This window comes from Cyanistes caeruleus, chromosome 9 (genome assembly GCF_971803275.1).
Source record: "Cyanistes caeruleus chromosome 9, bCyaCae1.hap1.1, whole genome shotgun sequence".
Taxonomy (NCBI): Eukaryota; Metazoa; Chordata; class Aves; order Passeriformes; family Paridae; genus Cyanistes; species Cyanistes caeruleus.
In genome coordinates this window covers 14,281,088-14,353,176 of record NC_141709.1, presented here as the reverse complement: position 1 = coordinate 14,353,176, position 72,089 = coordinate 14,281,088, and the positions used below count along the sequence as shown (strand labels likewise).

The window sequence follows — 72,089 nt, the reverse complement described above, 5'->3', positions numbered from 1 at the left end:
CACACTAAATAGTTTATCTCAGAAAAGTTCTCATTTAATGTGGAACATATCCAGGAAACAGGAGATAGTTTCACATGTTTACTGTGAAGATTTTTGGTTAAAAACATGATGAAAGATGGGCAGCAGTAGTATCTTTGTGGTGTGTCTTGTTCACTCTTCCGTTTACTTGAACAAATGGGGGTAGGGAAGACGAGATCTGTAGTTCTGTTATGGCCTGGAAGATTTTATGGACAGCATAAAGTGATAAGAGACACACACTCGCATGCAAATCGATGCTCATGTAGTCCCTGGAAAAGCCTGCTTTAAACTAGTTTTTTAGTCCTCCATTTCTGGAAACTTTACAATTGTATCCCTCTCTCTACTGTAACTGCTTTATATCTTCTTTTGGTTTTTTGTTGGTTTGGTTTTTGGTTTTTTTTACCATTTTATTTTCTTTCTATTTTGAAGGAGCACAGTACTTCACTTCCATTTCTGCAGAGCTGCAAAGTGTCTGTGCCTGCTGGTCCGGTGGGTTCCGGGAGAATGAATCCCCACTGCTCAGCAGCAGAGAAAGGTCCAAACAGTGTGTGGAAGAATGATTACCAGAAACCAAAGGAAAATGTAAAGAACAAAAGCAGGCAAAGATAAGGACTGTAGAGTTATATTTTTTAAAATCCACTCAACCATCTGAGGTTTGGATTAAGTGTAAACCTTCAGCCTAATGGGATAGGCTGAAGGCAGCACATTAAATATCTTGGCTGTGTGACTCGGCTATTCAGTCAGAAGAGAAATCTAGTGCAACTAAATAAGGAAGTCTTGCTCTATCAGCCAGGAGTCAACAACAGATACAACACAGACATGCAGGACTATCTGCAGCAAAACCCAGATCTAATACGTGCACCGTATGTGTTTGCGTTCTGTGCTTTGCAGCATTTGGTTTATTGTAACAACTGTTTTTAAATAATAGGAAACACCCCAATACACTTTTACAAAGGTACTTAATGGTTTTCAGTCACTTAAATACTTTAAATAGGCACTTCCAGAATGTCTCACTTTTCAAAGATTCTCAGATTAATCAGACAAAATTCCAGGTGGTAATATGGAAATAGAATCAGTCTGCTCACTTCAGCTCCTTGATTCTTGAATGAATTTCAGTTCAAGGATCCTAAATGTATTATTACGTCAGACTCCTCTTTCCCAACACATCTCCAGGACACATTGGGGGTTCAATCATTACCTTTTTACTCTGCTAAAGATTATGGAGTTCTACTTTACACTTTTGAAATATGAGCTTCTAGTTTGCAATTTGCAGAGTTTCAGTTTCAAAGACTGTCAATTAACCACAAATCTTTAGAAATTAAAGACTTGAGAAATCTCCTAGCAGGACCAAAGGATCCTCAAGTTTTTTCCAATGTTATGCTCTGACATTTACCAAAAACAAGAAGCAGAGTATAGCTCTCATACACAATATTGTCCAAAAATTAGAAGATGAAAGTGCATTCAACAATGAGCTATTAAGAATCCCTGATAATAAACTGAACAGTGGGATATCAGCACTGTGATTTTTTCCCCCCCCCAGTTATGGACACAAACAGTCTGACCCTTTATGCATTATTTCCTTATACCATTTGACTGAAAACTTATAACCAACAGAAAAACTTCATAAAATGACCTTTTGAAGTATCAGAGTATTTGATAAAGGAATTGGATCAGAAATAAAGGAAATTTAGAATTCTTATCATAGGTAGTACTAAAGATTTGCTCAAAAAAAATCTCTTAGATAAAATGAAAACCATTAACAACTGCAAAATACTGGGGTACAAACAAACTGAGAAGAAAACTGGTGAGGCAGTTTGAAAATTCCTCTTCTGTCTACCTGGCCTCAGGGTTACTGCAATCATATGATTGTGGCCATCAACGCTGTGCTTCCATTTCAAACCTGATCCTGAAATTTGTGGGCAAAGAAAATACTCCTCTGGAGTAATAAATAGTATATTTATTGTTAGAGGAATTTTTAACTGTCAATGTGAAAATTATTTAAAGGTAGAGGAAATTAGGAATCACTAAGTTTAGGCTTTGAATGGAGGTTTTTTTTGAGTAACTGCCTAAGCAGTGTGAAATACTCAGATATATGTTTCAAGTAAATCAAGAGCAAGAAAGCATCGGAGAGTGAGGGAAAAGGAGGGAGGAAAGGATACTTGAAAGCATCTTGGACTCTGAAATCAACCTGGCTTTAGATTTTTGCCCAAAACCTATCAACCTAAGAGCAAATAGCAATTCAGCCAGCTGGAGTGAATGAATTTACTGATTGCACCTCTTCTGTGCATTTGTTGCAGAAAACTGTGGGACTTAATTACAGGAGTACAATAGGCAGCTAAATTCAGGTGGATGTCTGGGCTAACAGCTATTAGATTCCTGCAGAAAACCAGAGACAAGATTGGAGCAGAGATTCTCCTCAGAGACATTTTCAGTCCACTGACCAGCACAGGCATTTCTCCATCACCTACTCTGAGGAGATGGCTGACTATTGCCAGTGCTGCACTGCTTTTCCTGAGTACAGCTGGACTGGCACAGAATGGGCTCAACAAAAGCAGCTGAGCTTTCACCCTGTGACAGGGGATTCCTCTCCTCTTTATAACCAGCACGGTGTGATGGCAGCCTTTCTTTAAGCATAACTTTATTAAACTTAATAGAGTGAAAAAGAGTCAGCATTTCAGAGAAATCAGAAACTGGTTAATACAATGAGAAGGAAATAAGACAAACCCAAAGATCTTTATGGCAAAATAGAGTAAGGCTGCTCAAAAGGAAAGAGCAACATCAGATAGTACTGCTTGAGGTCTTGCTCTAATTGTGGGGTTGTTTTTTTTCCTTCTTTCTTGCAAAGAGCTATTAAGAAACAAAATTACTGAGAATATAGTTCAAGGAAAAATAGCGCTGTTTCCCTCTTCTCTCAACTCTACACTGTTATAGTTTCCAGAGCTGAAAGTGTAATACCAGCAAATTTTCATTACAAAGCAAATCACAAAGCAAATCACAAAGTTCTTTTGTGATTCAACTTCAGATAAAAGTTAATATTTTGTCATGAACTAAATGCTGCCTAGAAGTCAAAAAAACATAGAATTGTTTTGGTTGAAGTTTGCAGATGCCAGAAAATCCACCTGTAAAGCATACATTTCATCTGGGAAGCAATAATGTAATTTACTTTTACACCTTGCTATGTTCCAAACAAAGTGTGCTGTAACCCCTTAGACAAGAAAGCTGAAGGGTTTTATGGAAAACTTATTGAAAAACTCCACTCAATGTGCAATAAAAATTCAAAAAGTAGGGTACCAGGCAAAAAGTGAACATATTTTTCTAGGTTGCACCCAGGCACATAAGAACAGCAAGAGGCAATGGAGTAGAAAGATATCAACAGTGGAAACAAAGACAGGGGATTCCTTCTAGCTGATGACATTTAGTCAATCAAATCCATATCTTCAAGGTTTCTTTAGAAGGGCAAGTGGTGTATACATTCTTTTGCTCCCAAACTCTTATTTATTTTTGTCAGTCTTCAATATCTCAGGTAAGATTTTGATACATCATGAAGCACCACCAGTGAGTCAGTGGAGTTTTTCTTACTGCAGTTTAGGTGCCAGGTAAATAGGTAAACAGGAATAATTTCATTTGGATTGTGCATCTCAAAGAAGGGACACAACTTCACCAACAACTTAAGAGTGAATTTACAACATAAGTCACATTCAAGCAACTCTTCAAACATCAATAAAATAGAATGAGCCTCCAAAAGTAAAACAGGACAAAGAAACTAAACGTCAAAGAACTTCTACAGCACTTGATTCTCTGTTGAGTAAATCCCTGTCTCAACTATGCCAATAATCCTTTCCTAAAACTCTGCACTTTTGCTGTTACTACTGCAAACCAAGATATCACAGACATGAAGAAACAATGGAGACAAACCTAGGAAGGCTTAAATTTTCCTCAACAGAGATGTTATAATTTGAGAGATTTAATAGTGTTGCAGTTAGCTCTTCATTACATGTGGACTTTTTATCTTCCTCTACATCCCTTTTTCAGAATTTTTTCTCCCTTATTTTGTTACCTAGTTAGATCCAGGCTTACAGATTCTTCAGCCTCATCATTTGCACTTCAAAATAATAAATAATGTAAACCCAATTATATTTTATTTCATATTCAGGGTTATTTTAATTTTAGGTGCATTTACCATATCCAAAGGTACATCTCAGTAGTTAGTACATGATCCTTGTAATTTAGACTTCTGCATTAGACCAGATTTTGTTCTGCTAAAATCATCCACAAACATACCAGCTAAAAATTATTTAATATGTAAAATTTCTTCTTTTTATGAATCACTAGGCTAAAATCTAATTCTCCTACTTGGATTAGAATGGAATTCCTGGGTATGCTACAAGCATTCATCACTAGCAAGTTAACTGGGCAATGATTCCTGACATCAGAAAACCTTTCAAATGGGATTTTTCCCCTGAAATAATCCCTCCAAATACAAGGCACTGGAACCACTGAAACATAATAGGCTGTACAGAGTTTTATATGTACTAAGAGAAGACTAAAAACCCTTCTTTCTGTGACAGTTGTATGATCATTCATTTCACTTGCTTTTATGGAAAATTTGTATAGGAATATCAAATTTGTTTACCCTTCAAGCAAAAATATTATGATGTTTCATTTTGTTCTGCTCAGTTGCATAAAAAATTTACATACAGCAAACAATTCTTAAAACAGCAAAGAAAACTTTTCTAGATAAAAAAAAATGTATTTTTTATATGTTCAAGTGAAACATTTCTTTACAAATATATATTTTGGAAGACTAATAAGTTGGAATGAATCTAAAGTAAGGTCTGTAGAACAGTGCTAAACCTGGGCTCCTTTGAGCTGAAATTGTCCTTTAAGCACAGTATTCACTGACAAAAATTTCCTTTATATATGTGAAATACCACGAGGAGAGAGTTCTATGTTCCTTCCTAAAATTGGCTGAAGGAGCATATCACATCCTGTAATCTCAGTTTTAGTCCAGGGAGTCAAAATAATTCTTATACCACATTTTTGAAGTCATAGATATGATTTCACAGTACTTCTCAAGTGAAAAGCAACAACAATTAAGCTTATACTTTATTTCTGACACTTAAAACTTAATGAAGATAATTGGTTTAAATTACAGAATTTACCTGAGGAATCAACACCAATTTAACATCAGCTGGATCAAGTTAATGATGTAGGACTTTTTTTTCCACTTAAAAAGTGGAACTTTTCAATTTAAACAAACAGGAGTTTAGAAAGTCACTTTAACAGTGAGGAGGAACATGGAGATTTTCATAGTTAATTTCTGAGGTTCAGAGGTCTCTCAAAAAGTCAGAACTCTAAAATCCTTTACAAATAACATTATTTCAGAAGTCCAGATACAGTGAACTGTCTAAAGTTCATGGTGTGTTTACAAGGCCTCTACCTTGACTTAAGCATGGGAAGGGCAAAAATTAGATTCCTGCTTAGTCTTTTGCTTCTTACATCTATAACCTAGAAATGAGGGTGAGCTAACCTTTCCCTGCTTGTTTATGACTCTGTTAATTGAATTCACACACTAAATTTATACATTAAGTTAACAAAGACATCTTGGTGTTTGTTTTCATGTCCAGATCAATACAGGAAATTTTATTTAACTATTACTGAAGTAGTATCTTGCAAAATAATAACATATTTTCCTCTTTCAATCCATCAGCCTTGTGCTCTTCAAAGAAAGACACTGGTGTGCTTGGAGGTCAGGATGTTATTATTTAGTTGTTAAGGAAAAATTTTAGATTTGCTATAGAAAACATAGATGTTCCTTGCTGGATGTTTGCAAGATATTACAGTCTTGAAACAGCAATAGCCCCTAGAAATACACACAAAATTCTTGGGTTTGACCTAAAAGAAAATGTGAACCATGGATTAACGTCTGAAAATGAAATCAAAAGTCTCACACAATTCTGGCATCTGATTTTCAGTTTTTCAATTGTTCTTGATGCTAAACAACTATGAATTTTATATAGCTTCAATTGTTCAAACTAATTTTGCCTTGGTGTTAGTTTGAAGAAATGCAGGAAAAAAGCACACAGCTTCTGACTGTATGACCAAAAAAAGTCCATTCTGACTCAGATCAAGCAAATCACCCTAGGTGAAAACAAATTACAACAAAGTTCAATTGCAGAACAAGAGGAGGGGTGGCAGCTCACCTATAATTATGAACATCTCTGAAGTGAGCCAGAAGTTGATATGGCACTGCCATTATGTCAAGGAGGCAAAGAGCTGAAGAAAGACTCTTTGTTCACTTTGTTTTTCCTGTGCAGACCAGCTTTGCAGTCTCATAAGGTTTGTGAAGAAAAGCTGTCTAAATTTGAAAACATAGTCCTGAAAAACAATGTTTCCTTTTTTTGGTGAAAAATTGAACAAAGACACCCCCAACGACCTGCTACAACTTAGAAACCCAGGTCCCAGCAGCAAAAATAAGATGTTAAATTATTAAGTAAGAAGCAATGATGAGATCACCCACATATGGTATTAAATTTAGAATACCAGTGAGCCATCATGTAAGAATAGCTTTTGATAACTAATAACCCCTATGTGAAAGGCTCCTTATCCAATTTCAATTCTGTTTTCCCTTCTCTCCTTTCAAAAATCCTTTCCCAGTTTGGAAAGCAACTTTCATAGGCAACAGGAAATATTCCACTGAGTTTCATGTATCTAATGAATGCTGATAAGTTATTTTTCTGCCCTACTGGATACTGGAACTAAGCATCAATCAGAGAGCAAAATAACAGACAAAAGTTCATTATATTCAGAGATTAGCATCGAAATTCATGTCTGCAGTTACAGAGAATTGTGTTGTAATAGTTATTTAAAATTTATATTAAATCTGCTGCAGATATAGACTTTTCCTTTGAGAATTTCTAAAAAGCCAAAAAAGGCAGAAAAAGTTTCCAAAGCCATAGGTCAATAAACCAAATTCTACTGAAGTTAATTCAAAAAATTTGCATTGTTTTACTTGAGCAAGGGAATTTTTTTTAGCAATCAGCACAGTAATTCCTTCAGTACTCATGGTGAGGAATAGATAGCCGCTAGCCTTCCTACCTTTGGCTAAAATAATTTATTTCTCCCTGCTAGCTGCAAACAGCTGTGGAAGTGAATTCTGCTGCCTCTAGCTGAGCAGTCCACTGCTCTGAGAGCCGACCCCCTGCAGGCTGTTAGCATCACCAGAAGGGTAATCAAAACCCACCTGTTTAAGATACCACTGCAATGTTTTTATTCAGGTAAAAAATACCAAAAATTCCCAGATCATACAGGTCAAAGCAGCACAGTTAAAATTGGTAGAGTTATAATGGTCAGATAAGATGATCTAGCCCAAAACCCTTAAAACCTAAGAACTGTTGATAAAAGTCTAGTAAAACCTGTATTCTTTTACTCTCAGGAAATCACAGGTCAACGGTTATTACCATAAAGTGGAAAGGCTCCACTGACAAAGTACTAGATATCAGCAAGGTCCCATCAATTTCAATATAATATTAATAAAAATATTGATGGAAAACTATTGATAAAGTACTCCAAACACAATTAGAATAATAGCGTAAAACTAAGTCATTAAAGTCAGAAACAACACATTCAGGTACTAACATGCAAATTACAGTTCAGTCTAAGCATTTGTCTGTGAAAGCTCGTAAAATACATATTTTTGCTTGATTACTGAGAGATTAAAGCAGAAATTCATCCCCTGGGATTCTTCGTAAGAGGTTTGTATTGAAAATGAGGTAATAGAATCAGTCAGCACACGCATGTGATTTATACTACTAATGTTTTTAAAAAGCATACTTATTATTTAAATGTTTTTCTTCCATGTAAAAACTGAAATGGGGAGGGGGATGAAGGGGAGAATTCTCATTGTTTGGGTGAGTTGTTTTGCAGGTTTTCCTAGGCCACAGAGGCACTGCTTCAGCCTGGGTTTACCTGGAGTGAATTGGCACCAAGGCACCACGTGCAATAAAGCTAGGAGGGTATATCAAATATAAAATGACCATGGCCCTGGCCCCAGTGCCAGGGAGGGAAGCTGCTCAGATGGGAAGCCCAGGGAGCAGGGAGGGTACAGACACACACCCTGCAGCACCCGCTGTGTCAGGGTGCTCAGAGCGCCTTCCCAGCTGTGTGCTGCCCACCCTGCCCTGAGCCAGCTGCGGGGCCGGGCTGGCACACCGGGATTTTGGTGCACACCTTTTGATAAAGATCTGCTGTGTGATTTCTTTTTATCTCCCTTTCCTTCGTGTCATTTGTCCGAGCCCACAAGCGCAGTGTGGTGTGCTGCCCGGCGCTGCCAGGCCCTGGGTGAGCAGGTGAAGTGCCACAGCTCCTCGCTCAGTGCCAGAGCTGACACCTGGAACATGTTTCATCTGCCAGGAAGCCATGCACAAGGAACAAAGCTGATGTGAAGGACATGTTGGAAACACGTTGTACAAAACTCTTACATCAATTTGATATAATTTTAACATCTCTTAGGGGTTTATCCAGTTATCACCATATCCTAGCACTTTGACAAGAACAGCCAAGCCCCAGAACTACAAGAAAATTCACAGAGCTGCTGCTATTTTCTCTTCTCTGAGGGAGTAGGCTCTTGCTAGCATGTTTTTATTATGAGGGGATTGGACATAAGATGAGAAGAGAATGTATCATAACTTGAGGCACTACAATTTTTAAAAAGAATGATTTATGTTACATACAACAGAAAATGCCGCATTCCTGATGTTTTGGAACATCATACAAACACAGAGTTGCACTTTCTTAAACTAGATATGAAAGAAAAAGGAACTCAAATATATACTGGAGATCAAGAAGAGTGAACAGTGGAGAAACCACGGTGCTGCTTCCTGCTCAAGTAAGATAACAATAGTTTTGCTTTTTTTGTGGAAAGCTAAACTGAAGGTGGAGGACAGAGGTGTGCCCATGCTGCAGCTCTGCAGGCAGAGTTGCATGGTGACCCCAGGTGAGAGGAAGACATTATCCTGTCTGACATCCTTGACCACTGGTGCTCTAAGTGCCTTCTCTATCCACTGCAGGGAATGCCAAGCTCAGCACCAAAATTCTCTCCTCAGAATATAAACTGAATATCACATCAGTGCAACTTTAGTTCCTATCCCAAACAGGATCCCAAATGCTTTTCAATAGCATAAAATCTAGAATTAGTTTTAAGCCCTTTTGGAATTTATAGTTATTTACAAAGTAAAAATAACCCATAAAGGCAAACTGAAAAGAACAACCATTTCCCTGATGTGAATTTCTTTTCAATCTCCCCTAACTTCCTCATTTCTACATGAAGAAACTCCATTCCAAATTGGAAAAGGTTTCAAGTTATGCAGTAAACCTACAGACTGTGGATAGGAGCTCAGAGCAGGGGTCAGAAGAAAAACATCACTCTGAATCTTACGTATATTTAAGTGTACTTAACAAACTGTGCAATATTCCATTTCCTCTGTGGTCTGGAGCCATACATAAAAACCATCTCTTATGAACTGAATTTCAGCTTTTTTTCTAGTTGTGTTGGAATAGTTTTCATCCACAGATACATACATATTCACTTAACTTACAACATAGTCACAATTAATTTGGAAAAAATCTGACTCCCAGGTTGCACATCCGTAAATGCCTTTGGCCAGCAGTGTATTTCTTCAATAGTTTGTCTACCACAACCCAGTGCAGTTCTTCAGACACCCTATATTAGTAGCCTCCAGTCTATCATCATACTGTGATGCCACCATTTTGTCATTCTTTTCAGTAGAATAATCATAAGCACAGCAGAGAAAAAGGAACTGAAATTACTGATAAAAAGGAAAATAAGTCCTATTTCTGCTATTATACACTCAAACCTCAGTGTTAACCACACTTCATTGCAACATCAAAATACCCAACAAATAAACCATGACTTTATTTTAGAAAAAATACTTCACAGCACCATGGAATGCTATGCTTGTTAAGGTGATAGCATACAGTACATTATTTCTAAACATTAAATTACTGTATGATTCACAACCAAATCACTGACAATCAAAATACACAGAAGTTAACTGCTTACATATTGAGAATTTTCTCTCTGCCTTGGTCTAACACCATCAAAATACTTGTTAACCTTTCCCTGGATTTGCTAGAAATTGGGATCAACTTAATCTGTCGTATTTGCTTGGTAAGCATGAAATTGCTGATTGTTGCTATGCATTATTGCCTTTGTGTCTGTAGAGCCAGAGCTGCTGGGAGTTAGCTTCTGTGTGTGTGTGTGTCTGCATATGTGATCTGTATAATTATTCTTCCTCAGTCACTGTTAATTACATCTGTGTTTCTTCATTAAAGAGAATAAACTGATAAAAGGTGATGGGGACCATAAGACAATGTAGCTCCACAGATAAACAGGCACATGATGATTGCAGATAGTAATTAATAAACACAAAATAATACAACTGAATTTATTGTTTTAGTGGCTCTAAAGAACCTGGAAATTGGAAAGTAAAAATATGCCTCAGCTGTAAACTAAGTCTTGCATATGAAAGTTACTGAGTAGGAATTGAACATTCAGTTTTGAAAGTTCAATAACACTTCTAAAAATGTGCATTCAGTCTTAATGAGATTAAAACAAATTAAAGTTATAGTATCTTTCAGGTTCTTTTCAGCATGCTACTCTTGTCTTAGCCTAAAATACAGCTCTCCCCTTTTTTTAAATATAAATAGCTATGGATATATGCACACACACTTTTGCATTACCCACATTTAAATCCAACCATCCAGAGATTGGAAAAGAAGGCTCTGAAGATCAGCCTCTGAAATGTTCAGTGTTGAGCCCAGTTTGCAACCAGAGGAATAAAAAAGCAAAACAAAAAACAGACTAAAGGTCCTTTGAGCTCCATCCTCAGTAGTGGCAAACAGAGTCTGCTGAATGGCTCCATCCACTGTGTTGTGTGCATTTTAAACATGTTGCTGTTACCAAACCAATACACTCGACTTCAATGGGATGTAATGGACAGTAAACAAAAAAACAACAAAAAAATTATTTATATATGCTGGTGCTAATCTCACTTTTAAAAGCACTTCATCCATCCTTAGCAAGACGTCCTGAGAGACACAAGAGATCTCTCAAATGACAAAAAAAAAACACAGGCAAAATCTTGCCAGGCACTAACTAGCTATGTCTTTGATTGCACTGTTTGCAAATCTGTAATAGCACTTCTTCCATCTGTTCTGCAGTTTCCTTCCATACATTCCATTTTCAAAATGAAATAAATTGCTGACAAATTTGTTCCAAAGACCTCTTCCAAAGAGGTCTTCCACCTTATTGGCTACTGTGGACAACACTATAAAGTTTGGACAAAAATAATAGAGCATGGCATAGGAAAAAAAAAATTAAGAAGAGCTGATAGGGTCTTCAAATGAAAGTGTTAAAGAAATAATAAAACTAACAACTCAGCCATTGACTGCTTCTTCAATATAATGTACAATTAGTTAACAAAGCTGCTTTGTTTAAAACCCCAATGTAAAAATACTAGCTGGTTTTCAAAAGCAGAGTTAAATGAAATTCCACACATTATCTATAATAATTTTATGGTAAAATTATCCATAGTTTCTGAAATCAGAGAGAAAAGTTCCCTGTTGCTCTGGGTATGACTCAGCAAAACAGTTTGGAAATTGATTTTAAAAGGCTCAGATCCCCCTCAAAAGAAGTTCAGAATTAGCCATTACTTCATGTAGGTGATGAGTCTTGTCTTGCTCAGCATCCCCCAGATAGGAGAAAACATTGAAATAATAGTAACAATTTTATTTTTTTTTTATATAAAGCCTAAAACACACGTTAACAGTTTACATTACATAAAAAATTACTATTACAGAATTACAAGTCCTTTTCTGATGCAAAAAAAGGAAATGACATAACAACTAATTTCTTCAGAAAAAGATGTTCCTCAGGAAAAATAACATCTAATGCTTTTTTCACTGGGTGACTAGTTTGGGGTTTTTTGTGTTTAATTAGCCAAACATTCGGAATGAGATCAAATTAGAATCATTTTTATGGAAAATTCTCTATTAAACTCATTTTGATGTTTGTGTATGTGCATCTCTGTTTGTTTGGAACTCATGTAAGAGCCAAAAATGAGATATTTTTTTCTGTATAATAAGACACTACCTTTACCATTATCATTCTTATTGCTTGAACATGGCACTTAAGCCCACAGTTTTATCTAAAATGCCAGTAACTCTGTTAGGCATTACTACTGTTACTACTAAGCAAGGGCCTAACACTTCAAAGGTCTCAGTAGCTGAGCAAATCCTCCAAACACTGTTAGAATTAAATAACATGGCACTGATGAATATAATATGAATATAGCTCATGTTTCTTCATTTACAAGACGCAGTGAGTCAGAAAAGTAGCACTTTCTGACAGCCTGCTCTGCAGTGAATAGTGAGCACTGAGTCACCAACACCACCCCAGCACAGCATCCTTTCTACTTGATATTTGCCATTCTATAATTAGAACAAACGACATTCCTGGGACACACCAAAATGCTTTTAGTTAACTTTCTGCTTAAACCCATTTACAGAGTCTTTACTGTTCCTGCCTCAAAAGATAAGGTACACAATCATGACCTGTGCTATCTCCACTTTAGAGACAGACCTATTATTATAAAAGTAAATGCCACCCACTTGCTAACACTGGAGACTAATTAACTCTGCAATCGCTCCTTACCAAAGAGGGTAAAAATCACACTTGCCTGTACCAGCAGCTATCCTAGAAAATCAAGAGGATCAGATAATACTTTGTCTTTACTGTTACCCCCCATTCCTTTTTCTTTAATTTTTAATTATTTTTATTATTAATTTCAACTTGTTTTGCTTATAACTATAATTTAAATACCGTTTTTTGTAAAAGTATAAAAGTTCTCTCTATTCTGATTCTCTCTGGTCATGAACCCATTTCCCAGAAAAATGTTTCAAAATTCTTTTTATTGGTTCATCCTCTGCTTCATTTTTTGAAATTTTCTCTCTTAAAAGCATGTCAGCTTGATTTCAGAAGCTATACTGAAAACTTACAGCTATATAGATTCATTAACCATGTGGTATTGAAAGGAAATCTTTAAATCCCAAGTATTTAGGACAACTTTATTAAAATAAATAAATGTCAGTCACTGTAACTTTAACTTACACTTCACCATCTACATATCTGTTTAAACCAAACTTGATCAGTTTGAGAAAAAATTCCAAAAGGATGCCAAATAAATATGTGGCTCATCCAAAGAAATCAGACCCAAAAAAAAAACAGCCAAGGCTCACAACACCAACCGACACACACCTGGAGGGGAAAACACTAGTTATACCAGCATCAATATGAATTATGCAGTTCAATTAATTGACATTGGGAATAATAGCATAAACAATTTGCAAAAAGTCTCTGAACTGGTTGTAAGTCAGCGATGCTCTTTGGAACTTCCTATTTTACTTATATTACTTTCTGTCCCCAGCAAACAGTGAGCAAATTAGCTTGTCCTGATTCTCAAGAACAACCAGCAGCAGAGAGGGCATGAATACAAATACTTTAGAACTTCAGTTCTATGAACACTTTTAATGAGAACTCTTTTCTTTTTCTATCTTACCTTTTTTTTCATGTCTAATATTGAAACGTTTTGAAAAAGAGAAATGGGTTTTATGCAGGACAGAGCTGTTCAGAAATGGACCCCAACCACTGCTGGATTCAATGATCAAGTGAAACACCTCTCTGCTACCAACTGAGCTGGTGGCTGGCTGTAAAGGAGTCTTCTTTTTGTTGTTCTGGTGTTCTGTCCCAGCTCTATACTACATAAAGAAGCAAGAGAGTTTAAAATGTATCATATTGCTGGTTAAGTAGGACTTGCATGGTACAGCAGAATTGCTAAAATGTCTCTCTGTTGCTACTTTGACAACCTCTTGCTGCAGGGATCAAGTGGAAACAGGAAAGGAAATAGAAGATAAGTGGAGGGGTCCAATAGCTGGCATGTGCCACCAGCACCACCCTAGTGCAACCATCTTGTCAAACAGTTCTAGGAGATACAAAAGAGCTCAAAAGAAATGGCATCCCAACAGATTCCAACAAAAAGCACAATGCAGCTGCAGTGTAGGAAGGGAAATTTTAACTATGAGGCTCTGCTTGGCTCATCAAATGTGATAGCTGAAGTCATGCAAGAGTCACTGAGACATGTCAAGCTCTCTAGAAGGCCTTGAGATACAAACAGGAATAACTTAGCAATTGTTGACCTGGTATTTTTTAAAAACAGAACATATGGGCTGTGAAGGCTTCCTCTGCCTTTGGATCTAGTCCAGCAATCAGGCAGATGAGTTCAACCTGGCAGTAGGGCATAATTGCTAGAGAAAAAGTGCTAAAGCTCCCCCTTTGCTGCTGCTGCCAGTCTCACTCCATGCAGCCCTTGGTCTGTCACATCCAGCCTGGCTGGGGAGCACAGGCTGAGCCTGGCCCATCCCTGCAAGTTCTCCCCAGGGCTCCTGCAGAGTGTCCAGAGAGTCAAAGCTCCCCACTCTGAAATCTACACTGATTTGCATTCCCCACACTTGGTATAATAATAACCACCCAGCCCACAATTCTTTAAAATCAAAGTGGAACCATATATTTATTTCCATTGTGATAAATTTTGTGGCTAACTGGTACATTATTTCATATAGATTATGAGCCCAGGTTTGCTGTCCTTCCATGGGTTATACAAATCAGCAAAGACATACACACAAATGACAACTGTAACCATAGCAGCAAAAAAAAAACTGCATCTGAAAGATTAAGGAATTGCTTTTGTATAAGATATTAAAAATTAAAGGGATCCCTTACTATAAATAACTAATCACAGTAATAAACTGTCATTTTGTTCATCACCTATTGAAAATTATTTTTTACTGTTCAGCAATATTCCATAATTATAAGATTTTGATTGCAATCATGGAAGAATCTTTTCAAATTAGAGAAATTCCTGATTCAGGCCAGAATTTTATTTTCTTACATCTTGGAAAATGTACTATAAATTTTCTTTACTCTTGAAATCAGTTGTGAATTAGACCTTCTCAGTTAGTTTTCATTTAGATGAGGAAAAAATGCCTATTTTCTGGCAGGATAGAATTTTAAAACTGCAAGAATAGAAGTGTCTATTTACCTAACAATTATAATAACTAGATTTGTTCTGTCAACTTTGACTTGAGCTAAGTTACAGATGCTGTTTCCTCTATACATGATTATCCAAGGGCACATAGAGATACTAATTAATAAACAGGGAAAAATGTTAGTGGCCAACTCGTATAACCAGATCCAGCAAGAAAAGTGAGTTTATTTAATGTTTTACTGAAGCTTATGAGAAATCAATAGCAAATACTTTTGTTATGTAGGAACTCAGTGTTGTAGACAACAGGGTTGGCTTGGGCTGTAAATGAAATTAATTCTTTAATATCTTTCATTACATATTTATACAGCACTAAATATAACAAAGAGTCCATCTAGATAAGATCTGAGGGTACTACAAAATATATGAAAAACAAGAAATTAGAGACAAGCTACTATCTAAGTACTTAATTTAAAATAATTTGTTTACTTAGTATAAGCTGTGGATTTCAGATTTTTTTGTATAGCATATTTGTAATATTTATTAACATTAATCTTATTTATAATTAAGAAACTTACTTTCTTTCAAGTTTTTCCCCTACAAACTGTGGTCCCATTTTCTCTTCATGGAACACACATAAGTTCTATTTATACTAATGAGAGTTTAGCCTGTACATGAAGGGAAGGCAAAACCCTTTTATGCTGAACATTTAATTAAAGTTCTTTAAAGAGCTTCATGTGTGTTATAATGTGTAAATTATTTTCATACCTAACAATATAAAAACTTTGGGGAAAATAATAGTTGTTGTTATTCTGACCACTAGGATTGTGCATACAAGTTCACAAACAGTCCAGATTCATGTAGCTACAAAATCAGGGTCCAGAGAGTGATATAATTAATTTCCTGAGAGCTTTTCATATTTCATTAGTGCATATTTCATTATAATAGGTTCTCCAAACCATCAGTTATGCTATATTTGACTCTAATAGACAGGCTGTGTTTGAGGCTCTGTGTTTTCAGCCTACGTCAATGACTTACCCAACATCTATTTATGATGAACACCTTAATTTCTTCCTTGTAGAATCTGGCAAGTGTCACGTAGCAGAGTTCTTAGCAACAGAGTGTGCACGCACACTGAGTGTCGCCGCAAAAATAAAATTATAGTGGAAATTAGTATGTAGGACTGAATGACACCCAGAGAGTAATTGAGAAGGTACAGCATGGTGATTCAGTGGGGGCTGAGCTGTGCTTTGTATGTTGTCCTTGTGAGGCAAGAATGGCTGCCATTAATCATTCTGAAGGCTGAGAAACTATTCGTCTGACTATATCCTTTGCCACTGCCTCAACATGGGGCTGTAAGAAGCTTATGAGATGTTTGAGGTTTTCTGGAGTTCTGGATTTTTTTCCTTGCTGCTTTCATCCAAGGGACATTAAAGGATCTTTCCAAGCATCCACTCAGATATACATCTGCCATATGATCTCTGCTCAGGTGTCCCCAGACAGGGTCAGAGGAGAGGTAGAGGTATGGTTAGACTGGCTGTGTAGTCCTCTCCGTAGAAGAGAGCCTTGGATGATCATTAGCAGTTCATTAAAAATCACAATGCACTCCATACAATTCACAGGCAACATGGCTATTGTGAGACTTGGTGTACAAAACTCTCCAGCCAGACCACTGCTAGCCTAGGAATTGAGGCACAGCTGACCTGATAACAAAATATTGGATACCTGCATCCAGTGTGGCATTTTGAAAACTGCAGGGTGTGGGAGGAAAAACCAAGTGAGGATTAACTTAATCTGCAGACATGCAACATCATATGCAGACATGATAAAGCCTCCCAGGGGGTGAAACAGATTCATTCTGCATAACTCCTAGAAGACTTAAGGAGTGGCTGATGGAGGCCTGAGAGAAGGGAAGAAAATATCACCATGTCCTAACATCATTGAAGAATAATGGGAGACTGCAGAAAACAGCACAAGAATTAGGACTGCCCTATGGCTATGCATCACCTCTGAACAAATATCATTCAGCTGTAGCTTTACTCATTGTTGTAGGTGTTAATTAGCAGATTTTGAAGCTATGGATTATAAAATCACACAATAGTTGACTCTATTTTCACTTGGAAATGCCATGAAAAGCTGTAATAACCGTTTACTCTCACCTTCGGGCTTCCTATGTCCCCCTCTCTTACAAAACACAGGGTAAGCAGTCAACAGGATCTCAGTCAGCAGGCTCAGCACATGAACATCCCACAGCACTATTTAATCAAATATTTGAGCATCATGCTCTTAAAATTTGCTCACACTGTGAAGGACATTTGATATGTTTGTTTAATTGTTTGTATCTACTGCTGGCAATTTTTAGCTGTGGATTTACTCTAGAAACTTGACACTGAAAGTGAAGTCACAGGAAATTTGGATGTTGACATTGGCAACAAGAGTACTTGTTTTAAAGTGGGAATAATAAGGATTATATATATCATTATTATTTGACCAAGTGTTGCTCACCTGAATTCCCATGTGTCTGTTCCAATGTGAAACCTTTTTCCCCCCTTGCAATACACCACCCGTTCCTAAGCTGAGACTCCAATTATTTATTTTCAGCCTTTTTTGAATTGGTAGCTAATCTAAAAGCAAATATGTCCTTTAATTTTGTTTCTGTATGAGAGCTGGGAAGCTAAATGTTGACTAAATTTATAACTGCCAAAACTAATAACATTTTAAAACATTGACATAAGGGAAAGGAATAGGAAACCATTAGGACATATCCTTTAACCACACTGCAAAGGACAGAGGAGAAAGATAAAGTGTTTGATTTGGAGGAAACAGGTCCAAGCTCATCTCCTCACAGTGTACTGGCCCTATCTCTTCATGCAGGAAGGGTACATAAAAGGGAAACATGAAGATTACAGGATCTGTGATAAAAGAATTTGCTAAAAAATGCCCAAGCTTGTCAGAATAACTAACGTATCTTTTCACATCTAAACTTTTAATGGTACATATGTAATTATCTCTGTAACTACTGCTTTTACAAATACAATTGTAAAACAAGGTCTTATTCTCTATAAATTAAACGCAGTCCAATGCTATTTTTCAGTAAATACTCCAGGCAGTGTGAAGGCTGCTACACAGCCTACCCAGCCTTCACCATCTGACATAATCTCTCTACAGCACTACAGCCATCTTATCCTCTGGAAGACAAGGGGAAAGCAAAACTCTCCTCTTTCCCCACCATGCATACCATTTCCTCTAACAAGGACAGCATCTCCTTTTGAAGTTTGATTTACAGGTGCTATAGAGCCATTGTGCTGACTGCATGTCAGTCTCCAAGGAAACAGGTAGCAGATGTATTCTAGAAGCATCCCAAGAAGAAAAGAAGTGTTATCAAAAGTATTCTCAGCATAACCTCTGCTATGAGTAGAAGCAGAGTTCAAGGTCTTCTCTTGAATGGTTGAAGGATGCTGTGTTCAAATAAAAGGCTCCTAAGGAAATAATAGCAGGTCAAGCTGTGGATCTGGCAGTTGTACAGTCTTCATTTCTGAAAAAGTTGGAAATAGAAAAATAATATATTTAAAGTTTTAGAAAATCTCAGTATTTGTTATAAATCAGCCAAATTTTAAGTTTGCTTCTCCTCTTAACACTTAGCACTTTATGTAAATACATTGTTTTTTTGCTGCAATTACACTTCTCAGCCCAATCCATACCCACTTGCCCATCATTAAATCTGTATTTAAAAGTCGAGGCTTAACCTCTGTCTAGATTTGATATCACTCATTTAGAAGACTGAAGGACAAGAACTGCATCTCAGCAGCCCTGTGCTTCCAGGAGCCACAGGTGTCCTACAGCTACCACAGACAGACAGTGGAGCAGCAACACTGTTGTAGGAAAAGGCATCACATCAAAGTGTGCACTCCCATGACCATTAAAAATTGTCTGTGGCATTTTTAAAGTATGTACAGTAGAAACAATGTCATACTTGAATTTTAAATGAGGAAATAAAGTCCCCTCTAAGTTCCCATCTGAATAAGGTATGCCTTTTTTTTTTTTTCTTAAGTAAAGATAATTTTATCTTTTTGAGAGTTTTATGCAAGATCTGAACTAATCCAAATCTAAAGTTACTAAAGTATTTTGGGAACACAAGAAATCATTGGCATTAAATAGTATGACATTTTAATTATTGCTGCTGTTGTACTGAATGTCAGGAACAAAGCTTCTCAATACTGAAGCTCATTTTCTCTATGAGTGGCACAGCTCACTGCAACCAAAGAAGACTACAGCAAACAGAGCAAGTAAAAAGAGAAAAGAATTCCATGAATGATGCATAGTTTTGTTCCCATCTTGGATCCAAGTGGACCATGATAATCCAAGCATTTCCACAATATAATTTCATTTCATTTTATCAAGAAGTTGCAATTTCATAACCCTCTCTGCCCAAATGTATATCTGAACAGACACATACTTGCAAGAAAACATCTGAAGACTGAAGCAGGAAGATTTAGGCATTAGCAAGTTCAAATATGATAGTGAATTAATAGCACTGACTAGGAGATGAAAAGAGGAAAGAAATTTTTCAGAGAAAAAACAGTTAAAGTAGTCAAATAAATATTGCTGACAATCTTTTTGGTATTTTTCCACTACTAAATCAGAAAAAAAATGAAAAAAAAATGAAAAAAAAGCATGTAATAGACTTAAGGTCTATTTTGTCCCTGTTTTACTGCTTATCTTCACCTTTCATAACTATGACTCCTTAGGATACACATAAGTAACAACTTCAGTCATTCACATCAACAGAGAAAATGAAGCTGTTTCAATATAACACAGTCAATCTGCAATTTTCTACAGCAGATCTATCAGACCCAGAAATGAAACAACTCTAAGTTGGTACAATGGAACCAGAGTTAATATTTCTGTATACAGAAAAAGATCCTTTTACCAAACAACAACCATACAAATATCTTAGCCTGGCTTGTAGTTTCTTCTCAGAATTGGCAGTAGGACAAAATAGAATTGAGAAGACAGTCCTGCCAATACTTGTTCCCAAATCACTTACCTTGTGGGAATCATCTGCACTTACCATTGCATTATTCTGCCATTATGAAATATGATTTACCACGACATTGTGCAACATGAGAATGTTTTCAAATCCCTATGCTATCCCTTTGTATTTCTTACTGAATTTGGCCTGCATTTGCCATATCCATAGACCTTTGTTATTTGATGTTAAAACATTTTAGGTAAACACAGATATATTTTTCTATTGATTTTCACATCCCACATGAAAACCAGATTAAATTTATGAGATTCTACCAAATGTTAACACTTCATGTGATATTTTATGCTCAAAAAACATGCATCCAAAGTAGACAGCAAAGACACAGAGATAAAATAGCAGAAAAAAAAAATTCAAAAGATTTTTCATCATGATTTGCATCAGTTTTTCTCTTTTCCTTGGAAAACTTTTTGCAAGCCAAGAGACAGGTGATGAGAGTTTGATATTCATATACATAACAGCATCAATGTATAGCATTTTACTTGATAGCAAACACAAGCCTATCTCAACACCAGAACAAATAGAGAATCTGACATGCTTGTTTAGAATCATGCCCAAGTGGGGAAAGCATAGAAAATCAGATATTCACAGGGCCTAATCTAGTAGAATAGCAAATGCATTTTGAGGTATTGCCTATTCCTCCTCTAACTGAAAGGTGATCAAGCCTTCAAATATCAAAGGATTAAAAGAGCAATGTGCAAATTTACCAAATTCAAATTCTAAGATCTCTAGTGAAGGAGACAAACAGGGAGCAGAAAGTAATTTTCATCATCTGGTAAAGATGCAGATTTATGTCAATATCTGAAAACATGCTTGTAACAGAATGAAGAAATAAAGGAGTATTAGAAGTAGTTTACTCCTTACAAATCACTCACCAAAGTGAATGATCCAAGTCATCTAAAGAACAGAGCAACAGTTAATTTTCAAAGAAAGCACAAAAAGGTTATATGAAATTATCCTCATTAAGATCCATTAACATTTTAAAATACTTGATGGCTCTGTGCAGAGAAGCAGGAGAGATATGCTTTCAAACTGTAGTGATGAAAACATAATGAGCAGATTTTGTCTCCTGCTATCGTGTGCGGTGCAATACTGGAGGGATAATGAGTGTTCCTTCAGGCAGCTGACCTGTGGAACAGAAAATCCTTTTCTATTCAAGTCCAAAAGATCTGAGAAAAACCCAAGTCATTCTCTAGATGAGTTAACTTACACTTAAGTTATTTAGTTAATAATTCCAGTCCTTGTCCCTGCCCTTACCAATTAAAGGAGAATAAATTTCTGTTGCCATCCTGTTGTTAGTTCAAACAAGAAAGCCTTAATTCTTGTCCATGTATTGACAGAGCACTGATGCTGAAAACCCAAGTGTCACACAACTCTCATTGGATAACATAATCAAATGCTTAGAATGCTTTTAAAGCTGTCCATATTGACCAGTGTATCCTGATTAATCATAAAATTTTAATTTTTTTATTGTAGAATAAAAGAAGAAAGAATTACCTTCACAGTTACAACAGTAATTGTTCACAGCAGTCATAAAGTCAGGAGTATAAGATTATTGATAACTTGAGAATAATGTGAAATTACTCCAGGAGTTATGCTAGGTTTGTTTTCTCTGTTTTAGATCAGGCTATTTAGAGAACTAATTCTAATAATGGAAAGACACATGTTGCTAAAATATATTAATTAATTTCTCTAGTCACTATAACAGGAGGCAATGCTCTTTTTATTTTAATTGTACATCATATCTAACAATATGTTGTGTTGAATACTTAAACAAAAGGGAAATAAAAATAAATCCAAGAAAACCTGGTGTGGTTGGTATGAACATCTGCTGACTTCTATATAGACACTTAGTTTTACTGACACTTCCCACTACAGTTGCTACAAAATTGACACACTAATTATTTAAGCTGAGACTATCACCATTTTGAATATATTTATTTCCCTTTATTTACAGAGCTTACACATCCTGACCAAAACAATATGCTAAGTGATAAAACTGGCTTCCAGAAAATAGATGTTAAGCTGCTGAATGTCTTCCAGTTAGTACCAAGATTTTCAAAGATTGGAAGAATGATGACAGGATCTAATTAATTTTGAAATTAGCTGTTTATGCTCAAAGTAATCACTATTAAAATCCTGCCATTGCCTGCTACAAATATTAATAGTAAGAGGAGTACATCCTCCCTAATTTTGTGAAAGGTAGAGTAGGTGCACAGCCAGTATGACAGGAGAAAGGGACTTCTGCCACACCAAGTCAAATGTGACATTCATTTAAGTAGGATCAGAAGCATTCTCCCACTGGGAAACACACTTCCAGAAAACAGGATTCTCCTCTCCCCCTTTTGGACCCATCAAGCCTCTGTATGAAACAGTCCTTCTATTTCAGAGCAAAATCATTCCATCTGAATAGAACAACTTCAGAAAACCAAACAAATATGTAACACAAATGAAGATCAAACCAAATTTGCTGCTCCATTTCCTTCTGTTTCCAAGCATTAACCTTCCCTCTTTCCAGTTCAGCCTAAAATATCACCCTCATCTCCATTTCCTGAGAGGAAAATGGAGAGCCAGCTTCACTATTCCAATTCAGTTGAAGAAATCTGGCTTTTCATTTTCTTCCCCCATGAACAAATGTATCAGTGAGTGATCAGTCAGGTCAGCAGACACCGGACTGGAAGCAGAGGTAGAATCCTCCAGTGGGTTCAGAAAATATTCTTGTGCTGTAACCTCTTGCCAACACCAGCAGGTATAGCAAATTTGATTTCCATAGATAAGCAAAGAAAAGAAAGACAGATATCATCAGCATATAATGCCAGCAGAATGCCCTTGTCAACAGAAACAGGACTGTAATTCCCCTGTTTACAATGGAAACAAGGTACTGACCATTTAAGAAGCTGAGCTCATGAGTATGATGAAAAGTAGATTTCCCATTTTTTTCTGTCTTTAAACCCTCACTGTCTGAATTTCTTGAAATGGAATTTTTACATATGTCTACATTTTTACATATGTTGGGACTGTTTAAAGTGAACATTTGAAAACATTTCATTCATGGGTTGAAATCTACTACTTCTTGACAGAAAGTATCATATGACAAAAGCCAACTCCTATTTGAACAGACATGGGAGTTAAATTTACAGCTTTACCAAGTCTGTGATGTAACATTAAAGCACAATGTTAAGACCTTTCAGATTAACCAAGATGAAGCTTTAGATCTCCTCACAAACTTTTAAAGAAATTTTAAAAGGATAAGCCTAAGCATGGGTAATGCTTTAGATTTTAAAGATGTTTCATCTAAATCACCACTTATCTAAGTAGACAGTGTCTTGACTTTTAATTGTATTTCTATTTCAGTATTTTATAAAGTTATTTCCAATTCTATTTAATAGATATTTGTCTCAATTTTTAATGTTAAAATGCATTTTACTGCTCCCCTGTTAACTACAAGAAAGAAAACCAGAAAAATACTGTACCTATAAAAACTTCAGTAATCTCTCAGTTTACAAACATTCACATCTTCAATTTTACACTTCATTAATGTTCCAGGTGGTGTTAATGAGCCCCTCTGATGTGTGCACAGATCTTGCATGCTTGGCTTTATTCCCTGACCTACACATTTGCAACTGTGGCTCAAGAAACATCTAACACAGATGAAGTACAACAAAGCTTTTGTTCCCAGATCACAAGACCAGTCACAAAAAAAAGCAGTCAGCTTTAATCCTATCTAAGGAATTAGAGCTTTATAACATATTTTTTTTATTTTTTTTTGGTAAAGCTCTGCAGCATCTTCTCCTCTTGTTCAGGGAAGGGGGACTTGTTGGAATTAAATAAAATGCAGTAGTGGTTGAGAGAGCCGTGTGACACCTGGGGTTACCTGGAAAGTTGAATAGCTCCAGTGGCTGATGGGCAGGGTACTCTTTGGGTACTCTTTGGGAATTCAAGGGAGGACAAAAGTTACAGAGCACAGGTCTCCCACGTGCCAGGTAAGCACCTCAACTACCCTCTCAGGTCTGGCTATGCTTCATTCCTCTCTGCTGGCTTTATTTTAGTGCTGATGTTTAGGAGTTAAACAATGAACTAAATCTTATGCAAGTGATGCACTTCATTAGTCATAAAAAGCTTCAAGAATCTGCCCAGAAATCAAATAGATACAGCTAGGAATGTACTAAACTGTTGATGACATGTTTTTATCCTTTTTATGAGTATCAAAACCCAACTACTCCCTTTTGTTTAATTTAATTAAATTTGGGTTGCGTTTTCTCTCTGCTATTAAGTCTAACCAGATAGTTAAATATATATATTTTTTGCAAATAAGAAAAATGAGGAAAAAGGCTTAACTATCCAGGATAAATAATAAGAGTTGTGAAAGAGTTATTAACACAAGACACCAACATATCAGTCCTATAGGTTTTTATCTCACAAAGAATATCCTTGTATAAGAAATGCATTTGAGATACCATACGACTATTTCTTTTCTACCAACAAACATCACATACTCTTTCTGTATCAGACATGAAGTACATCTCAATTTTCTTCAGATTCATCATAATCCAAATTTCCTCAATCCTTCTGTTACTAAAATTTGATGTTTTCAATATCATGTATAAGAAGTTATCCACACAAATTCCTGCAATTCAAAATGATTCAATACCCATAAGAATATTAAGATATTAAGAATTATTGTCGATGTGGCAGTCTTATGTACCCATTATGTCCCACAGACCCCTCAGATTTTTTTCTTCAAAGCTTGAGAAATAGGAACTAAGTTCTACTTTCACAGAGTAGATGAGCAAATGAAATAATCTGCATTTTTTCTTCCAACATAAAAATCTAACTGCCATTTTCACATCCAAGACAGGCAATTAACAAAGAGTAAAAATGTTTGAGGTAGCTGGAACAAAACCACCTATCTTAAGAGTACAAGTTCTTGCTGTAGACTGGTCTCATAAAACACTTAAAACTTGTATTTTGCAACTACCAAAGCAAAATAAAAAATACCCTAAACTTCTACACATGAAAGACATCTTGAGATTTTTATACCCATGTGCATCAGAATATGTATAAATATATTTTAATATTTCAATATATCATTCCATTATAATAAAGCAGTAAACATTTGTCTCAGATACTACATAGGGACCACATTTTTTTTAATAGTTGTGTGCGTTACTTATGCCCAGAAGGTAGAAGAAGGAAGTCAAAAACCCCCACTCCACATTTACAGTGTGCATTCAAACATGTCTGGCTCTACTCAGAGCAATCTCCTCGTAATTGTATTGATACACAGATGGAGAACTTCAGTGTGAATAAATGGAGGAATGCACTGGGGGAATGTGGCATTTTCCAAATGCATATAAATTGCTAGATGGGAAAAATTATTTTTTTTTTCCCTGTAAGGAAGACATAATTATATGAGATCATTGGTAAATATTCAGGGTCTGACCTCTTTCTAGCAAAAGGTAATAGAATTAAACCCAGGCTTATAAGAGGTGACTAAATAGTGCTGTCCAAGGTAGACTTTTCTTTCTCAGTTTTTTCCATGGTGTTATCTGGCTGTCTCTGGCAGTTTGCTGCAGGGTCCTGGCTGCCACAGCACAAGTACTTAGCCTAATTTTGGATACTCTAAGATTAGATGTCCTGCCTCCCTCTCCTTCCCAAGGATCATCTGTGTCCTGGGATGTATTTGCTACCCTCTGCAGGTGACCTGGTACTTGCCTTGAGGGTTAGGGAAGAGATTCACATCCTGGGTGGGCAGCTTGTGGAAACCAGCCCCTGCCTTCAGGAGTGACCCCTTGTAGGTACCTGACAAAGGGGAAGCTGCACCTCGCTGAGCTCAAGGCAGCCTGACCTCTACCTCCAGGTCTCCTGTCCAACTCAGTGGAAAGGCTGACATTTCTGACACTCTGTTTCTCCATAGCTTGTTTTGTAATTTTTTAAGAATTAATTATTATTAATTTGTATTATATGTTTTGTATTAAAAAAAAGACTAAGTCTTCTTAATTTAAAATTACTGAAAATAGCCTAGGAAGTTTGCTTCAATTGAATAACCAAAGATGTCTGACAGTGTCCAAGAAGTAACTTTCTGCAGTCTATAATCCTCATTTGGATTGAAATCAGCCTAAATGTCTCCCCATTTCATATGTTTTTTCGGTGTTTTAAAATTAGTATGTTATAAATTTTAGTAAAATATGAGTTGGTAAAGAAGTGCAGGGCTACTTTTTTCTTCCTCAGCATGTCTCAGTCACCAACTGCTGAGGTTTTGGCTTTTAAACTTTAGCATATAAAGCATCAGTATGACATGGCTTCTGGTTCCCTGCTGAAGTGTACTCCCTGCTTCCCAGAAAATCATTAGATGCCATTGTAGCTCACTCTATTATTGTAGGATTTTGCTGTCAACTGGGTAGGAAAAAAAGGAAGCAAAAAGCTCAGAACCACTATTGTTTCTCTAATTTTCATCAGTTGATCCCTGGTACCAAACACTTCTGACTGAACGAATCTCAGATCTGCAGAGCCAGTACCTTTTCCAAAATTAGGCCCCAGTTTCAAGAGTTTAATGAAATGCATAACTGCTGCTCTGTTGCAACAAACACTTAATGCACAGCTACTTTCTAAGCCCCCTGTTAGGGATGATTACAACAGAAGGGTTAAAGGAAATGGCATATTAAAATGCTCTGATAGTCCCTCACCCAGTCCACACCTTACAATAAAGGACAGATGCCAGGTGTAAACTAGGTGTAAGAGTTATATCATTGTGATTTCAAAATCAAATCAAGGCACTGCTTTGACCACAAGCCACAGCAGGTTTGTGTTACATTATCCAACTCCCCTAATGTTGATTCATGGTGAATGTGCTTTGTTTGCTGCCTGAATGTATCCTCAGACTGAGAGTGAGGGAGGAGTGAGATTCACTTTATGCTAGGCTGCACTTACTCTAAGAGTAATCCCAGTGAAATGGGAGCAGGAGGAGATTGTGAATGCCAGGTATGATGGATGGACACTTGACAAGGAGAAGAAAAGGCATCAGCACCAGTGCCATGGAGACATCCATAACACTCCAATCCAAATGGCAGAATTTAGTCCACATGCAGGTCCTTTATAAAGCTTTGGAAGAGTTAGTATTTAATTAACAAGTCATTAAAAGGTTTTGCTAGCTCTTTTAGAGGTGTAATGAGCTGAAACAAAATTATCCAATAAGCAATTAAAACAAACCTTAGATATATAGAAGGAAATATTTAAAGAACAAGGTTAAAAGCAGCAGTTCAGTCACTACTTATACTAAAACTAAAATTGAAATGAAGTTAAAATTGTAAAACTATTTCTGAGTATACGAATAAAAAATGTCTGATGTGTGGATTTAGCAGCACTGAGAATTATGGTTTGGGCATGTAAGGAAGGCAGAGAAGAGAATTTTGGAAAAGGGATGAAAGGTAACAATGAACATCAAAGACTATGACCTGTGATTAAAAGAAGCTTTAAAGCTAGCAGACAAATGTGACTTGTTAGGGTAATAACAGATCAAATTTTTCTTACACCTGCACTTTTATAAAGACTTTCTACAGCACAGCAATGTCATCTTAAAACCTCATGTTTCATGTCCCAAGAAATCTGCTTTAAAGCCCTAAGAAGAGCTTTAATGATGAGCAGTCTTTCAAAAGAAAGGATAAAATACATATTTTACAGCCTCTATAAAGTCATTGTGCTATAGTTTATCTTGATGCAAATTGGAAAGTTTAGGTATCCACTGAAATGCACCAAAAGTCAGATGAAAGCTGACTGTTCAGACAGGAAGCAAAAGAGCACATCAATATTGGAGATTCTTAAAAAAAAGAAATAATTATTTATCTTAAATTATAAATGGCTCACACTGTAGTAAATATGATCACTTTCCTGTTTCTTTATCATCTCTCTGCTGTTGCACTGTGTTTTTCCAGATTGTTCTGTTTCATGAAGCAGGGAATCATCTGCATTATACATATGCATGCAATGCCTTCCTTCTGTTTTTCAATAACACTCCTTTCAGTGCAGCCTTGAATGTGCTGGTTTGGGCTGCAATAGAGTCAGTTTGCCTCACAGTAGTGGGTATGGGACTACTTTAGATTTGTGCTGAATACAGTGGTGATGATATAAGAGATGTTTTTATTATTGCTGAGCAGACCTTGTGAGGAGCCAAGGCCTTTCCTGCTTCCTGCAACACCTCACCAGTGAGGAGGCTGGGGGAATGCATGGAGCTGGGAGGGGACAGCCAGGACAGCTGAGCCCAAATGACCCTAGGGATGTCCCAGACTGCACAGTCATGCTCAGCACAGAAAGGTGTTTTTTTTCACAAGTAACCATTACACGTGATGGAGCCCTGCTTGCCTGGGCATGGCTGGACTCCTGCCTGCCCAGGGGAAACAGGGAATTAGTTCCTTGCTTTGCTTTACCTCTTAAACTGCCTTTATCTCAACCCACAAGTTTTCTCACTTCTACTATTTCTAAAACACAAGACTACAGTGACTCCTCCTCATGATGAGAAGTTTCTCTGTTATTTTGTTTTTAACGGAGGTCTTAAAATATTCAGAGTGGCTTAAAAAAAAAATCAGCAACACATTTTTAATCAAACACTGTGAGATAACATTGTTTTCCATATTATACATTTTTGAATGTGCAATTTTTGAATGTGCAACTGATCACCTGGATCTTATAACTCATTTTGTAGCAGTGGTGATGTAATTAATGAATTGCATCTCTCTGGAGAAAATGAAATAATGCAAAGCATAAAACCTAAATAAAGGCCTTAAGCAGACAATTGAAGGGTCTTTTTATTTTTCTGTGTACATGAAATTTACCTGATTCTAAATACAGGCTCGAAGTCTGGGTGAAACAGAATGCACACCTAAAGGATCAGAAGAGCCTGTGGTTACCACCAGATGTGGTGGTACACGATCTGTTTCCAGTATTTAGGCACATTATTCTCTCAGCACACATGAAACTGAGCACAAGATTATTGCCACTGCTGTGCCTGTGGCTTCATTCTCCTTCAGCTCATCAGCCTGCCAGAATTCCAGAGCTTCAGGTAAGAGATTTTGAAATCCTCCCCTCCTGTATACAACAGCAGACACCTGCTACAGAACTCCTCCCTTTCCATTCCATGCATATCCCCCAAATCACTTGCCAAAAACAGCATATAGTATGGTGTGTGGACAATGTTATTCTTTCAATCTTATGGTGACAGTGACTTGTAGGAAAAAAACACAGGAGACTGTAGATAAGACAGCTCTGTTTATGGTCCTTATGGCACTTCAGGGCAAAACATTAAAACCAAAGTTCTAAAGATCAAAAATTGTAACAGATGATGAGGTTTCTTCACCAAGGGAGGTGCAAGTTACAAAGCTTCTCTTCTTGTGTGAAGTCAGTACATGGAAATTCCATGTCTATAGATTAATTTTTTAAGAATTTCCTTTTAATCTGATAGCATTACCTTTAATAAGCAGTCCTAGTAGAGTTTTGCTGTTTTTTCCTTCCACTTAGAGCATTAATTTTTTTTTCCTGAAGTAATTTTTAACTTTCCTTCTGACAATATTATCTCCCTGTCAATTGCATTTTCATCCAATGAAAATGTTAAAAAACAGGTTTAGATTTGAGGCTGCTGACAACTGGAAAAAAAATCCATTATAGGGTATCTGCCAACGTAGAAGAAGATAATAAAACTGGATTCATCCATTCTCATTCTCTCCAAATTCTGTAAGTTATGCTGAGGCATGGAATGAATTAAAATAGAACAATTAAATCCTTTTATTTAAGTCCCCAAAGAAGAGACACTAGACCTATTGCCATAACATTTGCAGATTAATAGTACAATAATTCCTACCAAAAACCTCCCATCTCAGTATCTCAGGGAATATCTCTTTTCCAGCTCACTAGACCTAGACCTTTAGTGCCATTTCACTACTGGCTAATGTTCAGTCATTTAGCATAGGAAGATGAACAAGCTTATTGCAAACTTGTCACGTGTGCAGTGTCTCTTCAGCTGTACAGTTCCATCCATCAGCTCAAATTTAAAATCTGCAGACTGCTTTCAGTACAATAATCAAGAAACTGAAGACAAAATATAAAAAGCATCATCTCCTGCCACTACTATTTCACAATATCCAGTAGGACTAAAACTCTACTTAAAAGAGATCTGTCAATTTTCAAAATACATTGTTTAGAGATGGTGGAGGAGCAGCAGCAGAACTGCCACCCCTGCTTAGCTGCACTTCAGTGCATCCTCAGGAACCAATACAAAGAGCTCTCTAGCTGATCTCAGGATCCCCTCCACACCTACCACATTAAAAAAACACACTTAGTTTTCTATATCAGTAAACCTTAGAATTCTACCAAGTTGGATAAACATTATGTGAACAGTGTAGATTTACAGCATATGTTCATAGAAGGTTAAGCCCTATTGAGAAGTCCATATTTAACTGTGTATACACATACACAATTACAGAATAGGTACTCTAAGTGCTAAATTATATTGCATACTAAGTAGGGAGACTAGTTCTTCCTGTAGAGTAAACAGTCTTCATTCTGTGCTAGAGAAAAATATAAAAGGAAAATAAATGTTTAACAGACAGTTCTACTGTAATCATTCAGTGACAAAAAAACAAATACAAAAAAATTCTTGATAGCAATACTTCAGCTGTACTGAAATTAGTTCTAACAGGAGCCAAATCTCAGAAAAAAAAATCTCAGGATATTTTTGGTATCTTTGTTACCCTGTAGCTGTAAAAACTGTAGAAATTATCTGTGTTGGCTACACATATCCTGTCAGTCTTTCAAGTGTAGCCCTATCCTCACAGGCACACTTCCTAGAGCTCAGGCTGCCCTCTTGCTTTTCCCTGCTTTATCAGAAGGGAGTGGGGCAGAGGTGTCATTTAAAATGCTCCCTGGGGTTTTTGAGCACAAGGATGTGCCCCTACGTACCCTCTTGCAGCTGCAGGACTGAAGACTTGAATTTCTGCTCACTTTTGTCCAGTGTAGGAGAGGGAACATATCCACCATTAGAAATCTTCATCCATCCCCTACTGCAAATCAAAGTGTGTGTTGTCATGGAAGACCCCCAAAACTGCATTAGTAAAGAAAGGAGATGAGACAGCAAGCAGGACACAGGCAGATGAAAATTTGGTGCTAGGAACCATGCAAGATTTATTACTAACTGGTAACTGTTATCTTCCTGCCAAGTGTTTCTTTTTAGTATGCATTGAGGTTAAAAAAAAGCACATTTGATATCTTGAATAGTAAATATCATCTACTGAAAGGGCTGAAATACACTTTCTGCTACAGATTACTCACTAGGCTACTTAACTGATAGCTAGTGATTGCCCTCAGCCTGTGCACCTATGGAAAGACAGGCAGGCAGGTAGGTACTAATAACTCCTCCTCCTCCTTCACCCTCTACTTTTTCATATTTTTCACAGGTTTCTCCTTTTCTCTCTCGTGTTTCTTTCACAGCCCTAAGTGGAAGGTAAACCAGATAATGTTTGAGTTAGATGTTTGACTCCACTTTGTTAAATTCACTTGGAAATCAGGCAAAAAAAAGTATGACCCACTTCAGTCACTGCTATTGAACCATGATTTAACAGTGGACAAGCATAAGAGCAAAGATTATTTACTTAAAATGAAGTAATTTCTATAGAGTTTTGTCCTTCAGGCAATAAGGAGGGTGTATACCTGGGTAGGAAAATGACCACTTCACGAAAAAATAAACACAGAAATGACTGTTCTAAGAAATACTTAGCAAGCTCCCACTGAGAATACTTGTCCACCAAAAAATGCCCACGTCCTTTCTGATGCAAGGATCACATTCCTTCTGCTTTCATTCCAGCCACAAGTCACACATCCAGCTTCAGTTTAGCTTTCCCTGAGGAAAATGCACATACAATTGATGTGCTTTTCCCCTTGTTGCCACCTGTTCTCAGGTGCCCTGCACAGAGGTACAAACTCCTTTGCTAGCCTGGGACAGTCAGCAGGGTAAAATCACTCAAGATTTTGGGAAGATGAGCGTTAAGAGGACGTGGCACATGGCATTTGAGGGAAGAATTCAGTTACTAACACTTTGTAGGATGCTCAAAATATTAACAGTAAGCAAGCATGACAAGCATGACAGTGAGCAGACAGGGGAAGCCAAGTGTGTAGCCTTGACTGAAAACTCAAACAGTGGCAGGCAGGGGATTTAGGGCTGCTCCTCAAGTTAACTGGGCCCTACTGATACCAAATTCAGATCCCTGTGTGGGCACTGTGTATAGCCCCTGTGTCAGGTTGTTCTCTGCCAGAGAAAAGATAATGAAACCACAGGCTAGTAACCTGGGGTTCATTAATGTTCCTGTAGTAGCTGGAATATATCAGGACAACTGGAAGAAGCACCCTCCCTGCTCTGCCTGCTCCCAGGGTGACAGCCCAGGATTACATCCAATTACTTTAGGTCTTTGTTATACAGCAAATGGAAAGGATGGAAACTGAAGCTGCACTCCAATTGAATATAAAAGTATTTCTAATTTATTAAATTATTGCAGACCACACAGTTCTTGTGAAGCTACTTCTGAAGAGTATGTCTTACTAAATCTCTTAAAACATATTGACTTTGCCAGCTTTAGCCCACATGGCAGCTCTTCCATTCAGTAAGCAAACTGTTTCATGTAGAGATTAACCCAGTGATCCCACACTTGAAAGGGATCGCTGCAGGACTTCATTCATATTCTAACACCACCATTCTGTTGGGAAAGGCTAATTAATCCACAGTAATAGCATGGTGATGAAACCTGAAACCTGAAGGAACTGCTGAAAGATGGCTCTGCTAAGGTGCTTCAGTCAAAGCAGCAAATTTTATATATGTGCTATAAATAAGTATTATGTTATCTTATAGGATCAACAAAATTATGGGAAGTAGACAACTAGATCATTAGCTGGTTATTATATTCATAATTGGCTGCAAAACATGCCACTTCTGACATGGTATTTGTGTTGTAACACTGATCTCTGTGTAAGAGGTACCAGTCTGCAACAGCTAACTATCAAATTGATGAAATTTTTTCTTTACCTTGTCCTTGGAATCCAAAAGATTCTTTAAAAAAATTTCCAGATTTCAAGAGCTGTTTCAAGAGAATGCAGTCTTCATATGAGGTTTTTGATTTACAACTTTAAAAGAAGCATGCACATTCTGAGTGTACACAGTTGTAAATTGTTGTAAATGAACACATGTTGCAGTGAATAATTGTTGGAACTATTTGTTATACACTTTTTGTGAATTACAATTTAAAATACATGTACATGCTTAAATTCCTAGTATCAAGCATTAGGGCCACAAACTTGGAGAGAATTTCTAAGGTACCTAATTTTGTACATATAAGTAATCTCAGAAAATACAAATTGCCACCTGAAAAGATAATTATTCTTAATTTGTGGACGTAATAAAACATAAAACATTTACCTTAATAATATTAATACTCTAAAATCGATTCTGACAGCTTTTATTTGTCATTTTTTTGTCCTTGATAGTAATCAGAATAGATTTCAGTTCATATTTTCCCTATACCAACCCCCTGTTAGAGAATTAGACCCAGAAGTCCTATTTAGACCATGTCCTTTAAACTACCAGGTTCTGTCCAGTTCAGAGCAATGTCAGGGAGCCTGATGTCTCAAAGTATTACTGGAAAGAGAGATTTTGTCAGGACACAGCTTAGAGTGCCCTGGGTGAGACAGAGAGGGTTGCTGAAGCAATAAACATCCTGGGCATTCACTAGTAGAGAAGTTATGAAACTGCATTTCTCACAGTCAGACCCCTCACTTCCCTTGGAAGTTGGAAATTTTAGGGGGCTAAAAGTACACACTCAGGACTGGAAGAGCATCTGAACAGTCTCTCCTTCCTTGTGAACAGGTAGGAAAAGAATTTCAAATGTTTTCCTGAGTTTAAAAAGACCAATTACAATTTTATTCTGCAGTGACTAATCAAATATTTGTATATAGTTCATTAGAATTAAGCAATACCCTATTTCTCTAAATTGTCTACAAGAGAACGGGGACAAACACCTTCACACCCCAACTTCTTGACAAGAGCTGCTGCAAACTGCGTCAGAACCTGCGCCACAGCTTTCCAAAGAGCTTGAGAAGTATTTGTCAGAGGAATAGGCTGCCTAAAGTCACTTCACCTCTCTTCACCTCTCTCACATTTGCATCCCTGTCCAAGAGAGCTTTAGTTTAGGATCCTCAGGTTCAGTCTGCAAATGAAATTCTGTGTAGTAGTCAGAAGATGGGAAGGGATGTGAGTGACGCTGCAGAGCCCGTTTGCCAAGCCAGTGACTTCCACAGAGACCGGAGCAAGCACAAGCAGCTTCTGCAGTGGCACCACACTGCTGTCTTTACTTGAGCAGAAATCATTTGGCTGTCTGAAATAATAGCACAAACCAGAAGAAACAGTTTTCTGTGAATAATTTGAATTTAGACATTCTTCCTTTCACCAGATCAGACTCAGAGATGATACCAACTCACTCTTGCATGTGGAAAGCCAGCATGGATGATCAGGTCCAGCACTTATTCAGCTGAAGAACAGGTGTGGGACCCAAAACTACACAGGAATTGTGAGGTGCAATCAGAAATAGGGTGGTATTCCAAGAACCAAGGAAAACAGAGGTTAGGAACTACACTGTGCACCTGCTAAAAGCCAGAGAAGATTTGACTTTGGACTGGAAAATAATTAAGATTATTGCATTCTTATGGGTGAATAAAGTGAGACCAGGAATTGAAAGCTGCTGATAAGGTTGTAGAAAAAAAATCTCACTAAAGTCTTGTCCTCTGTAGAATGGCCCAGATCAGCCAGGCCAAGCTCATAAAATTAGGAAATAATAAATAAATGCCTCAATAAACAGATAATTGCCTTGTTCCTGTTCTGAGACAGTGCACTGAGACACACTGTCTTTAAAACAACATTTAAATAATCCTTCTAGAAACCCTGAATATGAAAAAATACTATTTATCTCTTCCCCAAGGCAGGAAATTGAAGTAATGAGATTAAAATATTTTTCCAAAGCTACAATTCAAGCCATTTGCAAATAGGATTAGATCTCAAGATCCTAGACTAGCCTTCTGCACACTAGAATATATGAACTCTTTACTAAGCTTTGGGGAATACTTTCTTAAAATAAGAAAAAAAAATCACTTTGTCTAAATCTGTGTTAGAGTGTAAATGCAGTAGTGGTAAGAACAATCAATACATTTTACTGATTAGGAAAGGATTACATGTTGATAAAAAGCACCTGGTGAGATGGCTGCACACAGTGTGGACCAAAGAAACACTTCACACAAGTGTGAGTGCAGGGGCAGATACACAGATTATTCTGCAGAACATCAGATGCAGCAGTTGGTTTCACCCATGCAGGCTTTGATTCTGTGGGTAACCTTAAAAGAGTACCAGGGGGAATTTTTTTACCTTCCAGGCTTTCTTGATTTGTAGTTCTGATTCATTGTAATCCAGAAATTAATATTAGTTACAGGGAGAAAATGAGAAGAGAGAGATGCTTATCAGGGTGTTCTGAGGCTTAATTAATGTTTGCAAAGCTCTTTGAGTTTCTTTGATGAAAGAAGCCATAGAGGGCAAAGCGCTATCTTATTATTATTTTTATTATTATTAATTAGTTTTCTATTGAATTCATTGTGTCAATATATGGATTGTTGAACCCACTTGCTTCACCAATTGCTGTACTGTGCTCTTTACAAGTGCTCTTTAGAAGATTGATTGTGGTGATTGAGAATATCGAGGAGGAAATAAAACAGAGAATAAATAAAGTCTACTTACAAGTTATAGACACAAGTTTGAAACAAGCATTTTATCCACTGATCTGGAAGAAATTGTTGCCATAGCAATGCTTACATCCGATTACACTGATTATTTCCTTAGGTACCGGACTGTCTCTTTAAACACGGAGCTTCTGGATGTTTGCCAATAGTATGCCAAAAATAAAGAAACCCCAAACATTCTGGAAGTTTATTTCTGTGTTTCAGTTATCACCCTGTACCTCCCCATGGCACACTGCCCTGGGAGCAGGGAGAGGTGCTGCCCATGGGGTGTTTGGGGCTGTGCTCACAGGAATGCCCAAAGCAGCGCTGTGGGTGGCCCAGCAGCGCTTCCCATCCCTGTGCCCAGCCACAGAGAGACTGCCTGGGAACCACTTACTGCCCCTGGATGGGAACTGGAGCCCTGGCATCCTCCACAAGGGGCAGAGGCAAACAAGCAACACAAGTTTTCTACTAATCACCACCTAAATCTCCAAACAGCAGACGAATCACTGAAAAGAAAATCCATATCTAGAATTCATTTGTAAACCAGTCAACTTTGACTTCATATTTAAAAGTTAAAGCTTCTTGTTTTGGTGTCCACATGCTTGATTTTTAACACTTCTTTAACCATCCCTCTTTTCTGTAAGGACAGGAATCTTAATTAAAAATATTAATTTGAGATTTTCCCCTAATTATTTCTCCTTTCCATTAAAAGCAGTAACCAATCTTATCACAGTTAAGCTCATTCTGAAGTCTCTAAGAAATAAATATATTTAGCTCACTGCTGTTTTAAGTACTTTCATACAAATTCAGGTTCAGGAAATTTGAAATTACTGTGATATAATTGTATTTTTTTAAAAAATATCAATTACTGTTTTCTATTGCTGCTGAAGTTAAAGTACTGGTTGCCAATTTATGTAAATCTACATTGTTGCAGTGGAAATACATCTTCCAGCACCTAAGAATCAGGTTTCTGCATACCAAATTTCAAATCTTTTAGTTACATGTGATTTACTAGCAAGAGAAAGTTTCTCCCTCCTGTGCATAGGGGTATACAAAGGCTGTCTTTACACCTAGAAAAGCCATGGTTATATACTTTAGGAAGTGTACATTGATTTATTTCCTCAGCCAAGGATACAGAGGAGCACAGACTCAATAGAAAAACTGCTTTCTCAAGGGTCACCACAGCAGCCTCTCTTGTGCCAGTCACTCACTTCTGTCAGTCACTATTCCCACAGTCATTTCTGTACACAAGAAAGTTTTCAAACTGGACACCAAGCTTGCCTCCACTGCACAGATTTGGTTATAGGTCACACTTCTCCCCTTTCCCCTCCCCCTGTTTATGCAAGGAACGAGCTGCATTATTTTTCTCTTTGTAAGGACATCATTTCATTTTCACTCAGCCTTTAACAAGGTTATACTCCCATTAACAATTAAGTATGTTTTGCCACCAACAGATTTGACCACTGGAACATACTCATTTTTTAATTTAATGCTGTTTTTAAAAAAGGAAGGCAAAGCTAAAATCATTACTGTGAAAATTAGACTAGCATTTGGAAAGAAAAGACAAGCACTTTCACAGCAAACAAAGAGATCTGTAATAACACATCTCTAGTCAGCCAAGTGATTTTATTTTTTTTTTAAGCAGTCATTTTCTTTTATTTATAAATTTGGGATTACAATGGAAGTTGGCAATTGAGTAGGTTGCAGTTTTAAAAGAGCTGCCAATAGGAATGACAGTGAGAGTACTGAAATGTGAAACGAATAAACACTGCGGAGAACATACAGAATCTTTGGAAGTTTGCATAAAGCTTGGAAACCAGGGGAATACCTGTCACTGCAGGCTGGAGAGCTGGAATGCAGACCCCTCTCCAGAGCCCTGTCCTGCAGTGCCTGCTGTCCTTGGCAGAATGTGGCACAGGCTCTGGCAGCGCCGCGCTCTGCTCCGTCAGACACCGCCGTGTGCGCACACAGCTCACACCGCTACTGAGAAAGGCTTGCTCCACACCTTCACTGTGTTACAGACATGCTGAGGGCTTTAAATGCCCTGTGCCTTCCTCACACTGATTTCCTAACTCACTTCCACTCCCTTGATTTCAAAGGAAAATTCATTAGGACCAATCTCATTTGTTTCTTCCCATTGACTACCAAAGGTGCTAAATCATTCTATAAAATGTTTCTCAGTTTATTACCTAGCATGTTTTATGACTGCTATAATTGCAAGATTTAGTTCTTTAATCTTCAACACATCATCTCAGTGAATTCACTTTATTAGATACATTGAGGGCTAAAGTGCTTTTGTATTGAAAAATCCTGAAAGGTATCTGAATAGATTTGAAATATCAAATCTCATGACATAATTGCAGATAGCATAATAATACCCACACCATTCAAGAATATATCCCATCAGAATATTTTCATTCTCTAAATGAAGGATGAAAGCAAACATATATCTTAATTAACCATTTGATCATATCTTTATAGGTCTCATTGCTTTGAAGCCTAAAATTGTTTCTAACAATTAAAAATGTGGGCAAACAGCACTCCTGAGGCTGCTGTTGCTTTTAATCCCTGAAAAATGGACGGTGTAATCCTCAAAGATCCTTACCAAATGGAAATACTGTACTTAAAACTTGAAAAAATTTTCACCACAGTGCAGATTTCTGGCTCCCATCCAAGAAACGTTCCCTTCTCCTCAGCCTGCTTCTCAAACCCTGTAGCTGTTCTTAGCTACTGATGATATCATCTGACCTTTCCCTCTATTCTCACTCTCTGAGGGTATGTTCAAATTTGGAATTGAATATACTATTGAATTGGATCTAATATTTAATTCAGAAATATTAATCCTGAAAGAAGAGAATGTGCACCGAATGGCCCAAAATGGGTGATATGTGTCACTAGGATATCTTATTCATAGAAAGTATCAAAATAAACACACAGCCAGGAGGTCATTTACTCTAATTCAAATAATACAATCCTGTACTTCATCTACATGGGTTTTTTTTCTAAGACATTAAGCATTATGTGCAGGAACAATATTTAATGTGATGGAATTTCCTAGTATTTAATTATTTTGCTGAAATTCTTGCAAACTTAGCGTTTAGTATTCCAAACAATGCAAGAAACTGACACAGGAGTGACCCCTCAGGGTTGAGCCAGTTGCCTGCATAGTCTGCCCTGTCTTGGAAGGTGCTCAATTAATGTTGTCAGAGGAACATTTTAAAACCAGAGCAGACCTGCTGTTTATCTTCCTAGAGTGTCTCCCCAGTTTCAGACTTTGCTTTTTTAGCTCAGGCAGAAGTGATGTGTATACATTTAAGAGCTAGCTGACTTGCTGTATATGTTAGAGCATATGTACTTTAGTCTTGCTGCTGTTTGCTCCATTACTATTCAAATTACTTCAAGGCTTTCTTTCCCAGTGATGTCTTAGATACTGCCACTTTTGCAATTACTAACAAAATACTCAGAAGGAATAAGTATAAACATGTCACTTTCCCCTCCAATTCCTGCATTTTAAAATGATTTGAAACAAATTTCAGCTTAGCAATAAAAGCTAGCACAAAAGAAAATTAAATAACTTAATTGTGGAAACTTGGACTTTTTTTACATTCAAAGAAACATTTATACTTCCATATTTAGACACTCAGAAATCTCAAATTATTTTCATTGTTCTGTGATTTTAGTTGGTAGTTTCCATTACACCAAATATTGGCTGCCTTGGCCAAATGAATTTTTTTCACTGGCTTTGTTTAATTCAAGTAATTTAAATGCTTATTTGGCTTCCCCCCATACACACATCCTTGTCTCTCTAATCTCTTTTTGTCTAACTGAATCAGCTTTCCTACTATTCTGTAGAAAAAAATAACTTCATGGAAATCCTATTCTCTAAAGCAGTCTTATGTTGACAGATTTATTTCATTGGGTCTCTAAACACATTATTTCTTTACAGATGCTAAGTATATCATTTCATAGGCCATTTACCTTTATAGTTATGGACATTTTAGGACTACTGAAGTATTAAAATACTAGATCTTAAGTTTTATGCACTGTAAGTTTAAAGATAAATAAATAAGCTGAATAAGTGTATATACATCTACCTCTCTGCACACTATACAACAGAGGCATGTACCAGCATGAGGTGGCATAAAGATTTTATCAACATAAATTTAGAATAACCTCATTAATTCTGAGTGGTGCAGCCCCAAAATGTATTAAATCTGTCACACTATGAAGAGCTATACAAAACCAGTAGAGGGGATTACAAGAAAGTTTTGCAGAAATGGATAAACTTGATTAATACTGTCTTCTTGATAACCCTTTACTCTTGAGGTTGGCACTTTAAAAGCAAAAAATAATAAATTTCATACATCAGATGATGGGCAGCTATCTGTCCACATCACAAAGTCTGGCTTCTCTGCTTTTTTAATAACAATTTTACGTATGAGTGAAATGCTAGTTTTCCAATGGCATCTTCATACAAAAACAGGTAAGTATTTTATCTCTAGGTCAGCAAAATATCTCAGGACTGCTGCAAAGAGCATGATGTATCTGACATAATTCTGCCTACGTGTTGTGCACAGAGGAAAACCCAAAAGAGGTGAAGAGTGCAGTCATTTCTGTGTCTAGAGCAGACTTTACACAGCGGATTTGTCAGAGGCAGCATTGGCAGCACAGCCATGGCAGCACAGGAGAGGGCTCAGCAGAGGCTGACTTCCATCAGTGCTCGTGTGACAGCAGAGCTTGGCCTAGCTAAGCAAGCTTAAAGCCAGCTTCATGTGCAGAGGTGCAGGGGGTGTTGTCACTCTTGGCTGTCCAGACTGGAACAGGGAAACTTTATAACCATCCAAAACCAGAACCAATTCTCAACCACACAATCTCTGGCACGGCAACAACTCCATGACAGGGATCTACATTTCTGTCTTCACCACAACACTTTATCCAAGAAACTGCCTACACTGAATCTCCAGGGCATCCTGCTGCAAGTCTTTCTGGCAGTGAATGAACACAGCACACATGTATTCTATTTTCCACATAGGGGAGTAAAAATAAAAAAATCAACTGTAAGTTTAGAGTAAGGTCAGTAATTTTAAAGCTTTCAAACTGGCATGGGTCAAACTACCTTGTGGTTTCCTTTATCATCCATTACACCTTCTGGAAGTGGTTATCATCTAAAGTACTAGGGGGAACATCCCCTGAGAGGCATTCTCTGGAGCAGAAGGCAGGCTGCTCTCCATAAAAGCCCACAGCTGTGAAATATACCATACTATTGCAGAGCACAATGAGCCAGAGTCTTCACTCAAGTCCCAGCATAAAATTAATCTTTTTAAACAGATATTAAACCACCAGTATGATAGCCCAGTTTTCTCATAGAAACAACTTAAATTAATCCTATTTGAAGGAGCATTTTAAAAGTAACAAAAAGGAAAAAAGAGAATGGCATTTACTTTTTTTATTTATGTCATTTTCAATATAGATGGAGCCCACAGAAATATCCCAAGTTAATATAAGAGAGCACTTCTCGATGTAGCTATCATGCAGTTGCTCTCATTACACTACACTTTAAATATTTGAGATTAAATTCTCCCTCTGAATGTCATTTATAAAATAGTTTTAGGAAAGTAACTCATCCATTTTTGAGATGGGGGCATTTTTCAAACGTGAAAAATAAAATGTTAAGAATTGTGAGAAAGCTTAACAGCTTCATGATTTGCAATGGGATTTTGCAAAGTTTGGCAGCAACTTGGTTTTTAGCATACTGCACTGGAGGTAGAATATGCTCTCTACCAATCAGTCCTAACTGAACTGTAAGGTCAGAATTATTATCTGTGCATGCTCTTAAAAGGTGACATCAAAATCCCCTAAAAATTTAATCTGTACTGAGAAAACTCTTCCCTTTAATAAACATGCCTAACTTTAATGTCTTCATTTTTTTTCTTTAGTATTAGAAAAAATTACAATCCTGGTAAGCAACTACTACATAATAATACAGGAGAAATATGGCCTTTAAATTTCTTATAGGGAGAGAACCTTATATGAATAAGAAATGTAGCTTATTTAGATTACATCTGTAGTCTATCTTGTTAAAACAGATCAGAGGTTTTCCCTGATTCAGAGCCATAAAAATAGAAACCATCACTTTTCGCTTACCTAGCAATCCAATTTACCTTCCAAACCCTTCAAGCTACTTTTGTTATTAACAAACTAGCTCAGTGTTACTACAGATGTACAGGTGTCGTATGAGGTTTTTGTTAATATTTCTTTTTATGTGTGGCTTCAGATACAGAGCTGATATTAAACTGTTGCTTATTTAAAAGATAGCACCAAAACAGAGAAATTGAAGATGAATCTGAATTTCTTTCTATTCCCAGATTTTCTCACTACCAGTTTGATTTAAGCCAGCTACCAGTTTGCTATTAAAAGAAAAAATTCCCTCTGTAACCATAAAATTAAATATTTATTAATTATATAATCTTCTCTGTTTATGTTGTAACTGACAAAAACTTCATCCAGTGGCAGAAAATAGAGCTGCACTATCCATTGCAGGACACATTGTAAGAGCACTTCTGAGAGTTATAAATACTTGTGTACACTCTAAGTCTGGGTCATCTAGCCCAGAGAAGGATTTGTGTAGCGGACAAGGCCACCACCAAATATATCCCCAGTCATCCTTTCCCTCAAAGGGGGAGAGAGGGAGTCCTGATCTATTGAAATTCTTGGATTGCTCAGGCACAGTGGGGCAGGAGAGGAATCTTCTCTCCACTAACATTTTATTTACTGCCCTGGGAAAAAATGTTTCCCTGGTAGAAATTGATTTAAAAGTGTATCAGGAGATTTTAAAGAGAAAGAGCTGCAAAGAACTCACCACTTTTAAAAGCTTTATTATGAGCTATATTGTACTGCTACAATTCAATAATAGTTGGAGATACTATGCTGGTTTGAGGCATAAATTTCCTGTAGTGGTCTCCTGTTCAGTGCTTAGGTCAGGATCATGAAGTCAGACATTCTATAAACAGTTATTATAAAAGTATTAGCTTTCCTGGGTCTCAAAAAGAATAGAAAACCAAGTCTAAACTATAAGTTATTTTCCTGGCTCAGTAAATCACAGACAGGGTTTTGGTTTTAGTGAGCTGTAGCTCAGCAAGGTATTCCACATTTAATCTACTCCAGTCTTGTCATTACTTGTCCTTATGTCACTTTTTCTGAAGCTGCAGCAGACACATTTGCTAGCACAGGTGTATGCAAAGCTCTGCCATTTATCTTTAAACACAATAGCACTGATTTGGCCCTTCAAGAGCAAGCAGGATAGACTATGACAGAGGGAATTAAAGTCTCACTCTGGGGAAAGTTTGATGAGGTTTTTCCCACTGTCATTCAAAATTGCACCAAAGGGAAAGAAATTCCTGTACATGCCATATCTATATTGGAAGCCCTCCTTTGGGGAGCAGGGGTGACTTGCTGGGTTGGGCTAGCTGGTGTCCCAGCTCCTGGCAGATGCTCAGGTTCCTCTCTGCTCTGTGGGGCACGGAGAGCCTAAGCTGGTCCTTTTGATGTGTTCATGGCTCAGGCTGCAGCCCCTGGGCTGGTGCAGAGACTTCTCCTCACACCTTTTCATAAAGGACAGGTACATGGACATGATGGAAAATATGGACCTTCCTGCACCATTTTGGAAGCCAGAATTAGAATTAGTGTAAATCTAGGAGCCATGGAACCCTGTCATTGGGATTCTTCTCCCAAGCAATTTCCTATGGTCTAAACCGAGACCTCGCTCAGGCAGCTGGGCTGTCTGGGGCTGTGTATTAGGATGGGGACCAAGGAAGAATAAGCACATTTCTAGTTCACCTAAGCAGCTCTGTGACCTTTGCCAGAAATTTTAGTTCATTTAAATCCATTTGTTATCCTACATTTTTGTCCTTTTGGGCTCATTAGACTGTTAACTCTTTAAGCAGGGGGTGTTCCAGGAGCTGAATGGTTTTTAAAATATGGTATGTATAAGGGGCTTCCTAGAAGTCTGCTAAACTAATTGATAGCCAAGAAATCAACACCACTATATAATGATTACTAAAATATTTCAAGACACACAATATTTACATTTTAGAACCCACTCTTATATTTTATTAGTTTCCAACTCTCCCACTCAATAATAAGGAAATATCCATAATTCTTGAATGACATCTTTTATTGTTTATGAACTGGAGAATGGTTGTTCTGCCCTTGAATACACTTAAAATCCACACAGAAGGGTAAATATTTAGTCCAGTAAACAGGGATTTAGCTGTGTGATTTTGATTTGCATTAATAAATACAAATATTTACAGTATATTTCTCAGAATGTTTATGCTCTGATTTGGTGCAATAAGAGAATCATGGGGAATAAAGTATCAAAAAAGCACTTTTCCATCAAGAATATTCTTCAATAACTAATGCAAATAAATATCCCACAGGAAAGATTTTATTTAGCTTAAGAGTGTCAATTATTTCTTCATATTAAACCAGTAATATCAGAGGTAACACGAGGAAGAAAGCAAAACACTTGCAGCTTTGGAACCAGCACTTCTGTACCATACAAGGTCCCTTTTCTATTCACTTCCAGGCTAGACCAAAACTTTGCAGGAACTGCAACAGCACTGACACACCTGAGCCAGTTTTAAAGCAGCTGACTCAGGTACCAATGGCAGTGCATCCATGATACTGAAGAATTCAGTCAAGATGGATTTGTCCTGTACCAGCCCATATCATACTGGTAGTATCCAGCTTTCTTGGCAGTTTCTATAGCCCCATGCATTACTGCACAGCAGCAGAACTTAAACCTCCTCAGCAGGAGATCTTCTTAGCCCATTCTAGGTATCTCAGTCTCAAGAGTTGCCTTTTTATTGGGAGAGACAAAAAAAACCATCAATAAAAAATATGTATGGCTTAACTAACTTACTTATCTAACTCTTTGGGCTGAAAAAGCTCAAATACATCAAAGATCAGCTCAAAGGTTTAACAAGCCAATGGTGACAACGCTATCTAAATTATGTATGTTGAGTGGTGGCTCTGGCTTTTCTTCACTTGTTCACTTCAAAGTTCTCAACAGCTGCAACACTTCCTTCCCCACTGATTTGTGGTGTTGGGTTTGGAGCCAGCATATTTATGCTTAGCACTGAGCCAAAGAGGACTCAAATTTATTCAGAGTTTCAAAGTTCTGGTGAGGATGGACCCTCTGTGTCTGAGATGACAACTGCATGTCCTACTCAGGTGACCCTGGTTAATCAGCACCACACTATGAGGACTAACACCACAAGAAGCAAGATTTTGCTTCTCCATGTCCTTTGAAAAGATTCCCACCACAGTCTCCCATTAGCACCTGCCAAAGCCACCTTCAAAGTCACTCAGATCTACTTTGTTCTTACATGCATTTTCCTTTTAAAGGCTTCCCATGACAAAGCTCCTGAGGGAATAATTTTTCCTTTTTCCCAGTGGAATTAATCTATTCAGAATGCCACTATAATTTTTAACAGCTCCTTTTTCATTAAATTAAAAGGTACTGGGATTATTTTTACTTGCAATCTGAACTAAAATGCAAACTGAATAAAGGATGTTTACAGCAGAATCTCAATTCAGTGATAGAAAAATTAACAGTAAATTAAGAAATTCTGCAGATGACCCCATCCCATCCACCAGACAGATACCCAGTGTCTTCTGTAGGCTGCCTTTCTTGTGTGTTGTCCTGACATCAGACACACCCATTTGCCATCAGAACTGCATTTAAAATAAAATGCTGTGAACAAGACTTGCTGTCCAGCAGCTCTCCTAATCCACCTTCCTCAATTCTCAATTCTCCACTAGGATAAAGGATCATATAAAGCCAGCTGTACACATAACACAATTGTAGTCAACAGGCATTCCCACAAGTCTTAAAGCTAAATTTCCTTTTAACAATTTAACAAAAATCTAGGATTACAGGGATAGAGCTAATAAGAAGCTCCAAAGCACTGTCTGAAAAAGAGCAAATAAAAGATTAAAAATGAATGCAGTGATTAAATAAATATATATATAATATACATATATATACATATATAGATATACATAAACAAAACAAACACAGTCAACTATTGACCCTACAGCACAGGCAGAGCAGCTCTTCTATGCAAGGAAGAAGAGAGCTTTTTCATTGGTCACTTATGTTCTGTTTCCCCTTAGGAAAAAACTAAAACCAAAAGCTACAACCTTAAACCAACAGATAATTCCCATTTAAATGGTGTTTTAAAATTAAACCCTTCAGGTGTCTGTTCTCATGGGAAATGACACACATGAGCACAGACTGCAAATGGTTTAACAGTTTTTGTTTGCACCAGCATAATAATAAAACAACTAAAGTATTTCTCTGGATGTCCTTGATTTTATTCCTTTGCCACCAATGTATACTTTAGAGGAATGGAATTATTTTGACTTTTTTCCCAAACTGAAAGATCAGTTCTCATACCTACCAAGAGGAACAAATTTATCACCGGTTTTCTTCTAAAAATCAGGCATCCTCCAGGTCATTCTGTGCCCTTGCATTTCAGAGGATATTTGAAATTCTATGTTGGTCTTCTTTTTCTTTTTGTGTTTTTTTGTCAGTCTTCAGTCTGGGATTTAAAACTGCAGTTACTCTAACATTTAACATTTCTGCACTTTTTGCATGTGTAGAACTTTTCCTCAAAAACTCAGTAATAATTTTTTCAGAGTTCATTAGTTAACCCACATAGGCTGCTGTATGAAACAGATGTTACCATGCCTGTTCCACAGACTGGAAATCCTCTAACAGAGAATTATTTGTTGCATAGTACCAAACTGAAACAAGTTATGTCAGTATTTCCAGGCTCATTTCTTTAAACTAAATTGTCAAAATAAAACCACAGAGACGGCCCAAGTCCAATCCAGTTTGAAATTTTGGGTGTTTTTCAAATAAGAATTAATTGTAGAGCCATACATAGAGAAATCACCTTAAAATTACTAAAGGGAGGAATTGGAATATAAATACAGATTTTTGATTGTGTTCACCTATGGTTCTCTGCCAGTATCACCCAGGCTTCTCAGTGGGAAATAAGGGACACTTCAGCACACATCAGTTAAAGGACAGTTATATCCCAAATTTTAAAAGCTTTTAAAAATTAGTAATGTGAAATTCTCGAGGTGGAGCTATTAAACAGAACAAATAATGTATGATTGAAATTAACTGAAATATTTAGGTGGTTTTGTCTTCTCTCCATAACTGGCTCTTAAAAAAAAATCCCCAGAGCTTCTTTGGCATTTCCTTTTGGTAGCAGCAGTATTAGTGCCAGCAGGGTGGTTATAGGTCAGCTTTGGAGCTAAGCAGCTTGTGGGGTACAATGTCTCTCTGTGGTCCCTGAAGTATCAAATAAAATGTTTCACCAAGGAATTGTTGTACATACCTGGGGCTCAAGTTGGGGAAGAAATATAAGGAAATGTGAAAACATAGGATTTAAAGCATCAATATGAAACCTTATCCATTTTTTCATAGACATTAATTTGCTTACAACCCTCTTTGTTGTTGCACACCCTCCAACAGAGGGTACAATCCCTTTTTACTGCAATAATAATAACAACAAAAAACTTCTTCAAGAGATGAACTTTGCAATAGTAGAGATAGAAAACTTAGTATTTTCCTACTAGTCAAGTAAAACAGCCTCAGGGAGAATCAGCAATTTTCTCACAGCCACTGGGAAATTCTAAAATTATTTATGTCTTTACAAGGTCTTGCTTTCTACCAAGAGCAAAAGATTACCCTTCATTTTACATTTGGATTCTATTTTTTTAATATTCATTTTACATAAAAGTTAGTTCAAAAGAGAATTTAATGTCTGTCTTCAAAATAATCATAATTTCATTCAAGAAGAGAGAAATTCCTTTAAAAATAATGAAATTATCTAATTGGTACAATTTTTCTTCAAGTAGAGCACAAAATGCACAACAATTTTCACATTTGTTCAACATCTCTGTTTTTTTCTGTGTACCCAATCAAATGTGTCTGCAATAAACATAAATAGACCTTCCACGACACTGTAACCTTCTAGGCAACAATCTCACAGTACATCAGGTTTCCTATCATCACAAAACACCTAGGAAAGTGTGATGTTTACAGCTGCTTCTGTATGCCAAACCTTGACTTTTTGCACCTCCCACGCATAACTCACTTTTTGAGATTTTTCACAAGGTGAAGATCACTGATTGTTCAACACTTGGTGTACAGCACTGGACATAATCCCTTAACAGAGTGTGGGACTGACACAGGGCTCAATTAACCAAAAATGACAGTAACCAACACAGTGAAACATAGGAGTTTTGTTTTCTGATAGAATTCTTCAAGAGAATGTGCTTTTCTTTCCAGACTGTCAAGGAGTCTTGGTCTCTGTTCTAAAATTTGCAAACTGCCTATCTTGAGCTTTAATAGCAAAAATATTTGCCATCAGGACTGATTATTTTCTTCAATAGTCTGGTTTACTCCTCCAAGAGTCCAAGACTTAGAATCCAAGTTTTTGTTGACCTACACATTGTTAGCAACAGCTTCCTGTATAGGCATGGATTACCTACCCAAACTGTTCAGCATTTTAAACAGAGAAATAGAGAAAATAGGGGTTGTGCAATGCATAGGGAAGGATAAAATCTTCAAATGCAACAGACCATCCCATGTCTGATAGTGAAACTAATAGTGTCACACAGGGATTCTCTATGAACATTTTGGTTCATTTCTAGTGATGAATGAAAGTCCAAATTCTGTGTATAGAACTAGGGCATGCCCACTGATTTCAGAAGCAGGTACCTGAATTGTATTACTGGTACAAATACCCAGAGTTCAGTTTTAAATGTTTGTAATTATTTTTTGTATGTGTTTTGCTGCTAGCCCATTACTCTAACCGAAAGCACATGGCTATGTGGTGACATCCCTGAAAATCAGCAAGCATTTTGTATTTGGCAATTAAGGCCAGGGAGTCAGACTGATGAACAGTGACGAGCACTGTAATAAAAACTCTTGATTCATATCAGGAAGAGTGCATTTGATGGGAAGTGTTGTGTTTATGACACACTAACAAGTATGCAGATTGAGTAGATAGTGTTAGCATTTTCATCATTCAATCTTAGCCGCTCCAATAAATAATGCTGGTTTGTGGTTGACAGAACTTTTTTACTGCAGTATCTCAGATGAGTATATAAACATTGATACTTATAGCCACACTGTTTTCCTTTGTAAAGGAAATTAGGTTCAATCCCATTATTTATTTGCCATGAGCTTGCCGAAGGTCACTAAAATGGCCTTTGGGAGATCCTGGAAAAGAGCCCAGGTTCATTGCATGTAAATCACCAAAACATTCAGCCCTCAAAACCTGCTGAGTAGAGAAATATAAAACATAAATAACTTGAAATGGTTTTCCCCATACGGAGGTCTAAGCCACAGGCTGGCTTTGGCTTAGATTAGATCTTTTTCAATTTTATCATTTAAATAGTTAAATATTTCTTTCTAATAAATAATGAATGAATTGAGCATTTCCTCCCATATTTGGACTGTATATATTACCTATGATGAGATAAAAGATGTACCAAAAATAGATTAGAATTATGAAAGAAGACTAAGGGATATAGGAACATGATTTCTTTGGAAATACAACAGTAGCTGGGTGCCTGATTGCCTTAGGCTCCAAAAAAACAGGTGTCAGGCAAATATCAAAATTGCTTTCCTCTTCAGGTATGTGTTTACCTGAAACCAAGTGTAGTGGCTCTGTTGTGCCTCTCTGGATTTCCAAACAGGTTACATTTGCCAGATCTGAAATACCCCTCAATTTGCATAATTTTCAGAATCTCTTTTCTCCTTAACCCTAATGCAAATAAAATTGATGTCTATATACACTTTAAATTAATATGAAAAGCAACTTGTGTAAAAAGAGGTAAGTACTGTTAAGGTACTTAAATATAATTTTATAAAGCCTGGGTACCTTTTTTCCTGACTGTCATTTGAAGAGTCATGTGTGGAAGTTGATGATACAAAGCATGACTAAAGTGAGAAAAAATCCATTTAAATAGGGTAAACTTGAAATAGTTAAAATGCCCTATAATAATTAGAAATAATTTTTAAAAAATCAAAATGTAAGGTGGAGAGAGAAATGAGATAGAAGAGAGGCTGGGAGCCAGAAGAGATGTTGATAATGAAAGGGTTTGATTTATTGAAAAGGTGACACATCAGAAATTTGCCTGGTCAAAGCCAGGATTTCAGTCTCCCCTTTAACATTCAGAGAAGACAGCTCAGTCTGGGGCCATGGTTCAGGAATGGTATTCTCCACTTTAGTACTCACACTAAAACCAGGCAACTTCTTCCCTCCCACCCCACTCCAGATGGAGGCACAAAAGGCAGAGATCACAGGTCTAGAGAAGAATGATTTACTGCAAAGAGCAATGAGATAAGAAAATGAATAGTAACAGCACAATATTAGTAACAAAAGGTATAAGAAAGGAAAACATTGTACACATAAAGGCCCTGACAATAAACAAAGACCAGACTGCTCTAGCTGCCACCTTTTCTTGAATGGCATGAACCCCTTTTCCCCCTGCCCTCAGCAATTTCCACATGGTGGTATAGAATAATCTCTGTGTTCCAGCTGTGCTCCCTCCTGGCTACTGCAAAAAATTAACCCTGTCCTGGCCAAAACCAGGACATCTGGACAGACTCCAGACTGAGTCATACCCTTACAGCAAATGAATATTTTACCATTAATTCTGGATGAACAAGGATACCATATATTAAGTTTTGTATGCAAAAAAGTTCTTATTGCACAAACTTCCTTTAGGCACTCTTGGGTTTCAGCTGCAAGAGTTGTAAGAATTGATAAGCTGTACAGGTCTTATTTGAATCTCATCTGCTGTCACTCATGGGACTGCATTTGGCCACCAGGCTGGGGGCTCTGGATAATGGTTTATCCAGAGTCTATGTGTTGGAAGACCCAAATACAACATATTCCACAGCTCATGCCTGATACTGTTCTATAAAATAAAACTATGGACATTCATAGCTTCAAGCAAATTTATGTATGGCACTTAGAGTAGAAAGAAAACATCAAAAAATCTGAAATCTACTTAAATGGCTTTTGCAGAAGAGAAAATGAATAGACATGCAATTCCTACAGGGAAAGTTTCTAGTTCATGCTGAAAAAAGACATAAAATACATATAAACTATCAAATGATCTTCAAGAGCAACAATTTCAAAACCAAATCAATTATATGTTTACTCTTTCACATTGTAATTAGTGATGGAAAATTATCATTAAAAATTTATTTTATACATACCTCCTTCAAAGACACACTGGACAATACCCTGTGTCACCCAAAATAAACTATTTCAGAGAGCTAACAGATAGCATCTCAGGAAGTGAATTAAAAGCAAGACATAACATAGTAATTCTCCATTTTTATCTTTGTTTACTGTTTAATTAAACAGAGTTTTTCTTTTATTGTGTTTTCATGTTGATGAAATAGAGCAAGAATTTTTTTTCATCAGTGTAAGTACAATTTGATTTTTTAAACTAAAGGTTTCTTTAATATAAATGCTAGCAAAACAAAAAAATTAAGAGTGGCAGTTCATAGGAAAAATGAACAGTTCAATGCAGAAAATGGCAGCAATATATAGAAACCCTGGGCCAATGTTTTTTTCTTCACATATTACAGAGAACACATAATTCTCCTAAATGTATAAAGGGTTAAACTAACCCTGTCTTAAGTAGTTTGTAGCAGTCTCAGAAAGCAGGAGATAAAAACCTCAGAAGGTGTAGAAACAATTTTAAAAGAGTAAAAATATCAAACCAGACACCATTTTAAAATATTTCATTATAGGAAAAGGCAATATGACATTACAGCTGAATGATACTATAGCTGTGTATGTGACAGCCTAACAGACTAACAGAACATTGCCCATTTAGAAATGTCCTACAGGACATACTGAGAGAATGAATTCTCTGTTAATAATGAGAGATTCCAAAGATGATTCCTGGCAAAAGCAAATTTAACATGGCCCAAAGCAGCAGAATTAACAAGAGCAATGGAAACAGCAGGAAAAAAACCAAAAAAAACCAACCAAAACCAGATCTGTTCACAGAATGCAAATAGTCAAACTAAAACAAAAGGAGAACCTAAGTGCTAGGGGTCTAAACAGTCAATTTCATTTAACTCTATACAATAAAATGATTCCATATTTTAAATAGATGATTAGCAAAACAAGCAACCAAAACCAAGCAAACAATTTAAAAGAATCCCAAACAACAAAACACCAAAAATGAAAAGCTGTCACTAGCTTTGAACAACCAGTCTCCAGAAGAATAAAGGAGAGCCATTGCTTTGTGGTTAGAGAATAACTACACTGCATCAGAAATGGAAGAAAACGGGATTTTCCCCCGTCAAACAAGTAATTCAGCAACCAATTAAAAATACTGTCTATGAGCACAAGTCCTCTGCTGAATTAAGCTGTAGCTAATAGGAATTAGTTGTCACCTTAGCTGTGGTTCTCAGTTAAGATCTAGCAGTTGGCAATCCTAGTGGAGCACACATCGCTTTGCACTCACCCTTACAGAAAAATTTGAGGCCTGAGAGAACATAACAAGTTCACTTGTATTTATAATCAAAATCAGAAACAGATGTCAAATTATATCCCTGAGCTCTTATGCCCCAAGAGAAAAAGCACAAGAAATGGGGCCAGCTAAGCATGGTTTCCCTCTAGTCACTGGTTTAGGAACAACACTTACTAATGCTAAGAAATGTCTGCAGGAATAGGAAGCCACAGTGAAGAATATCACCAAGTTAGAAATTAACAAGTTGCATGAATTGACAACATTAAGTAAACCTTAACATGATAGTAAGCCAGACATCTTATGGTGCCAGAAAAAAAAGAGAAAAATAAATTTAAAAATCTCACAAAACTATAAAAAATGTGCTGCTACAAATAGTCACAAGAGTGTATATTAGGCTGACATATAGAATATTGTCTGGAGTTTGTCACTTACACTGAAAATTTGTTAAAAGTTACCCTGCATCTTGGAGTCAGAATTGGCAACTGCTTTGCTATTTTGACCCATTATATTAAATATCTGTCAATGCAAAGAATGCATTTCAAGCACAGGAGGTAGTAGGGGTTTTTAAAGACAAAATACATTTTTCTCATTGCTGCTGGGAAAAAAACAAAACTGAACTAATGACAGCAAAGAAGGACAGTGTAAGAGAATTAATTGCCTCAACAGTGCCAAGGGCCACAGAAAGAACAAAAGTGCACATCACTAGGATGAACAACAACAGACATCAGGTACAACACAGGAAATCTTGATTTATAAGAAAACAACAAGGAGGATGGTCACATTCTGGGAACACATCTCCTAGAAAGGCAGTGCAGCTCCCATCCAGCAGGTACCAAAAGCCTGGCTGGACAAAGCTTGGACCTGCTTTGTGCAGGGTGGTGGACTAAAGATGTCTGAAGGTGCTTTGCAACCTGCCTGGTTCAGTGACAGGGACAGAGCTTTACAGGAGAATAAAAAGTCACTTCAGTTTTCAGCATTTCTTTCCTCATTTTAAAATTTTCCCAAGTATTTCCTGGTTCTGCCTAAAGGGAAAGAAAGAGTTCCCTAGCACTAGGTGGGACGAGATGAGATGAAAGTATAGTAACCAAAACCAATTCAGTTTATTCAAGGGTCTCTGCTGCCACAGACTGCAGAAAGTGAGGGACTGGTTGTTCATCTGTACACAGCAGTATTTTTTGAACTACTGCTACTAGGAAGTCCAGGTTACAAAGGGATAACAGGTACATTTTAAAATTATATTTGTATGACTTCAGTTTTGTGAACAAATGAAGACTTACCTTCAGCCACGCTTGTCCGACCACATTCAAGCGTACATCAGGCAGCTCTCCAGCAGTATAGTTGGAGTTTGGTTCTGAAACAAAAACCCTAAATTCTTATATGTAAATGTTTTTTTAAATTAGTTTTTATGATTTACTGATTCTTAAACTATACCATTCTTAGAAAATGTAATTTCACTAATTTAAAGAGATGCTTTGTAACTGCTCTCCTAACCCTGTCTCAGTAAAAAAACCAAAATGAAAAGCAAGAATTGACTTGACAAATATGATGACCTTGCTTCAGGCACTCAGAAGTGTACCTTACACCCCATGCAGCAGCCAGCAGTTGTCTTCCTTAAAGTCCCCACTATTGATTTTAAATCTGTGGAAAATAAGCTCTTTATCAATTCTATCCCACAGTTCCTAATGTATTCCTGAAGAGATTGATGTTTTCTGAGTGTTCAGATCCGGACATATTGAAAAAAAAAAAGATATCAGGGTTTCAGAAGCTAACATTGTTTGGCTTGAATATTTTTCATTTATTTTTTTATTGTTTCTATCTATCATGCACAGCCATTTGTGATAAGCAATTACAAAAGATCCTTGATGAAATTGCATTATACTGTGCTATGCTTGGTGCTATATATGTGACACGAGACATTTATCTCCAAAAAGTCAAATCAATTAAAATATGAGATGCTTGGAGGATAATATGGCCTAGTCATACAACTATTTGAATTGTAAACTGTTGGACCTGATTTTCAAGGTAATATGAAATGTAGTAGAATGTTTCTTTTATTTTAATTTTTTTAGTTCACAACCTTAGAAAAATCAACTACAAAAAATATGGCAGTGATGCTAATTACATTCATCTAAAGCTGATTTAGAAGCAGCCAACTCATACACTAGTTGTACAGCAATTTTCTCTGGCTTCCTAGAAGTGGCCCCCAATTAAATATATTCAATAGGTATCTTCATTGTTACATTAACCATTGCTGCTAGCATGATGTACCATGCTGAATTTTGTAACTTGCCAGTGTAAAGTCAAAGCAGGGAGAAAGGAGGTCAGAAATAATTCACTTAAGTAAATAACTCCATTCCTGGGATTAAAATGCCACCAAGAATACCAGCATTTTCCTCTAAACTTTCCACATTATCCCAGTCATTTGAAAACTACAAACTCTACACAGAGTCTACAGATAGAGAATTCAAGACAAGCATCAAATAACTCTAAGGAATATTTGACTATTTTAGAGCTATTTTCACAAGTCTGCTGGGACTGATGCATTTCTATGATACCTTCCTGCCTTAGCAAGAGAGAAATCAGACACTGGCCCTCAGTGCTCATTTTTATTTTTTTTGTAGATTACTCCCCCCAACCTCCCCTCCCCCAATGGCTGTTTTCCAGAAATATCATAGGTTTTTACACAACAAAATACATAAAATAACTTTGCAATAGGCAAGGAACCCCTGAGAATATTTATTCACAAGTATTTAAGGTTCTGTTTGTTTATTCCCATAAGGCTCTCAAATATTACTCACAGCATTCTCCCTAAGCAAACCTTTTCCTCACTGTCATTCTGTTGAGAGCCCTATCCTGTGAGTTATGTCTCAAGAGTCCCAGTAGTCCTTTGCTTTCCAAAATTTTTTGGGAAATTCTCTTTTTCATTCTTAAAACTGAATTTTCCTTCATCATCTCCTCACACAGGCAGAGTAACTTCAGAGTTCAAACACCTGAAGTGAACTGCCACAGTTTCAGAGGACTGGGAAGCAATGAATAAATACTGTGCTCTAGTTTTTCTTTAATTGTGCAAATAATCCATAGATTTGTGGAATTAAATATGACATATAACACACATCATGTGAGAGTTTTACATGTGAGCCTATCGAACGCTATAAGGCTGATTAAGAGAAACAAAGTATCTGGCATATCATGATCAAGTAAGGTACAACCAGTAAAATAGTTTCTGTAACTTTATGTTTCTCAGGGCATGAAACACAACAGGAAACAGAACCATGCGATCTTCCAGACTGAAGCTTCCAAGAAACCTCTGGAAGGTTCATTGGTTTCATGAGAAAGCTAGTTTTCATTAACTAAGAAAAAAGAAATTTCCTTACAAAACTACCAAGAACATCACAATCAGTGCTATTTAAACTTCCTGAAAACAGTTTTTTGCTTTGGACCCAGAAGAACCAATGACAACACGTCCATTTGGCACATCCTCCCACCAGCTGAGGATGTGCACAGCAGGGATGCAGGAGACCTGCCCTTCTCAAAGGGCCAGTTGTTTATCACTTAGAAGTAGCTGATTTCTTTTACTTCAAAGTGTCTTTTAGAAACCTGTCAGCAATTTACTGTGGGGATGGACAGACGAGTTCCTGGTGTTGGAGTATTGCTTGCTGGACATGCTGTAAGGTGAAGTGTCGGTGGGCACGGCATCAGCCACTCTCCTGTATGGCAGCTAAAGGTGCAGGTCCCTAAGGGAGCTGCCAGCTCAGCCTGTCCCTGACAGACAAACTGGGCAGCCTGGGGCTGTGGAACTTGCAACATGGAGGCTTGCAAAGGAAAGGTTCACAGGATCAAAACTGCCTGAAAAGTCTGGGAAGAGCTGCGCGGCAACTCGCTAGCCTGGCAGTGTTGCTGCTGAACAGGCTGGCTAGAAACTGAAATCTGGCCAGCTCTCCTGCCAGACCTGCCTTCTACAAAATGTTTTAATGTAATCTCTGTAATCTTGACAAATACTTTTATATCATAGAACCTTCATTTTCCAGGAAAAGACCTGGAAATGGAAATGGAAGTAAAAGCTGCAAGTCCAGAAATGCAGATGGGGAGAAAAATTTAAATCTATGTTACACCAGTTGGAATTCTCTTATCACAAAAGCACCACAAGAAAGAGATGGAACTATCACTGTGCACAGCCCAGAGAGAGCTTCTCTCAACAGGTAAAGAAATCATAGAAGAAATATTAGGTTGTCCCAAGAGCAAGACAGAATATAATATCAAAACATGGATATCTTTTCATACATCACTAATTTTGTTCCTTCAAACACCGTTCCAGTCATTTTACTAAAAGACTGAAGGAGCTCTGAAAATAATCAAAGGTCTGAAAAGACATTCACATAGCAAGACATTAAGTATTTGAAATTCTTTCCTATAAAAGGCAAATGAAGCAGAGGGAGCAATAGCGCACGAGTTTCTTAAAGAAACGTAGATAACTTCTGTCTTCCAGGCCTCACCAAAACCACTCATTAAATAAAATTAAACAGTGTAAATTCTGGTAAAAGCTGGTAAGTGGCAGATGACAGAAAAGCAGCCTAAGCAAATACCTCTAGAATTTGTTCTTATTATACTTCACCATCTTCAGACTGAATGTTTTGGTGCTGCTATGGGAGGAATCATTTGGATCTGGGCCTCAAATCTAAAATTAAATCTAATCTTAAATAAACAAATGAACCAGCAAGCAAAAATCACCACCACCAACCACCAGATTTGGGAGTTAAAACTGTTTTTCAAAATCTCTCATGCTGCTACTTATTTGAATTATGCCATCCTTTTTTCATTACATGAGGTGTAATTCTGTAAAGTCTAATTCAACAAACAATCCCTAAAATCTGGACAAGTAACAAAAAATTCATGGCTTCCTGAATGCAAGGTAAAATGGAAAAATTCACATGTAATCTTAAATATACATCCAAATCCAATAAGTTATAAAAATAGAAAAGCTGATAAGAAACTAAACTATTACTGGCCAGCTGGAGGAAGCCAAGATTGAATACTGACAGTCACTACTGCTGAAAATGATAGTAAAAGTAGTCTTTTCAAACTTTCAGTCTAGAAGTTTCCTATTTCACCATCTATTAATTATAGAGGATGCTCCAAAGACCATCTAAACCATATATTCAGAAGAATTTAGCATGTATGAAAGGTGGGAAATAAGTTATAAAATTTATAAAATACCTCTGTTCCAGGGGCAAAGCATGTCTTGAAATCTGACCTTCCAATATTTACTGGAATTATGGGACACTGCTTTTGAAAATTTCTTGCAGTTTATTTGGTTGAACATTTAAAACTTTGAATTTGAGACAGATTGTCCTTTCTCAGTTTTTTACTTAAATTAACATCAGTGCCAAACCTTCTAACATGACTGCAGTCTGTACATCCAATGTTCCCTTTCATCAAAAAAAAATTAAGGTATACTATGACCTCTCTTCCTGTTATTGTGCTTACACACAATAAAAGCTGGCAGTAGTTCAAAGGGGCACAGAGACAAGCCCTGACCTCTGACAGGCTGGGTAGGGATAGTCTGCACCCGGCATGAATTCAGGGTGAGTTGTGGGCTGCTGCCCATGCCCTGTTCCCTGCATCCCAGCCTGTTATTGGGACCTTACCTCACTGCTTCTGTGGCAAAGAGGATCAGGAAGGGACACATTTTTCCCTTGTGGGTCCAGCTATGTCTGAGATGGAGGGGCTGAGCACCCAGGTATCGAGTGTGGCAGGAACCATTCCAGAGCTGACAGGATGTTCTTCACCTTACCGGGCACTTCCCTCTACAGCTCGCTGAAACTTCCTGTAGGGGACCAGCTGTTTTCACCACAGAGATGAAGTACCTGTAAAGTGAGAAATATTGAGTTGTATCTAAACTGCACTAATTTGGGGTGTGTATGGGAGGGTGGAATTTACTTTTAAATCTTGCAGTGTTTGTGATTCTTACTTTTCTTAGACAATTCTCCTCTAAGAAGCACTAACTATGGAAAATACTCCTCAGCTTGCATATTCAATCTACAAGTGAAAACAGAGACACAAATCCCAAATTGTCCTATAGAACAAAGCACTGACACTTTTCAACATTTTTTCTTTCTTTCTTTTTTTCTAGTTAATGGTGTAGGAGACAAATGGAAAACAGTAGGAAAAAAAACCCATAGCCAACTAGAAGTAAATCTCATTTATAAGATGACCACTGAAGAAGGCAGAATTTTCAGGCAACAAAACTGCTGCCAATTCTATTTGCTACCTATTTGCTTACACACAGATTTTGGTAAAGGATTTGAGAAAATGGAATATTGAATAGCAGCAGTGGCATGACTGAGGCAGCTATAATGTACAGGATGGTCTGTTGACCTTCTCGAGCTGCCACATGGCCACCCAGTCTATCACTCCCTCTTCTCAGTAGGACAGGGAGAAAACATGATGAAAAATTCTGTGGAATTAGAATAAGACAGCCAGATCTCTTGCCAACTGTCATGGGCAAAACAGACTTACTCGAGGAAAATTAATTTAATAAAACAGTTAAAATAGATTTGGCTGGTGAGAATCAAAGACCAGAGTTAAAACAGAAGGACTGGCCTGTCTGCTCTAATGCCACAGACAGATCAAGAGTGGAATGCTGCCACAGGGTTAAGTGAAGCTCTTTACACATAAAAGCTCCTTACCTCATCCACCCCCACACATTAAACCGTTTGCTCTTGAACTGCTTGGCAGCTCCTGCCTTTAAAATGAAGAATCTCTGATTTTGTTTCTAAGTAATGAAGTAGTGGCTGCTGCCATCATCCTGTCAGTCTCTTTCCAGGGAGAGGACTGCCCTCGCTGACACCGTTCAATTAACTCATCATCAGAGGGTGCCATCAGAGCCGCCACGCAGCCACACACTTTATAAATGGCTCTCATGGATGCTCACTGCACTGGTGCAGAGGTAATAGGCAGCCCTCACGTACTGAGGACTCACTAAGTTTTGCTCTTTTCTCTGTGCTTATAATGCTCCCTGTAATAGCATTCATTTTGTCCTCTCAGCTCTAGCAATTCCTCTTCAATCAAAACAAGTGACCATAAGAAAGCGTATTAGAGCTTTACACAACAGGCTGCAGGCACACTCATTGTTACTGCTTTGAGGAAAACCCTGAAAATGGTCCTGATAACATGAATACAAATTATCTGTGTCCCTCTCTTACCATAAAAAGAATGATTGCTAAGCACTTTGTTCATATAACACCACGCAGCTTACACCATAGATTTCTGAATAGTAATGGCATTTTATTTACCCCACTGTGAGGGTACAATTTTAGGTAATAAAACATTTGAATTTACTAATGCATTCAGTATTTTTCTTACTTGCAACTGTGGAAAGGAAAAACTCTGTTCAGATTATATTTTAGGATTATCAATCCTACCAAAGTTGTTATTTACAGCAGCTATCAAAATTATCTACCAGCTGTGGGTGGTTCAGGAACCATGGGGCCACACTCATGGCTGGCTCCAGAGATGCTTGTGAGTCTATCTTCCTTCCTCCACAAAAGTGATACGAGAGTTGATACCACTCAGGCACAATGCCTGTGGGCATTTGTTGCTAAAAAAAATATCATTCACTAAGAGAGCACTTTAAATCTAATTGCAGAAAACATTTACAACCTGAATTTGGATAAACATGAATCTGCTTATCCTGTTGAAAAGGCAAGAGCTTTTCTTTCTCCCAAAGACAATACTCAGCCCTATGTCATGGGAAATATGCTAATATTTAGAAAGCTCAAGCAATAGCTAAGAAACATAGAAAATAAAGAATTATATTACAAAGATTTCTTGAACATTTTATGAATATTTTCTCACATAATTGACTAAGAAAACAATCCCTGCCATGGGCCTCCCCATTTATTTTTTATGGTACACACTCAAAAATACTGAAGTCCATCATCCCTTCCCTTTAGAAATATTGAGACAGAACAGAGAGGACCCCCAAAATTGATCATGAATGCCAAGTGCACTAATCTCAAGTGACATCACAGTTCCCTGTTTTGGTGATGCTGATCCTTGACACTGCAATGCTATATTCACTGCTTTCCTCTAATGATATTACTTATATTTACTTAAATATCAACATACAACAGCTTGTCCTTTATTGGAGCACTACAAATCTTGATTTAAGGGGTGAGAGTTAGCTTTCCTTACTGATATTTTATGAAATAACTGGCTGTTCCTATCCAAATAGGATTTTACAGGAATGGAAGGCAGAGAAGAAGAGAAAGGAGGCTCATGCAGTAGGATTGCACAGCTCACAGAAACCAGACCTAGCAACTCATCTTTCAGATGATAAAGTTTGCACAATTTTGCACAAAATTTTCACAACTGCCCTTGAAGCTGACACTCTGTGATTGGGTCCAAATCTTCCTGAAATTTTCACAGAAGATTTAATGGTCACAGAAGAAAACCCTGAAGTCATTGCCTTTCCTTATGCTTGTCCTCTTTATTTCTCAAGGCAAGATACAAACAATGCTGAAAACTACATTCCCAGTGGGCATCATCAGTTTTGTAAAAGCCTGTAGCCTGCTGAAACGATTTGGCCAGAAAACTCCCACAAGAATATTCCCTAAATCCTTTCCCAAAGGAATTATGCTCTGCCAGAAAGTTAAAATCTACGGTCTCCTAATGCACTCAATGGAGACTCAATAACTAGTGCCAGCCTTCTGGAGGCCTGCAGGAGCCATGGCAAATTGGTGGGAATGTGAAGAAGAGTTTCAGTAGCTCACCCCAGCAATGTCTTAACATGTATCCCTTTTTCCAACTGAAGTGCAAAGTTATCACAGACAGAAATTAGAAAGTTACATTAGAACCCAGCCCCCACCACCACCACCACCACCTTTGAGTAGCTTGGGAAATTAAATTGTTACAGTGAAACAATAAATCAATTTTGTTTTCATGGGTATTACATCACTTAATCAGGTTAACTTCTGATACAATCACTTTCCATATACATAAGGTCCAAAGAAAGTGGTATGTTGATACAATATTGATATATCTTCTATACCTCCCTACTATATTTTAAAAATGGTTTCATTATTAAAACAGTACATCATACCTTTTCATTTAAATAGCTAGTATTTCAAAAATGTTGAAAATCCATGTTTCTAAAAACTTTATTATGATTTCTGGTTCTTCATAATTTATTGCTACATGGAGACCACTGTCATTTCAACCAGTAGCATCTATAGACTACAAATGGTGATGTATTCCTGTTTCTTCTCTCTGAGAGTCAACAGATAACATAATTGCTCCTTGCTCCTAAAGATTGACATAAGTGCAAGAAATACCCCACTGTAGTACTTTGTCTTCAGTTCTGAGTTCAGGCAACATGGATTCTCTCTGTCAGATATGATTATAAAATGTTCAGAGATAGGAGCAGAAAATATAGTATACTAATTTTCAAGGATTTTCAAGGATATAAAGCACATAAATTGGGCAAGAGAGTTCATTCATACATGAATGGGTAAAAAACTCCACTCCTTGGATATTTTTTTTCCTCCATTCACCATATGAAAAGAATCACCAGCAATAAAAGCAAAGATACTTAATGGCAAAGAGAATTTTTGGTCTAAAGAGCCTCACAGCTCTATATCTATAAGATGTCTGTAATTAGCAAGAAAGTTGTGAGCTTGACATTTGTCTGGGGCTACCAAGAGACACAGTTTTAATATTAATCACATGCAATGATCAGAATTAATTTGATACTCTGCTTTTTTTATTTTTCTTTTAAATTAAAACAGGTGAAATTCTATCTAACCTGTAGCACACTTTTAAAATTTATCATTTTCCTTGAAATATTTCAATTCTGTCTAAACAACACTTTCTGGCAGAGAACATTTCCTCTAAATACGATAATTATTCATATAAGAATTATTCTGTTATTCTTTTCTATTATTTTATGGGAGAAAGGAAAAAACAACCAACTATGGCATGACAAAAGACTTTACTTCATGAAATAAAACCAGCAGGAACACACAAATTCCAGACATTTAATCTACTACTTGAGGACAATTGAAAGCAGTAAGTCTTAGGTGATAGATTTCAGATGAAACAAACTTTTCATTTGATCCACAACTTTTCTGAAAGGAATTCATACCAGAAAAAAAACCTCAATAAAATGTATAACAGCAATACAAAATCACACTTCAGATGCAGAACAATGCAAATTTATCATTTCTACCTTGAAATCCATGAAAACTCTACTTATTCCTTGCAGGAAGTGACTAACATGAAGGAACAAGGCAGAGAAATTAAAGCAAATTAACACTGTCTAAAATGCAGAAGGATTATTAAGCTCAGATGACACCAGCAGAAATTCACATTTTCAGTGAAAGGGGTACAAATCTCCAGGCACAACAGGGAACCCACAGGCATTGCTCAGTTTTTAACATCAAGCATTATAATTAGAAAGTGGTGTCTTTACCATAAATACATTTAAGCATTGCACCAGAAACAATTTCCTCCTTAAAAATAAGCACATTTTAGTTGTTAACACTCGACTTTTAATTTAACTGCCTTAATTTGAATTTCATTTCTACAATCCAAGAATTTTTTGTTTTGCATCCAATTTATCAAATATATAGAAAAAAGAGTTTATTACAGATGAAGTTCTAATTTTAAGTCCAGTTCCATATTGTTCCTTGTAAATCTTCCAACATCTTGCATTTGAGAGCTGCATTTCACTCTTCAGCTTCATATACTAAAATACATTTAGAGCAGCAAAGAATTTGTTTGTCTTTTCTATAGCCTAAGTGGATGTAGATATATTAAAATACTACCAAATCATTTTAAGAAGAGATCAATTTCTTTTTTACAGCTTCAACATACAAATGCACTTAAAGCCCATTATAGCACAAAGGATTTTTAAAAAAAAAAATCTATATATACATAACAACCAATATCACAAGTTCAAATTCAATCCATGAATCACATTTTTATCTTTGCATGGTATTTTATTTTCTATTCTTTAAGTATTTTCTCAGTGACTGCGGATCATTGGAAAAAATGAACATCAATTCACAGCCTCCAGGCTCCAAATGAAAGAAGGATTCCTGCCATTTCCCTAGATGGTTAATAAATTGTCCTGTAGGTCTAGCAAGGTGTAGGAAGATACATTAAAATGTGTACTTTACAAATTCATAGCTGTGTAAAACTTATCCAGCACAAATGAGATGTGGGGTTGGTCTGCCCTGAAATTTAGGATGGAGATGCCTCTTCTATGAAAATTACTGAAGGATAATGGTTGTCAGAAAGTTTTAAACCACTAAACCTGAGACGTCAGAAAAGATTTAAGACCTTAGTACTGCAAATAGCAACTTGTGGAAAGACTGAGCTGACAGGCAGTGCTAAACATTCTCTGAAGGATCAGTAGCAACAGTGTGGCCACAAGAACACTTCAGGAAACCACAACCTTGGATCTCCTCAGTGCTGCACTTTCAATGCCCAGCATCAGCTGGGATTGCGACCCACTTAAGGCATAATCCTCTTCCCCATATACACATACTAGAATACCTGGCAAGGGTATCTAATCCTCCAATTAATAAAAATAAAAGCCTCTGAGATCAAAATTGATTTTATATTAGACCAACAATTTGATGAAAATATGGATGCATGTCATTCTCCGAAATCTGTTCTAAAGTAACAACCCTGCAAATGGAATACTGTGATACTGTAGGTGATGTGAAGGTGAGCAGACATGAGCATGCCATTCCTTTGGTTTTTCTAGGCTCCAAAATTTTAGATGTACAATGTCACTAGCAGACACGAAATAGGAGCATGGATTCAATCACAGCAGGCAGAGGTTTTCATCCAAAGAAGGCTCTATTTCGGAGTTTTCAGCCCCTTTTATAAGGTGTCCTGATACAGGTTTAACATGATTGGTAAAGAGAACACCACTCTTGTCCCATTGGTGGAACAAGAGAAACACATTTAGGACATCTGTACACCACTGTTTTGGGAACCGAAAACCTATTTACAGAAAACTGTCCTTGTTTTTTCCTGTTCTCTGGGAGACTTTCCCCTGGGAACAGATCAGCCACCAACAGGCTGAAAACTCTCTCAGGCTTAGAAAATCATGTCCACAGTACAGAGGTAGAATTGTCCTATTTAAACATCTGTGTGGTGCAATTCTGCTTTAAACCTTTCCTCTTCCCAGGAAAGACTGTTTCAAAGCATATTGTCTAATGCCATCTTCAGATCAATTCTAAAATGTTTAGATTTGGATTTCCCTCATAACTGTCCTTTGAAATGGGTTTGCTGCTATGGCACATTTTATTTCAAAGCAACAAGTTCTAAAAATGTCTAAAAATATTTAACAAGATGCCATTTAAGACTGAGTTAAAACTGAATCCATATGGAAACTGCCAAGTTCTAATGGTTGAAATATGCCTGTACATTAAACAGCTTGCAGGAAAAATGTACTATATTTTCATTAAATATACACTTTTATTAAATATATATTTCGATTTTGTAAGAAAAACAGCCTAATAAAAAAAATTCAAAAGTTTTTCTAAAGGGTGTATTCTATAAACTATTTAAGAAATACAGAATTTGTAATAGGGCAGAGACTGTAATATATATGTAAATAACCAACCCCAAAGCAGTCATCATTTGAAATAAAGAAAAGGAAAAAGAAAAGGAAAGGCAGTGCTTCCTCTACTAACAGCACTTAGGTCCCAAGAAATTATTTCTTCTGCTTGTGGCTAAGAAACCTAGCAAGCCTGAGGCAGCAGGCTGTGCTCTCTCCTTTCCTTGCTCCATGGCCCGAGTGCTTGTGCACACATCTGGTGACCTCCAGAAATGTTCTCCGTTCTGATGGAACTCATGGCAGTACCACTTGGTGCTCCACATCATCCCAGGGACGGGGAGCACCATGTAGGGATCTCCCTGTTCTGAGAAGAGCAAAGAGGACCATCCCTGCCACATTATAAAAGAGGACTTGGAAAAAGTGAGTACAGCCTGCTTTCAGGACTGCAAGGCATGCTTGCACAACAGCATTTGGATTGATGCTCTGGCCATGTTGGTGTAGGGGCACAACAGACTGCAACAGCAGCCTGGCAACTGCAACAGGCAATTTCCTGTGTACAACTTCACCATGGGGATTATTGCCCAGCTAATACAGCTTTGTATTAAAAAATACCTGTTTTCTGGGGAACTGGTATAATTTTTGGCTCTCTCCCAAGTTTTGCTGCAGTTTATGGCTTAGTAGAAGGGGAGCTCTTTCAGTTTTGGGGTTTTTTTCCTTTTGTTGTTGTTGTCATTTTTTTTTTTTTTTTTTAACATTATAAAAGTCATATCTCTGAATACCACTTACAATCTGAGGTTGTTTTTCAGTGCCACCTGCACATATCTTTCTGCCTTTTCTATATGATATAGTCATGCAGTCACTACATTGAGCTACACTTGTTTTCAGGACTCACAAACTAATGCTGGGGTATATCAGTGGGACCTGCAAGAGCACCTGTGGACAAAAAACCTCAGTGAGAGTATAATGACCATTATGTGCAACATTAAAATAACTGTTCACAGTCCAAATCTTGGCCTCTTGTGCTACATAGTTTTGTGAAGTTACAGATTAACATGTTCTTGAGTTTTCTCACTCCCCCTATATAAAAATTCCTTGTGATACAGCACAACTCATTGCAATAGTGTTTGGGGCAAACAGGGGGCCATGCACTTCTCCCCATCCAACAGGACTGACACACATGTTCAGGGAAATGCAGAGGTCAAGGGGATGCCTTAGTGCAGCACAGCTGATAGGCCTGTCTTGGGTCAGCTGAACTATGGGCACAAATTAGCAACTCCAGCAAGGTTGGAGACTGACTGGAGAATTGGGGAACCAAAACCAGCTCCTGCATGAAAGAGTAAAAATCTCTTACTGCTCTCACCCAAGAGAACTGGTGATCAATTACAAAGTTGCATATGAAGTTTTCAGCCTGGAGTGCCATGATGCAGAGGGACTCTAATGCAGCAAGAGAAGCATGTGGTGATGCAGTGTATTGCTTTAAAATCTCTCATACACTCCTGCTAATAATGCCAGACTAGAGCTCATAATTTAAATTATTCATTGGGGAAGAATAAAAGTTTAATCAATAAAACCAGGGTCAAGTCACCCACACTAGAGGTTCAGGAAAAGAAGATGCTTTGAAACTCAGCTGTAAAATACTGTATATTTTGAAGGAAACCTTAATATCTCCCCTTGCTCCTATATTCATTAATAATAATAAACCACCACCTCACCTGACCTTTGCCTTCACAGGTGTGAGACAGTTTATGAAAATCTTTAGCATTACTGCATTTCTTTACCGCTCTTCAGTACTTACAGTACTTTCAAGAATCCTTAATGTTACAAAGACAGCTCTTGATTTTCCTCCAGAGCTATGTGTAAAACATCAGTTATAGGAAAAAAGCTTCAAAAGAGGAAGATATTCATAAAGATGGTCACCACTGTTTACTTTTTGTCTTCTGTTTGATGCTTAAGTTGTACAGCACCAGATTGCACCGTGCATTGATACTCCATCTTTTCATAATTGACAGGGCCATAGGCAAATGTTAAAATATACTGTGTAGCTGTGATTGTAGCGCTGATCGATCACTCTCCAAGGCTGCAGGAAAAGCTGGCACTTAAAGTCACTGCATAGAGCAATCATAGCAGCACTGACAGGCTGCTGTCAGGCAGGCAGGGACATTCTGGAGACAGATAGCAGAAATGCCAAATCTGAGACAAATGCTCTTGGAATATGCAATAAATCATATTAGCTGTCTGATGCTTCTCCTTGATGTATTGATCATGATTAAAATAAACTAATTAGAATCGTAATCATGATGCAGTGATACAGGAAACAAAGAGGTGAGCTGTGCAACATAATCATGAAGTGTTTTGTAGCAGTCAAGCCAGACCACTTTCTATCTTCTCCCTTTATCAGCCAATTACAGCAACTAGTACATTTTGCATCAGGCTACAGAAATGTCAAACAGAAGCCTGGATATATAGTTCTCCCCTCTTAACAACAGCACATAGGTGCTATATAAAGATCTCAATTTGGGCTGCACTTCCAGGGAAGCTACAAGAGCCATTTGAAGGTGAAATGTAGACAGTGGATTCCACCCTTAGCCTTCCTGCAGGGTTACAGGAGACATGTACACAGCCCTGTGAGCCGCAGGCCAGGAGCCAGAGGTGAGGACAGACTATAGCCAGGCACACATGGAGAGGAGATACATGGCACTCTGCAGCAAGAGGGGCTTTCAGGAAGGCAGTATACCCCCTTGCAATGGGGGTTTTATTTTCTGTGACTTGACCAGATATATATCTATAGTCATTTTGAGATAGCCAGGATCAAACACCACTGATGATGCTGTTGGATATGCAGGAGTTTGTGTTTTCTTGCATTAAAATTCTAATAATTCATGTCATAGTATATTGAGATGCATTTGCCAATTTTGTGACTTTCTATATTCAGCCAGTGCAACCTGAAATATTTAGCACTTTTCCATGCCATGTCATGCAGAAGACAATAGAACACAGTCAATTAAGTTACCAAGCATAGTTGATTAAGGAAATATCCTTATCCATACTAGGAACACCATGATAAGTTCAAACAATCTTTCAGAACTCTTGGGATAACTCCCAAAAACAGCTAGCACCCAAATATTTTCAGTTCCCTGACATGGATATTCAAGATACACAAAATACAAGGATGTCCCAATGGTTGGTTTAAAAAGGATCAGAGGAACAACTTGCATCTGGAAGCAGATACCATGCATCAGTCATGAGAATTTTTACATTTAACTGGGCCTGTATTTTGTTCTGAACCAATGACTCAATATTACATCTTCATCCTCTTTTCATGCCAATTTTACGCTGACTTAACTCTATTAACATATCCCTTACCTTTCAATGACTTATTTCAGATTCACATTAAAGTAGATGAGACAGAAGTCAGTGCTTCCTGGGGCTGGCTCCTAATACATTGTTGATGCTGTCAACAGCTTAGAATAAATACTTTATTGCTTTATTTAACCTGTCAGTTCATTATATCTATTACAGTTATAATAGAAAAAACATTCAAATTAACATGTAGATTTGTAAAAACATTTCAAAAGATCTACAGTAAATTTAATCTGTGATAAATGTATGTGCAGGGCAATGGTAGTATCGATGTTAAATCATTCATACAACTTCAGTTATGCAATTCTACACAGATTTCAGGCATGCTAATTTCTCAGCATCTGTAATTGCCCATTTTTAAAAGGTCACAGAATTTCATCTCCCATCTCACTTAACACAGCAACCAATGAAGACAATGTAACATTAGGATTTTACCTGCTTGGCCAAAGAATTCTAAATCATCTGCCTTCAGGTGGGAAGATTCTATCTCCCATCAGTACTCAGCCATTCTGAAAAGCTGCTGATTAGTTAACTGATTAATGTCAATAGTCACTTCTCTAGGTAGCTAAATTGGATCTAAGTGACTAAGTGAAGGCACTGCTATTTGAACTGATTGGGCCCAAATCTAACTATAAAGTAATTGTCAACAGAGTTGAAGATAGCTGCAACTAAAAAACTGGTCTGCAGCAAAATTAAAATAGTGGTAGCAATTCAAGTAGATTGTCTTCACAATACATGCAGATAAAATTGAACCTTAAGGGTTCAATTATGGGTGCTGAGACCACATAACACTAGGCAGGAATGTGAGTAATCCTACCTGATCTGAAGCACAGAAAGAGCCTGACAACCCTAAAGGAAGGATGTGCCTCCTTTCTCTCCACTACTTATCACAGCCTCCCTGGAATAAAGCCACTCAGGCTCATGGCTCCTCCTCATCCTCATTTCTCTCCCCAAGCCCTTACAGTGCAGCATGCTTAGGGTCCCCAGGCTGCAAGGCTGGATGTCTTTGTGTAAGGGGAAACAAAGGGAAAACAAAGGAGTTTCCTATGTAAATATAATTCAGCCCCAAGAATAGTGATACTATTTCCAATCTTTATGTTTGTAGTGGTTTGTAATCAACTGACATAAGTAACTGTGTGACAAGGCTAATGAGATTGATTAACTCAGAGGAAAACGAGGCTATATGAGATACACATGGCTTTATCTATATTGCATTTTGCTCATTTAGTTACAAGATCAAAAAGGAGCTGTTTCCCACATCATAGGAAGCAGCACCATAGAAATGCTCCCCATGATTTTTTATAATGGAATAACTAGACTGATAGCACAAAAATCAGATTAGTATAGCTAACTTGTTAAGATCAGGGAATTAATTTAATTGTGATAAAAACCAACACTCTGGCTTTCATCAGTTGTGTGATGAGGAAAGAAAAGTGGGAAGAAAAGAAGGAATTAGAAAATTATATTAATTGTATATCCACATATTTAGAATTCAAAAGGCATAGCTTTTATTGGTATGCTTTTTTCATTGCAATTCCAAATTTTAGATTTTGTAAGAGATTCATAGGTGGCAAAGTTGAGGTCAATGAAGTTCTACTGGTGTTTATATACCAAACTGGTCAGGATGACCACGAATGCAGAATCACACAAATTCTTAGAATAGAAGTTAAACCTTGAACCTTCAAGGTCTGGGGTTCTGGTTTGTTTGTTGTGTCCTGCTCTCCCAAACCTACAAAAGGCCAGCATTCAGTTACCTGATTTCAATGAACGGATTGATTTTCCAAAATACAACAAACTCCTTCACAAGAGCAAAAATCTCCCGATCTGTTTTGGAACTAGATGAACCAAAGTGCAAAAGATATTTCCCTGTATATAATGAAGATTAGTTTTGTTTTCCTTCCAGTCACATCATTCCATAGAAATGGAAAGCTGGGAAACTTGTTAATCTTTCCTTCCTTCCCTTTTCTTCATATCGGCATAACCTCTATTGGCAGTAGTGGGAATGCCAATGTTATGTGTTTCTAATAAAAGAAAGAACCTTTTTCAGATTGTACACCAGCTGCTAAGCATTTCTACAAAGTTTCATTTGAGAATTAATGTGCTTTCTTAAACATTTTCTACAGGTTTTTTTTGTTAGTTTTTTTTTTTTCTGTATGAGAGTTCTTTTAACACAACAAAATGACAGTTTCAAAGAGTCACCCGCAAGATCTCTACAAATTCTACTAAGACTTCTCCAATTTCATATTGGACTAGAACTCTCTTGTGGTGAGGAGGAAAAATGTTCCTGTGAGTGAAGCTCAGAAATTCAGTATGCAGACTGAAACATTGATTGCTACAAGAAGCAGAATTATTATACCAAAAAAAACCCAACCAAACCTTACCTCTCAAAATGTGTCCTCATCAATGGCTTAAAAAACACAAGTCAGCCAGCTTTCAAAACAGGCCTTAGCAGATGGCTTATTTGGGAATGCACAGGCAAACATCACATGACAAAAGTCAGCTGGAAAGAGATACCCATGTACAGCCAAAATATTGCTTCAGTTTCTGACTTCTTTATGGCCTTTATTTATCTGCATTAGTGCAACTGTAAACCCAGTGTTTCATTTTCTGTTTTGTCTTTTTGGAGTGTGTGAAGCACCGATATTATAAGGCAGTAAGTGATTAAACTTCCCTTCAACTCAATTATTTTACTTGTTCCTTTTTCTTCCCCTTTTAATCCTTCCCTTAGCCTTTCCTTCCTTAACATTTAATATTCTATTAATACAAAATTTCAAAGAAGGCAGTGATGTTTACCCTCACCAATTCTTTCTTCTTGCTCTTATCATTTACAAAATAGTGGTGTTAAAAATAAGTAGCATCCATCAGCACATGAGAAAACTACAGTTGGTAACAGCCAGCTCTCAAACAGCTCTAAAATGGCTGTTAAGAGTTTTCATTGCCAGCTACACATTCCAAATAAATGCAGATACTCCCAGCCTCAGAATCACTATGAACTCTATCAGCTGGCTACAGAGACACAGTACTTCAAAGACTGGAGTTGGAGGAGGAAGAGCAAGCATTAAAAAAAGTAACGACACAAACAGCAGAGAGGCAATACAAAAAATTCACTTCAAGGATCCTAGTTGAGTATGTTTCAAAATATTTGGACTAAAAGCCTGTGACATGTTCATGAGCTCTCAGATCACAGTTCTAATGGTATAAACAGCATCCAAACTAGATTTATTTAAACATCAGCATTTTTGATTGAAAAAAAATATATTCCCATCGTGAGGAGACTGTACTCACAATTTTCAAATATTTTACAACTGGATTATTACATAGTGACAATTTAACAAAAGACTTGTGAATTACACATGAAATATTTCCCCTCCCTCTCAGAAATCATCAGAGTTTGTAGCAGAGAAGCTGCATCAATAATCAGACAGTGAATGGGCAAAAATACTTCCCTACCTCTGAGTGAATATACTGTCTTCCTACAAAAAAAACCCATAGCAGGAAAATCTCAGATATGTACAACCACAACCACCAGATCTGGATGCTTTACAACTAGAGTGATTATTGTTAGTGATTATTGCTTTCTTTTGCAATG

At 37.2% G+C, this 72,089-nt stretch overlaps 1 long non-coding RNA gene across 1 annotated transcript; it reads right to left on the bottom strand.

The window, feature by feature from the left end:
- Positions 1–15,345: 15,345 nt before the first annotated feature.
- LOC147651618 (uncharacterized) lies at positions 15,346–58,433 on the bottom strand. Its single transcript, XR_015290409.1, has 3 exons — positions 58,215–58,433; positions 53,847–53,920; positions 15,346–18,672 (listed from the first exon to the last, which is right to left on the bottom strand). It is a non-coding gene; the product is annotated as an uncharacterized LOC147651618 (long non-coding RNA).
- Positions 58,434–72,089: the final 13,656 nt, after the last annotated feature.